Raw genomic sequence first — 63,948 nt, 5'->3', positions numbered from 1 at the left:
GATCTATTCTGTTCTTTTTGAGGGTTCAGTCTCCTTGCTAAAGAACTTATTCTGCTGATCTAGTTGTTTTTTCAATTACTGAAATTGATATGGCTTGTTTCAGAAATCACTGAGTTTTTTTATAGAAATAACATCCTGAATTCTCTGTCATTTAAGTTGCATATTTCTATGTCTGTAAGTTTATTTTTTGGAGATTTTTCTCTTTCTTTCTGTGATGCTTTGCTGTCTTGATTGTTCATAGTGTTTAATGGACTATTTCTCTGCCTGGGCATTAATGGAAATGTATTCTGCTTTTTTTCCAGAAAGATTTATTATATAAAGGTCTCTCTTTAGCCTGCTGCAAAGAAGGCGCTTTTCTTTTGGTTTCCAGTAGGTAGCGTCCAAACCTCTTGGATCCCTGCTTTATATAAAGCCTTAATAATGCCTTTTTATTTTCTTGTAGATATTTAATCACGCTCGCTATCCTCAGTCTCAGTCCCTGTCAGTGTTAGCAACAGTTTCGGTAGCATTTGCTTAGATTCCCTTGGGGATCCACGGTGTTCGGTCTTAGAGGGCATGGCGGGGAGGGGCCCTCTGGGTTGGGGTTTGGGGGCTGCGGCTCAGCCTTGGTTTTGCAACCATGGCTGGTAAAAATCAACTGTTCTTTCTCTGCTGTCCCGCATCTCTGCTTTCTGCCCTGATGACTGGGCCCTACTGCCGGCTGCATGGAACTCACAACTCTCCCAGGCAGGGCTGTTCAGGGAACTTGCTACACCGTCTTCCCTCTCTCTTCCTTCTACAGGTAACTCCGGCAGCTACGAGAAGCAGCTTTTTTATTTCTCCTAGTCCACCGCCCGACACTTGGGGTTCTAACTTGTGGTATCTCATGCACAGATCCCATGCTCAGATGTGCTGGTGTGCAGTTTGGGTTTTTTTTGTTGAGTGTTAGATGTTCGGCTTAGTGTTGTTTCAAGGCAAGAGATCTGGGGATGTCTCTCACACTGCCATGTTTCTCCAAACCTAAATGTTTTTAGTTTTGATGAGATCCAATTTATTTTTTTCTTTCATTTTCATGCTTTTGGTTGTCATATCTAAGAATCCATTGCTAAATCTAAGATCATGAAGATTTTTCCCTGTTTTTTTGAACAGTTTTATAGTTTTAGCTCTTACATTTTGTTCTTTGACCCATTTTTAGTTAATTTTTGTATACGATTTGAGATGGACATCCAAAGTCATTCTTTGCATGTGGATATCCAGTTTTCCCCATATCATTTGTTGAAGAGATTATTTTTTTCCTCATTGAATAGTCTTGCCACCCTTGTGTTCCATTGATCTATATGTCTGTATTTATGCCCATACCCTGTCTTGATTATTGTTGCTTTCTAATAAGTTTTGAAATTGGAAAGTGTAAGTTCTCTTGCTTTGGTCTTCTTTTTCAAGATTATTTTGGCTATTTGGAGCCCTTTATAATTCCATGCGAATTTTAGAACCAGCTTGACAATTTTTATAAAGAAGCCGGCTGAGATTGTGATAGGGATTGTGCTGAATCTGCAGATTGCTTTGGGTAGTGTGGCCATCTTTATAATAGTATGTCTTCCCATTTGTTAACACAAGATGCTTTTCCATTTATTTAGATCTGTGTTTTTCTTTCAACAATTTTTCGTAGTTTTGAGAGCATACATTTTGTATTTTAAGTTTACTCCTGAATGTTTTAGTTTTTTCGATGCTGTTGTAAATGGGGTTGTTTTCTGAATTCTGTTTTCAGATTGATTATTGCAAGTGTATAGAAATAGTTTGTTTTTGTATATCGATCTTGTTGCTTGTAACCTTACTGAATTTGTTTATTAGTTCTAATATTTTTTTAGTGGATTTTTTAGGACTTTCTGTATAAGATCATCTGTCAGTAGAGATAGTCTTCCTTTCTAATTTGGATGCCTTTTTTTTGTCTTTTTCTTGTATAAGTGCCTGGGCTAGAACCTTTAGTACAGTGTTGAATAGAAGTAGCAAGAGCAGACATCCCTGATTTGTTCCTGGTCTTACTGGGGACAGCATTCAGTCTTTCATCATTATGTATCATTATGTATGGTGTTAGCGGTGCGTTTTTTGTAGATATCCTTTATCAGATTGAAGAAGTTCCCTTCTCTTCCTAATTTATTGTTTTGTTTTTTTTTTATCATGACAGGATGTTAAATTTTGTCAAGTGTCTTTTCTGCATCAATTTGTTTTTGTTTTTTGTTCTTGAGATATTATGTTAATTTATTTTTGGATGTTAAACCATTTATTCCTGGGATAAATCCCACTTAGTCATGCATATAATCCTTCCTATATGTGGTTGTATTAAATTTGCTATTATTTTTTTGAGGATTTTTGGGTCTATATTCGTAAGAGATATTGGTCTATAGTTTCTTTTTTTATGATATCTTTTTTATTTTGAGTATCAGGTAATACTGGCCTCGTCAAATGAGTTGGGAAGTAATCCAGCCTCTTTTATTTTTGGAAGGGTTTAAAAAGGAGATATGTTAATTCTTCTTTAAATATTTGATGAAATTCACTAGTGATGCCAATCTGAGTTTGGGCTTTTCTTTGTAGGTAATATTTTGATACCAAACTTGGTCTCTTTACTTGTAGATCTAATCATATTGTCTGTTTCTTCTTCTTCAGTCAGTTTTGGTAGTTTATGTCAGTTTAGGGATTTGTCCATTTCATCAAAGTTGTCTAATTTATTGGCCTACAATTGTTTCTGGTTTTCTTTTTCTTCCTCTATTGGTATAACCTTTAGAAGTTACATTACTGAAAGTTTTTGGTAAATTCTCTGTTTATCTGGATATGTTTATAATTTGTCCATAATCTTAAAACGTAGTTTTTTCTAGGTGCAAACAAAGGGTCGATTGTTTTTCTTCTAGCATTTAACCATTTTATGCAACATGATCTGATTGGATGTTGCTATTGAGATGTCTTCTGTCAGTCCAACTGTCCTTTCTTAGGAGGTGATTTTTTTTTTCTCTATGGCTGCTTTTATTTTATTTTGTTTTGTTTTAATTTTAGTATAAAAAATTAGGACTGTATTTCCGATAAGGCTGACTATATATAGATGAGCTAGACACTCTACCCAACATCACTGACATGTTGGAATGCCATGAGAAATTGACAGAAAAATCATCCTGGATATTAAAAAGACTCTGACATGGTGATATATGGTTATTGTATTGTGCAGCCAATGGCATAAAGCCTTAGAGGGCCACTGAGTCTTAATGCATGCCATAAAGATTGTTCTCATTGTAGATATTCGCATCTGCTTGGTGTAGCACACTGCAGCTGCATTTTGCAAAGTTCCATTCTTAGGGTCATTCAATGAAACTTTGCTTATTCGCAACACCTTTCTTCTCATTCACTTTTTGGTAATTATGGCAGCCAAAACAGTGAGTAATATCACACCAATAATAGAGAGTCCAATGTAGAATGCCTCAGTAGTGATCATCCATGGATTTTGTTCCAGGTACGTGTGAATTTCATTGTATTACTAAATGCCATCTGAAAGCTGTGCCATAGTGCCATCTCCATCTGTTAGGCAAAGTTCAATGGTAAGCTGGTCATATTTGTTTCCTGTGCTGTGATACACTGGGTTTCTGTTGTCTGCATTGGAGAAGATGAAGTAGCTGTTTTGAGGTTCCGTGTGGGTGCTGGCATTGTAGGAGCAGAGGTGAAGACCCTATGTGATGTTGAAACACTGGTGACCTTAGATGGACTGGCTTTATCTCCAGTAATATGTTAATTTTCAAGTCATTATTACCACCCTGAGCACGCAACACTGCAATAGTACATGCCGCTGTTGGACTGGGCTGTATTCTTTATAGTTAAAGACACATTCTCTTTCAAAATGATTCCATTTAGGTTATAACACTCATTCCTCTGAAAGGTGAAATGGTTTCCATCAATTCCAATGAGATGATTTGAGCATAGAAACCGAGGACATTTCCCTTGGCCCCAGCACTTGGTTATGACTTCTCTAGCTGTTGAGTAGGTGCAGGGTCACACGACAGGCATGACTCACCACTCCACTCACTTGTACCTGAGAAACTACAACATCTGTCCAAAATAGTATGAGGTTTGTGAAGGCTACCCAGGGACGCATGATGGTGTCAGCTGGTTAGTTAGGTTTTTAGCTCCTCTGGTGGTTGTCGCTACAGCTGCTTTTAAGGTCTTCTCTTTTTCTTGTTATTCGACATTTTAGTGCAATGTGCTTAGGTATGGTGTACTTTTTATTTATCCTGCTTGGTGTATGTTGCACTTCCTCTTTTTGTGGATTTATGTTTTTCCCTTTAGTATGTCATAGCATTGTCATTTATTTGAATGTTGTTTTAATTTGTTTACTGTTAAAGATAATATTGACATTTACAACTTTGTACTTCAACCCTTGTGTACACAGCACATCTATAAGGTAGATTCTTAGAAGTAAAATTTCTAAATTTATTTTTTGATAGATTCTGTCATTTTGTCCTCCCAAAAAGATTTTGCCAATTTATGTTCCTTCCTGCAAAAATTGAGGGCCCTTGTTTCCCCCATGCCTTCAGAAACACTAATATCACTAGCATTTAACATTTTAAATTTTCTAAGCTTTTGTTTTCATTAACCATTGGTATTGTGAAATATAGCAAAGAGCAAAGTTCACAGGAAAAAATGTACAGTCCAGTGATTTGTCACAGACAATCCCTTGTGGAATTACCTACGGGGTGCCATTACAGAACACGGGCAACTGAGCAGAATCCCTATTGGTTTCCTGTCCAGTGATGCCTCTTTTCTTTCTCCTTAGGGTTAGCTATTGTATTGACTTGTATCTCTATAATCTAGTTTGTTCTGTCTTTGAATTTTATCAATGGGATCATGTATATAGCTCTTATCTTTTTTTTTTTTTTTTTTGGTTGTATAACGCTTAATGAGATTCACTGATGTTACTGTATGCATTTCCATGTTTGCATTGCTTTATAGTGTTCCATTGAATGAATATACTACAATTTATCCATTCTACTGTTGATGGACATTTGGGTTGTTCCCAGTTTTTGGCTGTTATGAATAAAGCTCTGTAAACATTCTTAAACAGATTTCTTGCTGTACATGTGCACCAAGATATATTCCTGGGAGTGGAATTGCTAGGCCAGAGGTATGAACATATTTAGCTTTAGTAGATATTACAAAATAGGTTTACTGTTTCCATTCCTTACAACTGGCCAGGGTAGTTCACTTGGTTGTGGGTTTTTAATTTTAGTCATTCTGGTGAATGTATAGTGGTGGCTTGTTGTGGTAATGAGATTAAGCTCTTTTTCATATGTCTATTGTCCATTTGTATTTTCTTTTATGTAATATACCTGTTCTGTTATGTAATGTAATATACCTGTGCAGTTTTTTGTAGGGTTGTCTTTTATTTTCTTATTGATTTGAAGAAGTTCTTTATATATTCAGATAGAGGCCTATTGTCAGATATATGTGCTACAGGTAGCCTGTAGCTTGCTGTCTAGAGACTCTCATGATGGAGCCCTTTTAAGAAGGGAAGTTCATAATTTTAAGGTAGTTTAATTTACATCTTTTTTCTTTTTAGGCCTTTCTCTACCTTTCATTTACCTTAAAGACCTACAGATATTTAGAAACCTTATTGTTTTGCCTCTTATTTGGTTGGTAACCCTGTGATTGATTTTTGATGTGGCATGAGGTAGGATTTTATTTTTTCATGTGGAATTGCCCTGATCACTATAGAGTCATAACAAGTCTTGACACCACGTAGAGCACATCCTTCTACCTTCTTCAAGAATGTCTCTACTTTAATAAATGCCTTGGCTCTTCTTGACCTTTTGCTTGTCTCCATAAATCTAAGAATCAACTTGTTCAGTTCCACAAGGAAAAGCAACACCAAAACTATTGGGCTTTTGATTGGTTTGGCATTAAAATGATGCATGAGTGAACACTGATACAACATTGAGTCTTACACCATGGACATTTTCTGTTTTTTTTAGGTGTTATTTAAAATCTGATAAAAACATTTTATGATTGTCTTTGGAGAGGTCTTATATTTTATTTTATTTATTCTCATATTTGATGATTTTAGATATAAATGGTATCATTTAAAATAATTCATTTTAAAGTGTTTATTGTGGGTAGCAATTGATTGTTCTGTCAACTGTGCTAAACTCACTAATTCTAACAATTTATATCTTCTTTTGGATTTTCATTATTTGTAATCATACTGTCTGTGGATTTAACTTTTACCCCTCTCCAATCCTTATACCTTTTACTTATTTTGTTTTGCTTAACTGCATATAGTTAACATATAATAGTGGGAATAGTGAGAATTATGGTCTTGTTCCCATTTTTAGAGAGAGAGCATTTTACCATTGTTTGCTGTAGGGTTTTGGCAGGGGCAGGGGGGTTCATTTGTTTATTTTTTAAAAATAAATAACCGTTATCAGATTAGGAAGTTACCTTGTATTCCTGATTTTTTGAGTTTTGATCAGAAGTGATTGTTGAATTTTATCAATACCTTTTCTTTTTTTATTGCAATGAACACATGACTTTTCTCCTATTTTCTGTTAATGCGGCTAATTATACAGTTTGTAGTGATGTATTATTCTTTTTATATATTTGGTTGCTAATATTTTGCTTTGGGTTTTTTGCATATATGTGAGTGATATGAATTTTTTGTAATATCTTTGTTAGGTCTTGATATCAAAGATATGCTTGTCATAAAATATTTGAAGAATGTTTCCTCATTTTCTTTTCTCTGGAAGAGGTGAAGTAAGAAGTATTATTTCATCCTTAAATATTTTGTGGAATCACAGGTGAAACTATCTGGGCCACTTGTCTTTGTAGGAAAATTTTAAATTATGATCTCAATTTCAGATTTTTTTCTTTCTTTTGTCAGTTTTGGTAGGTTGTATTTTTGTAGAAATTTTTGTTTTGTCTAAAATTTTCCAAATTTTGAGTTTTGTAATATTCTTTTATCTTTTAATGTTTTATAAGATCTGAAGAATGCCTTTTTATTCCTGACAAATGGTATTTGTTTCTCTTTTAATCTCTCCCACCAAGAGTTTATCAATTTTGTTTTATAAAACTTAACTTTCATTTATTTCAGTGTCTTTATCTCTGGTAAGACTTTTTACCTTAAAGTTTCCTTTGTCCGATATTAGTGTTACTTCTCTAGTGTCTTTTGGTTTAAACTTGCACTGTATGTCTTTTTCAGTCTTTTTAATCTCTCTCTGTCTTTGTATTTAAGGTATGGTTTGGTTTTCTATCCATTCTGACATTGTGTCTTTGTCATTCAATTGGACTCATACTTGGGCCTAAACCATTTAATTTTTCTACCTACTTTAGGTTTCTTTAACTCTCCTCTCTTATTGTCTTTTTTTTTTTTTAATCATTTCATTTCCTCGTTCTGTTAGCTTGGAAGTTATAGAGTCTTTTACTTTTAGTGGCTTGTCCTAGTGGTTCCAGCAAGCAGTTGACTTTTATTGTTTAGTACCTTTCCTCTCTTCTCGGACAATGCAAAGTTCTTAAAGTACAATTTACTATTACTCCTAACTTACATTGCTGTTGTTTTTTTGCATCCCATTTTAAACTCAAGAAGACATTATTGTTATTGTTTTATACAGTCAGTGTCCATTTACCCACATATTTATCCCTTGCATTGCCCTTCATTCTGCCCTATATCTCTGAACTTTTATCTGGGATCATTTTGGTTTTGTCTAAAGAATGAAGAACACCATTTCCCATTCCCTTAGTGTAGGCCTGCTGGTGATTCGTACTTAGTTTTGGTTTACTGACATGTATAAAGTTGTTCTTGAATCTGTGGCACAATGTCTTTTTTATTGTTTTTAGTTCTGGAGTTTCCAGTTTGTTCATTTTTCTAGTCTCTAGTTTTCTTTTGAAGTTCTCCATTTTGTCTTTTATTCTTTGAACAGAGCAGCATGTGTGTCTGGTACCACCAATAGCTGGAGCCCATGTGCATCTCTTTCTATAGTCATGGGTTGTTTTCTTTTTTCTTTTTTTTTTTTTGCTGGTTTTCATTCATGTCATCTTGTTTTGTGCTTGGATATTTTTGCTTGTGTGTCAGAAATTATATTAATTACAATTATTTTAGAAATAATTTGATGCCTAGAATGATATCTTCTTCCAGAGAGAATTTTAGGTTTGCTTCTGCCAGGGACCTAGTAAGCACTAGCAAGCTGGGTCATCTTAATCCAGTTTGGTGACTGATCTCTTTGTAGCAGAGCTGCAGTTCCTGGTAAGGCCTGTCAACTTCTGGCTCATTCAATCTTAAGGTACAGCATTTTGGGTACTAACCCAAAGAAGGGTTCATCATGGTTACTGTCCCCATAGCCCTGGCGGCTGGTTAAAAGTGCCCCTTGGCTAGCCTTCTAAAATAATCACCCCTCTTCCTGGGCAAAAAAGACCCAAATGTCTTTGTCTTCCCTGTGGTCCAGCAGATTCTCCCTGGTCTTGTGAGCTCTGCCTTCAAGCAGATGTTTTTGATATTTTGTCCAGCTTTTTCTAGTTGACCTCAGCCTTTGGGTTGGCCCCAATTCCATAGTTCAGCATTACCTGAAGTGTAAATCTGACCCTTTCATTCTATGTCTGATATACATATATATTTATAGTTTTGTCCACCTGATGAGTAAAAAAGATTTCACTTATAATTTGCATTTTTTTGATTACTACTGAGTTTGAACATCTTTTCATATATTTATTGGCCATTTTTTTTCCTTTTCTCTGTTGGACCATATCTTTTCTGGGTACTTTTCTTTTTCCATATTGCTCTAGCACTTTATATATTCTTTATGTTGATCATCTCTTACATGTTGCAAACAGTTTCTCCCATTCTTTCATAATTCTTTGACATTTTAATTATGACTATATCATATGAAAATTTAATGTTTAGATATTCAAATGTTTCAGTCTTTTATGGCTTTTGGTTTTTATGTCTTGCAGATTAGGACAACATAAATATTTTATGCTTTAATATTTATCTTTTGAATTCTTTTGGATTGAGTTTGTGTTTATTTTGTGAAATATTTGACTTCTTAGGTAAATGAATAGAGTGTAAGGAGAGGAGCTACTTTTTCCTCCTACTGTAAAGGTTTTTGCAGGCCCTGAGAAGAGCAGTCAATAGGCCCAAGATGACATGCATTTGGGGTTCCCTCCAATCCTTCCCCACAGTCCTGCCTTGTGGAAGATAAAGCTTGGATGTTTTCTCAGGGCAGGTCTTCCTGGCTGAGTAACGTGGAAGAGAATGACAAAAAAGGGAGACAGGAGGTTATGATCTGTCATCACACAAATGTCGAAACCAGTGATAACATGTAAGGTCTATGTCCTATTTTTGTAAATAGTTTATTTTTATAAGTAAGAACTATTTCAATCTAAAAAAATCAAATGATATATGAAAGTTCAAAGAAAAAAGGGGAAAAAAGTGCCCCAAATTTCCCACAGAGGTGACCATCATTTTGGATCTCTCCCTCTGTCTGCGACACACATGTGAGCATACATATGGCTTTACAAGTCAGTTCCCGCAAACTCTGCTGTGTGTTTAAGTTGGCAGCCCTGGTGGATGTCATTCCAGGCCAGTATGTAGAGATCATGTCCTCCGGCGTTAAGAGCACAAACTTCAGAGCCAGAACACCTGGTTTGAGTCCAGCCTTGTTGTCGCCTAGCGGTGTGAAGTGGACAGGTTGTTCTGTGTCTGTTTCCTCATCCATAAGCTAGGATACTAGCACTGTGGGGATGAAGTGACTTAACACCAGCTCAGTGACTCCTCTGTCTGCAGTGCATTCTAGGTGGCTGCATGACATCCTGGCATGTCATGTAACCTGAGGTACTTTCTGTTGCCCTAAACAGGGCCTTGGACATCTGTGCACTGCCATCTTGAGGTGTGGAGTGATGTTCGCTCAGTGCTGCACAGTGGGCACTGAGGCAACTTACTGCTTTTTCTTCTAAGGCGGACTGTGGTTGCCTTGCTGAAGTCAAGTCCCAAGTCCCAGAGTTTTGAATCAGGGTCCACATGCTGCTTTCAGTGAGAAGTCAGAGGGCAGGATTGGCCTGTGGGGAGCCCTTTGGGCTGATAACTTCGTAACCTACCTCTAGGTTCTGTGCCTGGCTAGACTTTGCTGGGAAGAAGGGTACGTGTGGCAGTGGCGTGGTTTCCTGGAGCTGACCTTTCCTTCCTCGACAGGTTCAGCAGTACCGGGTTGCCATGACTGCAAAAGACTGCTCCATCATGATCGCGCTGTCCCCTTGTCTACAGGATGCAAGGTGAGGTGCTCACTGCTGTGGGTTTTGTGAATTGACTAGAATCAGTTTCCCCCTCATTAGGGAGCCCCAGGCAGGACCCACATTTATGAGCAGAGGCTCATCTCTGATGCCTACTAAATATCATCCCACTTGTTAACTCTTGTTCTCTAAAAGCTTATAATTCCATCAAAAGGACATTTATGAGAATAGTTTTAAAAGATTGTTCTATTAAATTGAAGATTACTATTGTTTTCTAAGAAAACACCCTAAGGACTTAGAAGCGGTTTGATACTGTGGTGCAAATTCCTTTCTCTCAAAGGAAGCCCCCGTCTTCTGTCAAGGTTCTGAGGACCAAGAGACTAAGTTCCTGTGGGCCTGTTCCTCTGTCCTCTACCAGGCCCACTATGCTGACCTTCATGGTCATTTGAAGCCTTTAAAGCAACACGTGCATTGTTCTGCCTGTTTGTAGCATCTCTTCCTGGACATCACTGTTGTCATCCGGTCTCCTCCCCCACCTTTTTTTAGGAACTCGGGATAAACCTGATAATCTCTTAGTAATTAGGTAGCAGTTTCAGCATTGATCTGCAGGGAGCAAAACCCCATGCACAGTATTTACGGAATGTTCTGCATGCTTCTGACAAATGTTCCAGGGTCAAGATGACTGTTACTGGCTGCTAGCCACCCATTTTTCTAGTGCGTTTGAACTAAATATTCCTAGGATTCCTGCTCTTCGGCAGGTACAGAATTACCCATTTTCTGATAGGAAACTTGGAGGTACATTTATAGGGTATAACTAAAATATTAAAAAATGGTTGTTCTGTTTAGTTGAAAACTGTTATTACTAAAGAAAATGCCCCCAGTGTTTAGCTATGAGGAATCCAGTAGCTGGATTAAGCTAGTTTTGAATGAGATGTTATTATCCAGTGCCCTGCCTGAGGGGAAGACACAGTCAGGATGCAGAAATGTGAGAGGCCTGCTGAGGGCTTGGGGCCCTGGTACCCTCAATAAAAACTGACACGTTGAGAGAGTTGCTGGGACACGTATCCAGAAGCTTTTGAGCCACATAGGCACCAGTCTCAGATCCAGGGTGGCAAAGTGTTTAGGTGTCAGGAGCCACACAAGGGGGCTCCTGTGGTCGACAAATGGTCAGACTTCCCGTAGGGGCAAGCCCTCGGAGCATCCTCCCACAAGCCTCTGTGTGATAGGGTCACATCATTTTGTTGGGCGCTAGTTCTGAAGTGAGAGATTGAGGTGTCCTTTAAAATGTGTAGCCCTGTCGAGGGCTAGAGACATGTGCTATGCCAAGCCTAGCTGCCTGGAGCTTGGGTTTTAGACCCTGAGAGGAGACTCCAAAGCAAGACCTGAATTTGCAAGTGTGTCCTCTGCTGTTCAGGAGGGAGTCGTTTAAGAATCCAGCAACTGAGCCCCAGATTCATTTTTCCAATCAGCTGTATTTTGGAGTAGGAACTGAGTCAGAGTCTAAGCCCTGATTAGCTTCATCAGAACAGGAATGTGTTCGTCAGCCTTCCCTCTCCCAGGCAGAAGCTTTTGAAATTAGAGTTTTGTTTGATTTTTTTTGAATGATTTCTTACTACTTACTATTTAAATAGTAGAAAGCATCGAGCAATCAGGACTTCTACTTCCCTTCAGCCCCACTGAACTCATCTAACACCAGATAACGAGTCAACCGGATGCAGATGTGCACTGAACATGGGAAGCATAACAGTCTTAGGACAAAATTCAGAATTAGTTTGTTTTTAAGTACTAGTAATTGTTCATATTTTTTTTAAGCATAGGACTATTCTGATGTTTAGAAAACCCACAAAACTAAGCCCTAGGGAACAAAATACAAAACAGTGCAAATACAATTTGAGAATAAAACATGAAACCAGCTCTGTCTCCAAATGAGAAAGCAGAAAGGAGCATCAGCTCTCACCAGAAATGGGAAGGGCGTATGAGAATTCTGTTCTCAACATTTTATCCATTTGGCTGTTGAATGGCCAGATCTACTTTCTACTTTTTCTTAGGTTTTGTAATTCTTGGCCCACAGTAAAGTAATTTTGTCAGCATTCATTTATACCACTGGGATATGGGAAATATCAATCACGTATTCTACATAATTGCTTTCCCATTTTTGCACTTTAACCCTTTCTCATCTGGTGTGGTGGCAGGTATCACAGTAGGTGCCTCTCTTGCAGAAGCTTCCAGCACTAGTGCATCCAGCTGGCACAGAGATGGAATGCATAAGAGGATTTGGGAGGTCTGAAATTGCTTTTTTACTTCCAGCTCTGATCAAAGGCCCATCGTCCCTTCGTCAAGATCCAGGTTTGCCTTCTCCGTGTCTGTGCTGGACCTTGACCTCAAGCCCTATGAGAGCATCCCTCATCAGTACAAACTGGATGGCAAGATAGTCAACTACTATTCAAAGACTGTACACACCAAAGATGCCACCATGATGTCGACTAGGTTCAAGGAAAGCGAAGATTGCACATTAGTTCTCCATAAGGTCTAACTTCCTTCCTGTGGTGTCTTTGAAACTTGAAGATAGAATGTGAAGGTTGAATGATAGAGCTATTTTCTCTTGTGTTGGGTGACTTTTGGCTGTGAATGTTTTTGCTTTTTAACCACTGTTGAGGTGGGGCTGCTTCTGGGAGATGTGGAATGAAAGAGTACTAGAAATGGACAAGGAATGTGAGATGTGAGCCCTGTGGTATGCTGTGTCTCGGGAGGCCCCTCTGGGCAGTTCTTCCTTCCCGCCCTGGGCTCATGTCTTATCTCTAATACAAAAAGCCTTATTATAAGACCCAAGGTTTGGATCTCCTACCACCAGACTCCTGACATAAAAAACTTGAATTGTCATGTACATCTTAAAATTTGGACTTTTAAGAAAAGATTGATACTACTGGAACTTGCCCAGCTGAGTAACTTGGTCACTTTTTTTAATGCAAGTGACACATCAGCACAGTTAAGTGGTTCCCTGCTGCAGAGAGTGATGGATTGCTGGTGCAGACATCCGTTCTGAGCACTGTGGACTTGGGGTCCCTGTGGAGGTGCCGTGGCCGCCATTCTGCACAGGGTTGGCAGGGATCGCAGGACTCAGGTCAGGGGTGAACACCACTCATTCGAGCATTGACTTGCATTCTTTTTTTGTTTTGTTTTTTTACAGAATGATTTTAACTTTAGGGGAGACAAGGGATTCTTTCCCACCTAAAATTGCTGCTGTAGAAGCTGGAAGCAGAGCTGTACCACTGAGCTGCTGTGCCCAGGGTGGGTGTCATGGGGGCAGCAGTGTTCCTTCTAGCTGCTGTGCCTAGGGTGGGTGTCATGGGGCAGCAGTGTTCCTTCCAGCTCTGTGTTCTTGGCATTTTGGGGTGTTTGGGGAATCTCAGCCAGCTCTCCAGAGCCAGCACTGAGTTTTCTCTCCTCTCGGTACCTGTTGCTCTCTCGGGTTTCACTAAGATGCATGGTGTTTGCAGCCTCAAGTGGTGCTGGGCCACCTCCCTTCTGCAAGATGAGCAACTCCTGGCTGGTACCAAGAGGGCTCTTGTTGGGGTCACCCAAAGTGTGCCTGGCTGCTATGGAAACTGTTGGGAATCTTGGCTTCAGTTTTTTATTCTATGGTAGGCTGTACAGATTTGATTATTTATATCATATTGCGGGACTAATGAAGGCTTATTGTAACATATTATAATATTAGTGAAAACATGGAATTATATGAAAATGCTACATGAAAAATAAGAATATTTTGCTGATTGTAAATTTTTGTGGGGAATTTTGCGATAACTTGAGAATTACACGTTTGAATCAAGCCAGCTCTTCTAGAATTTATTCTTCAGTTCTGCACTAACATTTACTTCTTACTTCTATACTCAGAGAGTCAAAAAGATACTCAAATGACACACACCTTTCGTCATGAGTATGTTGAGGTTTGGGGGCTTTGGAGACTCCATCTCTAGGGACATGTGGATCTGCATTCTCATGGGCGAGTTACAGGCTCCAAAGTGTGGGGAGGGAAGCAGCTGTCAGTGTTGTTTTGGCTGGAGGTTATTCCTTGGTGCTGTCCTGGGACAGGGGATGGAGTGCATGGGACACAACGATGACACATGGACATGGTCTTGCCCAGCACTACCGTCCACAGAGGACCCTGGGTCCCTGTGCACAGAGCTCTGGAATCCCAGCCCCTTGAGGAGGCTGGCTGGGCGGTGTCCCAGGGTCCATCCCAGCCAGACTGGACAGTCTGAAACGTGGAGTAAGAGCAGCTAGATGAGTGCCCCCTGCTAGGCTGGCCTTAGTCCAACATTGCTATGCTCACTCCACTGCAGCCTCTACCCTGACTGCGGTGTTCACTTCACTTGATTGAAACAATGTTTTCACCAGTTCTAACAACATTTTAAATGGGTGACTGAAGTCAGGGCAGCACTTAGACTCTGGGGGACTTACACAACAACCCTGTTTCTTCTGTGCAGAGGGATGGGGGTACTAAGGCCCTGTGTGGGTGAACAATGCAATCTTTGCAGTCCTACTGCGTTTTTAAAGCTCATGCTTCACTTTTTTGTGGAAGACCAAGAAGAGTTTTTAAAGCTCATGCTTCACTTTTTTGTGGAAGACCAAGAAGAGTCCTCTCCAGAGGACTCTTGGAGAGGTGCTTTGAACGCCTCCAATGGCTGCTTTCCAGAGCAGGGAGGTGAGGAGGAAAATACATCTGAGGAATGTCTAAGGAATAAAGCTCCAAGAGCCCCCAGGTGCTGGGCAGCTGCCTCTGCCCTTAGACTGGGTGCTGGGCAGGGGTGGGGTGGGGTGGGGTGGGATGATGACACAGCTTCCCGCATCCAAGGACAGACACCCACTCTTGTACTTTCTCAAATATTAACCTTATTTTTAAAAATATACATATCATTCGTTTGGCATTTTGCATTTAAATAGCTGTATTTATTTTTTGTGTCCTGACAGTTTATATGTAATATGCCACAACTGCTTAGACAACATGTTCTAAAGGTATAGTTTCCCAGTGGAAAATAACATGTTTATATTCAATAAAATCACATTCCTTCTGGTGCAGCATCTGACTCCTATGTGTTCACTGTTCGGGAACTAGTCATTTTTCTCTGTGCAAAGCGACTTTATTAGGCTTTCTAGAGCTGCTTCAATGCCCAGCACTCCTAGCAGGCTTCGGAAGCTGAGAGGAGCAGTTTCTATGACTCCCTTCTTGTCCAACTTCAGGGCTGTAAAGAAAACACACTGGGTAAGAAACTTCACCGAGACCGTTCCTTCCTCCCCAACTGGCCACCCTGAGTGGGAGCCAGGATGACGGTGTCATGACTGTGAACACAGCATTTACCTGTGTGTTAGAGGCAGAGGCAGAACATTCCCCTCGTGCATTCAGCCCAGGAGGCCCATGAGGGAGCGACCCGCGACCGCCCCCCGCCCCGCCCCAGCATGTGCTTTTTCACAGATTATTTTAAAAATATTTTAAAAACTGAGGTAAAAAGTACAATAATGAGATTTTCAACTTGAAAACCAGATGAAATAAGTAGATGTCTCTGTCAGGCACATGAGGAAGTCACCAGAACACCCACACGGAGCCCCTCTCTACCTTGCTGTGGCACGTTGGTGAGAAGATCCAGCTTTGGCAAAATCTTCCCTTCTTCATCTATTTGTATCCTCCAAACGATTACTAATTCAAATCTGAAAGAGGTATGATCCATCACTAAGTGCCTTTGAAACCTGGTTAAAAGAGTAAACTATGCAGCAAGAAGAGGACACCCACCCAGGCAGGAGTGCTGCCCTCCACCCAACCTTCCCGGAGGCCATGCTCAGCTGGCCCTGCTCCTAAAGACATCTACCCACAGATGAAGAGGAAGTATGGTCAGTCAAACATGAATAACACAAACAAACAGGAAAATGGAAATGAAGATCACAGACACTGTTTTGTACCCACTAATATTAGTGTGACAGTACAAGTACAGCAGGACATAGAGCAACAAAAACTTCCAATTACCAGTGGGAAATATAAATTGATAAACTACTTGGAAAAGAATTTTGCAGTGACAGCTGAATCTACTGCATGACTCAGGAATTGCACTTCTAGGTATACACCCAAGAGGAGCTTGTATACTCATGTGCCAGGGGACATGAACAGGAAGGTTAGGAATAGTGGAAAACAACCCAAATGCTAAAAACCTGAAGAATGCAGAAATACATATATTCGCCCAATGGAGTATAAGCACTGAAAATGATCTACAGCTACATGTGCCACCAGAGGTGAAATCTGGAAATAACACCTTATTATTAAAACCCAAGTCCCAGAAGCCTTCAAAACTACAACACAATTTTAAGGCTTGAAATCAAAAGATCTTTAGGCGCTCATATGCAGGTCACCAAGTACATCACATTTAGGCAGACCTCTCCGCGTGCACACACAAGGGCGCCCATGGCACCTGAGAGACCCAGAGGAGTCTTCTCACTCAGCGCTTGTAGCCTCCTGAACTTTTCTGAAATAAGTTGATCATAACAGCTCTACCTCTTCCTGGCCTCCCTTCCGTGGTCCCCTAAGGACCCTGGCAGTGAATCCACCTGCTGGCGTTTTCCTCCCCCTACCAACTATGCAGACATTCACTGTCCCTCTGTTCCCTTTCTCTCGCTCAGTGAGCCCCCCTACCCAGCTGCATATCTGTTATGACTCCACAGACATCTCTCAAGATGTCAGGTAGTGTATATTTGTCTTCTATTTTTATCCTTGTTTTTAACAGGAAACAGCCATCTGATTGCTGGGGAGGGACTTGGCCAGCGAGGCTAGCCTAGTGTGCCATGGGGCATCTGCACTCACCCTGGCTTGCTGGTGCTCTGGATCTTCATGTAGCTGGAGGAGGCTCCCTCAGAGAGGTGCACAGCTGCTGGGTACTTTTCCTATGGGGAGAAAAAAAGTTACAGAGAAATCTGTGGGGCACCGGGATGCTGTTCCAGATGACTAAAAAGAAGTGAGAAACCCTTTTGAGGTGTCTCCCATTCCCTGAAAGTCTTTTAAGTTTCCAATGTGCCAGGCACCTGTATAGCATGTGGCATCGTGGTGCCCTGGCCATGATCATCCACATTTCTGCCTCCTGTGCTCACTGGTGCTGTGGTTCTAGATCTTTCCATTGCTACATGGCCTCTAAACTGCCACTCTATCAACTCCCCAGTATTAATATGTTACAGAACAACTTTGTTCTAGTGTCACCGGTTTATTCGCCCAAGGTCCTGTAGCATTTGGCCGTCCTGCTTTCTTAGTCCTCTCCAATCGGAGACAGCCCCTCCATCCTTCCCGGAGGCGGCCAGTCAACAGGGACCAGCCGACTCACCAAGGTGATTGCTGACCCTGATGACTGAAATGAGCTGTTGTGTACCAGGTTTCTCATGGTATAGCAACTGTTTTGCTCTACAGCTTTGGCATTTGGCTTTAAAAGTCTTTCAAACTGAAGTCTGTGGGCTAGCCTCCACCACAGTGGATGCTCCCACTTTTCTATCCTCACACTTGCCACCGAACGGCTCCAGCCTGCACATCAGTAACCAGACAGCTCCAGCATAGCGTGAGGCCGGCCGGCTACTCTCCCATCGAACTGTTCATCTCCCCCAGGCACAGTGCCCAACTATTCTGTGTAATGGGTTTTTGGGGAGCATGCCCTGCAAAAAGTCAGCTTCATGATGAAGCAGTGTATCATTTTAGAGTAAAAAATATTCTCTCTAAAAGAGAGAAATGAAGTGGTATTTCAAAAATTTCTAGGCTTGCAAACTCTAAGCAAGGGGTGGCTTTCCCCCACATAATATAATAATTTTGGAAATGTCTGTTATTATCTGTGCAGTAGGCCCAGGGAATCTTTAGTATATCAGAACTGACACCTTAATTTAGACTTGGCTTTCAGGTTATTAGAAAAACAACAGAATGTGCACAACAGATATAGTTACAAGTGGTCCCGTTGTCTCAGTTCTTAGAAACTTTTGTTTGCTCTTATGGGAATAGACTGCAGGGTTGGGGCGATATGAGAGAGACTATTAAAGTAGGCTCCACAGTGAGATTTCAGGTTCCTAGAACACATTTTCTTCCCTGCTCTCACAGTGCCTGCTGCAGAAATGCACACCTGGGCTGATGCTTAAGTCAGATGCAAACCCCTCCATGTTCCAAACCCAAACCCAGCCATGTGGCCACTCTGAGCCTCATGGAAAGCAGCTTCACCTGAGAACTGCTTGGTCTACAAACTAGTCAGAGAACCCCTGAAGACAAGGGGCAGGGCAAAAACTGTGGATGGACAATCTGTAGGCTTCAGAGGATAGGGCCTTTTGGAGACCACAAGTATTTGGTGAACTGAACTTAATTAAGCTCCATCAAATGAGGTTTTGCGTGGACAAAGATAGGTCACAGCTTTTAAAGGATTAGCCTACATATCAGTGATCTTGTTCCTAGAGTGTGAGTCCAGTGTTCTCAGATACATGTGTGCAAGATGCCGACAGAGCAAGAACACGTCCAAACACCAAGCTGTCCTGAGCAAATACTGGAGTGGGCCTGGTTTAAGCTAATTTCACCGAAACCATTTTTACTTAAAATGTATACCTAAGTGTTTTAAATGGAAACTGCTGGTTGATTTTTAAACCTCAAGCTCTTCCAAATTAATAACAACTGTATGAGGAATGTAGAGGAGAACATGTGAATGTGGCAGTGTAACTTCCAGGCTGAGCTATTGCAGCATGTGGCCTGGGCTGGCTCCAGCATGGGGCCCAAGGCGGTATAAACTGGCTGCAGGCTCAGCCTCCCGGCAAACCTCAAAGCCTCGCTAGGCCTTCTCTTCATGAACAAAAAGAGAGTTTACAGATTTAGAAGCTTTCACTAAAAAATAAATTGTACTCCTTTTATTCTTTTTTTTAACCACTAAAAGTAGAAATGCTGACATTAGGGAGAGGTCAGGCATTCAGCTTGTGTTGCGGAGGAAGTGGGAGAAGGCGGGGGGGATGTGTAGAAAGTTTTCTTTTATACAAGTTAATAATATTGCTGTTTGTCTGACTTCATTCACTTGCCTGGTGACCTCAGATATGTTCAGAGTATGACACATAGGAAGAAAGCCGATGAGCAGCCCAGAGACAACACAAAGAGCAGAGCCTAGACGTGATCACTAATAATTAGAACTACACACTAGACCCATCAGGCTTCCACAGGAAGCTTGTCATAAGCGGTGATTCAAAATGTGTGTTTATTCAGCTGTTTGCCATATGCCTGGAGTTTGCATTCAAGAATTCTCCTGGTGCTTATGATAGAAAAATGGTGGCTGTGAGAATGTTGACAATTTGCTATCTACCCCAGTTTTACGTGAGACCTATTTTGCTGTTGGAATGGCTGCTAGATGCTGGTCCAAAGGGAACAAATTTTTTAACAGAACATTAAAGAAAACCAGCCTTGTGTGCATTATCAGTCACACCAGCCCACTGCCGAGGAGGAACAACCAGATCGCCCCCCCCAACCTGCCTCCCCCTTAAACAAATGTGAAATCTTGAATCCTGAGTATAAATGTTCTCTTGAGTGTCAACAGATATGTCAGTTCATCTTGACTTCAATATGTTCCCAAAGATTATGTCTGGCTGACTCAATGATTTTTTTTTTTAATTGAGATATAATTCACGTAACAAAATTCACTTCCTTAAAGTGTATAATTCAGTGGGTTTTAGTATATTCACAAGGTTATATAATCATTACTACTTTCTAAATCCAAAACATTTTCATCATCCCCTTAAGAAACCCCGTACCCTTAAGCTAACCTCCCTTAATCCTCTCAGGACCCCCTCACCCCCACTTAGCCATTAGCAACCACTAATCTCCTGTCTCTATAGATGGCCCTATTCTAGACATGTTATACAAATGGAATCAGTCATACAATATGTGGTCTTTTGTGACTGGCTTCTTTCCCTTAGCATGTTTTTGAGGCTCATCCATATTACAGCATGTATCATTCTCTTACTTTGCTGAAGACCGTTCTACTGTATGGATATGATAATTTTGTTTATCCATTCATCGGCTGATGAACACGGGTGGTTTTTTCTTCTTGGCTACTGGAAATAATACTGTGATGAACATTTTTATATGAGTTTTTACATGGACATGTATTCATTTCTTTTGATTATATATCTAGGAGTGGAATTGCTAGTAATATGAAACTGTATGTAACGACTTGAGGAACTGCTAAACTGTTTTCCACAGTGTCTGTACAATTTTTAAATTCCATCAGTAGTATATGGGGTTCTGATTTCTCCATCTCCTTGCCAACACTTATTACTTTCCTCTTTTTTTAAAATTCTAGCCATTCTAGTGGGTGTGAGGTGGTATCTCATTGTGGTTTTGATTTGCACTTCCCTGATGGCCAGTGATGTAGAACATCTTTACATGTGCTTATTGACCATTGTACACCTTTGGATAAACAACTATTCAGATCCTTTGCCTATTTTTTAAAGGGGTTATTTTCCTGTTTATTATTGAGTTGTAATAGTTCTTTATATATTCCAGATACAAATCACTCATCAGATATATGGTTTTCTAAAATGTTCTTCCGTTCCGTGAATTGTCTTTTTACTTCTTAATGGTGTCACTCGATAAAGTTTTTAGTGAAGAACAATTTATATTGTCCTTTTTTGGCTTGTGCTTTTGGTATCATAGCTAAAAAATGTAATCCAAAGTCACAGAGATTAAACCTATTTTCTTCTAAAAGTTCTATCATTTTAGCTCTTAAAATTGGATATTTGATCCATTTTGAGTTTATTTTTGTGCATGGTATGAAGTAGAGGTCCAATTTCATTCTTTTGCCTGTGAATATCCAATTATTTAAGCGCCAGTTGTTGAAAACACTATTCCTTCCCCATTTGTCTTGGCTCTAGTCTAATTTTAGTAACATTTTGTATTTCGAAGACAGCCTGGTCCAGAGCTATGTGAGATCAGTGAGGTCACACTGTGGGACAGAATTCATCCCTGACTTCTCAACAAATGGTGCTAGGACAATTGGATATTTATATGTAGAAAAATGAACCTCAGTGCTTACCTCATATACACAAAACTACTCCAGATGGATCATAAATATAAATGTAAGAGATAAAATTATAAAACTTCTGAAAGGAAACATAGGAGAAAAATCTTCGTAATCCTAGGTTAACCAAAGATCTTTCAAATACAACACAAAAAGGATCTATAAAAGAAAAATAAATTGGGTAACTGAGAAATTGGTTTCATAATTAGAAACTACTGTGCTTAAAAGCCATTGATAAGAAAAAGGCCAACCTCAGACTAAGCAAAAATATTGGCAAAAACTTGCATTCAAAATACATAAAGAACACTTTATGACTCAGTAATAAGACAAACAACCTAATTTTAAAAAATGGTCAGAAAAGGATTTAAAGATGCTTAACCAAAGATGAGATACAGAAGGCAAAAGATAGTCATTAGGGAAATGCAAATTAAAACCACAATGAGATACCACTACGTACCTACCAGAATGGCTAATATCAAAAATACTAACAATAGCAAGTTTTGGTGGCGATGTGGAGCAACTAGAAATATTATACATTGCTGGTGGGAATTTGATAAGTGTGGCAGCTTCTTATAAAGTTAAACATACACTTATCATATGATCCAGCAGTCGCATGCCTAAGTATTTACCCAAGGAAAATTAAACCATATGTCCATGCAAAAAATTGCATTAATAAAAACCCCAAACTAATAACAGTGAGTGATGCTTTCAAAGCATACACCAGGTCCTATCTCCCCCACAGTGGGTGAAGAAACAACAGGTGCCATCCACACAATGGGACCATGCTCAGCAATGTTATCCACATAACAGCATGGTTCCAGTTATAAGATTCTAGAAAAGAACAGAGCAGGAGTCACCAGGGGGACAGAATGACTGCAAAGACATATGTCAGAACTCAGCAAACTCTATACAGTTAAAGAGGTACATTTTATTGTATGTAAATTAGACCTCAATAAAGCTGACTTTAGAGAGACCACACCCCAGACTCATAATTTTTTCTAAAAGGAATGTTCCTCCACTCTAGGGAACTAGAGTATCTAGCCTTGCTCCCTACAGGTGAACAGCAGTCTTTGTATGGGCCCAGTTGGTACCAAGCATTGCTCTGGAAGTGGGGATCCAGGAGTGAGGAACACATATATATACATCTAGTGGTGGGAGGCCATCTGACAGCATCCTTGAGCAAGTGACACTTGGGTTCAGACCTGAATGTTGGAAAGACAAGGGGGAGGGGACTCTAGGTGGAGAATGGACAGCACAGAGCCAGCCCACAGCAGGAACGAGCTGGCTTATTGAGGTCCCACAAAGTAGCAGGGCAAGTGGTGATATGGAGAAAGGTACAGATGAAGGTGGGAGGTGGTTGGGGCCAGGACATAACAGGCTCACACCCCAGCACCCAGAACGCAGTCTCACTCCAATTCTGACAAGATCATGCTGACTGGCATGTAGAGAGCGGACGAGGTGAGGTGGGCAAGGCAAGGGAGGAAGCAGGGGGGCCTTTGGCCAGGAGTGACAGATGGTTTGCCTGGTGGTAACAATGGGATGTGTTCCTAAAGAAGAATGGACAGGGCTTGCTGGATATAGGGATGTGGAAGAATCAGGGAGAGCAAGGGTGTAGGCGATTGTGCTGGTGGGGAAGAGGTGGCGTGACAGGAAGACATGGGGCTCCTGGCACCAGCTCAGTCTGTGGAAGAAGCGCTCAGCTCAGGGCTGGGAGGATAGGCAAGGTTCCAGGAGGAAGGAGTGAGTGACCCTGTGGCTCTGTCGGTGGTGCTGAGACAAGGGTATTAGTGGGGTGCAGGGCCTTGTGCCAGATTCTGGGGGTGAAGAAGAATCCAAAGTGAGGAGGTGAGACCCATGTACAGGCAATTCTGCCAGGAGGCTGTGTTGCCAGGGGAATAAGGGAACTGGCAGGAGCTGGCAGCGAGGGATGTGAGGTGCTTGCACAGTGTATGTGCTGACTGGAATGATCCATGAAAGAGGAGGGAGGAGGAGGCCAACCCTCATATCATCACAGCACAGAAAAGACGTGAGTGGGCTGAGGCAGGGGCAGCTAATAAGTTACGTTGTAGATCAAGACCCACAAAATGGAGGCCACCCCTGAGGCCCAGCTCAGGGCACAGATTTAAACCTAAGTTAGCTCGCGCTCACTTACGGATGACACCTGATGCCAATCATAATCTTCCAACTCAGCTGAGCAAGCTCACCTTACCCCAAGAAAACAGGACCTGAGGGCCAATTCTGGCCTGTCTCCCTGCGGCCTCTTTAATGTTCTAGAACACTCCCCCTCAGGAAGAGTGCTCCCTGCTTGCGAGGCACTGGACAGTTTCCCTTGAATAAAGAGCATCAAACTCATTATTAAATTTTATTATTTTTGTCATCTGACACAACACACAGACTCCAAGGACCTGGGCACAGAAAGAGGAGGAAAAGCCTGCCCGCCTACATCCACAGGCATCACCCACAGCAGCAATAGGTGGGGGCCCTGGCGAGGGACTGCTTAACAGCAAGCTAATGATTTCCTGGGTTCTAGGCATGGGGCATGTGCAGCTCAGAAGGCAGGTTGTCAGAGCCATGCTGGGCATCTGCACTATACCTGCGCCTAAAAATTCTGAGACAAGTGTTCCAAACCTTCCCAAAGTCAGAAGGCTTACAAATGCCTATGACATCCATACTTGGAAGTGCAATTTGCTCTCATTTTGAAAAAGAAACTAACAAATATTAAGTGCCTCCTCTGTACCAGACATGGGTATAGTTTCTTCACACCATTTTATGTCTATACAATCACAGATGCTATATAAAAATCATGCTCTTATGTATGGTTCTGGGGGTGCTCCAAAGCTGCAGCCACTATGCCTGGGTACGTAAGACCTTCTGTCAACTCCCTGCAGGCATGCCCACACTCAGGACACCCATGGTCACTTGCTGTTTCTAGTTCAAGCTGCAGACGTGCAGTAGGCGTTGCCTCAAGTGGGGCCATCCTCCTGCCTGTGCCCACTGCAGGCCCCCTGTCCCCTAGTTTGCAGTTTGGAAAGTGCAGGCCTCTCAGGTTGCGGTAGGGCCTCAGACCGCTTCTGACATCTCCCCATGATGCCATGCCAGGAGTGCCATGGAAATAAATGATGCTGTTTCGATGCCCAAAGTCACTCTTTTCCATCTGTAATTGGTGTTTTCTGAGGGGACATCGTGAGACCAGGCCATTGTCTGGCTCTTCATTGGATGTCTACTCACCACATGAGGGCTACCAAAGGGTGACTGTCTCCCTTATTCCTTCCACATCCAATTAGTGACTTTCCACCAGAAGAATGAGTTTTCCTTTACCCCTAAACAGTATATCAGTACTGACTTACAGGTTACTAATTTATTCGGTGGGAATCGGCATTTCTCCAAAGAGCTGAGGGTATTTAGAAACCAAGACTGGGACTCCTAGCAACTAGGGCTTTTGTGTTTCCAGGCCCTCTCAAGGAAAAGAGTTCAGAAAGACAAGGTGGTGTGACACATGTACCAGCATGCCACCATGGCCCCTTCCTCATCCTCTTGAGCACACATACGAAAAAAAAACAAGTGTAACCAGAGTAAACCCAGGGCTGAGGTTCTTGATCTTCCACAATGGGTGAGCCACAGCAAGTGAGTGCCCTTCCACCACCTCCAATGCAGTAAGTACATCAAGGAGCACACAGATGAAAATATTCAGGAAGGCCTAGCTCTTAAGCCTCCACTTTCAACAAAAGTGATGATGTTTGACAACCAGTTCCAATGTGATGATCTTATCATTCACCCTTTGGAAAGTCAGGGCATTTAACGGCTTCATCCTATGCAGCTGGATCACAAGAATAAACTGAGAAAACTCAATATGCCTATCCTTATTAATTTCTTAGATATCTTGGTAAGGAGCCCTGGGAGTATAAAATGACAAGAGAAGCTAGATCTTGAGCTGATCTTTGTACATGTGCATCATCTCATAAACGAATGCCAACCCCATCAAGCAAGAGAGACCTTGAGAGTCATGATGGAGATGCAGAAATGCTGACGCCTCGAAACAGCTGAGAGGTTTCAAAAGCATCTGGAATGAGTCATTAAGATGATTCGAATTGGTTGGCTTCTTTGCCTGATGATTTGCACCATTCAGAAGGAGGGATAAGAGTAAAAACTGAACCAATGGATGCTGATGATAGCAACAATTGTACTGGATGGAATGAACAACAAAGAGAAAATTCAGGTCATCGGAGAGACCAGATTATGCTGCCTCATGTGTTCTAATTAATGGCATGAATGAAAGACAGTGAAGGATGTTTCTTTTTCTTTAGGTTTTTTTCATTTCAGTAAATAGCATCATACATTAGTTAATTTGCTCTTGGAGAGTCTTAAAAGAAATATAACTAAGAGTTATGTAAATGGGTTCACTCTCCGACTTTATCAATTATGAGACGTCCCAGGCAGTAATTTCACTTTATGGCAAGCATAGGCAAATAAGTATGACTACTACGAATGATCAACTAAAAAAGCAACGTGCTGCTATTGCACGGAACATTCCTGTTTTTGGAGTAGCAATAAATGTTGAAGATAATTCTCAGTAATAGCAAGCTTTCATCCTTGAAATGTAGATTTATTTATATTATCTATCATTCAATAGATAAATAAAGGATATCAAGCTGTTAAAAAACAAGCACGAGATCACTCCCAGGGCCCTCTAATCCTTATCCCTTCCCTGGCTGCAAATTGCCACCCTCTTTACTCTCAATGCATTTACTGGGTCAGCCACTCTAGTCTTCCAGAAGCCCCTACTCTGACCCTCACAGCATGCTGGCACCTCTGTGAGGGAAGAGAAAGCAGAGGGTAAGAAAGCACATTATCTGTGAAAAATCTAATGATGCGCACAACTACAACACAGCTGGCATTCATTTGGCATTTACTGAGAAAGTTTTCTGGGCAAGTGCTGACCAGGTGCTCTGTCCTTTTGGTCACAGGAAGGGCTGTGGTTGTGAGGAGGGGTCTCAGACTGTGACAAGCTATCGCAGGGAAGAAATGACTACTCTAGGGCAATTCTGGAAAGGAAATCCTTCGCATCATCACATATGCCTGAAGTAATGGCTGCAGCATTTGATGTCCCAGGAAATCTGGAAATTTCCCAATCAGCACAATAACCAGAAGAAATTAAAGTTTCTCATTTCAACAAAGTGCAATCATGACACACTATCCAAGCGAAATTTTAACAAAACCCTCCAAGGTACAAGACTGGATAAAAGGAGTCTTACTTTCAAATATTTTGATTACATAGAAGATGGAAAGACTACACTTCCAAGTCTAATGGTACGAACTTAATTTTGACAAGTTTTTCTAGACTATTTATGTGGTTAAAGTAAACATCCCATGAGGTAAGATGAAGTGCTATGTTGCTGAATTACCTCTTATAAACCACATTGCCCCAATTTTCCTGGACAGGGTCCTAAGGATGAGACACAGACTCAGCTCCACACGTGTCTGTACATGAGAGGCCCTGGTTGGTAAAATAAGGGGCACAGCAGCTCACCAGGGTGTGGGGCAGAGACCAGACCTATGGCTGGGTTAACACAGTGTCCCCAAGCTCTCTCAGACGCAGGCTCCTGGGAGCCCTGTACCACAGGAACCACCCCAAAAATAATTGAGAAATGCTCCATAGCTTTGTTAGGGTATCGTTGGTCTGGAAGGAGATAAAAAAATGTTGCTTATTGAAACAAAACAACCAGGAGACCTCTATTCCAAGCCCATAGTGGCTCACAAACCCGAGAAAGCCAAAGGATGTCATTGCAGCACACACTGCAGATCACACACAAATCTCTGGGCATGACTCATGGGTGTCTTCCGGCACCAACACCCCAGGACACCCAAAGGCCTGTCCAAATATCCTGCGCTGCGCCAGCCCCGAGTACAGCCCATCCTGGTGCCTGCTCAGCCCTGGGCTGCTTCAGAATAGACCCATCCCTTTGCCTCATCTCCTCTTCATCCCGTTTTGTTTTGTGAGACTTGGGAAGAATCAGAGGATCTCAGTGACCCACATTTTAGAAATATATTCCAATAGCATTTTTAAAGTAAAGACTTGGGGGGTTTTATTAACAGAAAGTCTCATATGAAGGGTCGCTGTGCCACCAGGAAGAGGGAGGCACTGGAGTAAGGGCGGCAAATTTCAACTACTATAAATTCTGCGGCTCCTGTATCTGCATGGTTGGCCAGCTAAAATGGTTTTTACATTTGTAAATGATCTAAAAAAATCAAACAAAGTGTGCCATGTGAAAATCATATGAAATTCAAACTTCAATGTCCATAATAAAGTCCTGTTGGAATGCAGGCACGTTCACTCACTTGGGCACAATCTGTGACTGCTTTTGTGCTGCGATGAAAGAACTCATGGCCAAAGGCCAACAGGTACTGTCTGGCTGTCCTGCAGAAGAAGTCTGGCAGACCAGGTCGTCCAGAGGGGCACGTGGAGCTTCAGACAGCCCAAATGTTCCTCAGAGAGGAGGAAACCCCAAGAATGGAGAGAGCAGGGTCCGAGGCAAGAGCTCAAGCCAGAGAAGAGAAGGGAACTGCACCACATGTTTAACTGTGTTTCCTTTTGGGAAGTGACCCGAAGAAACAAGTATAGCAGATATATATATATATATATCTATGTATATATATGTGTATATATATATACATAGATATATATATATATGGTTGTCAACATAGATATATATATGTGTGTATATATATACATATATATACATATATACATATATGTGTGTGTGTGTAGGTGTGTGTGTGTATATATATATATCCACAAAAAACTACCACCCAAGTCCCACCTGGATGGCCTAGTGATTATTCAGCCTGGGGCAGGGGCCTGTGAAGAGGGGACAGGTGCAGCCCTGAATGCATTTGTCCTGTGTAGCCATAGGAATAAACCAAGACACACGGTGGGACTTTCCCGCTCAGTAAGAATCTTACTCCCTCACACGTTCTCCATTTCACCCAGGACAGTGTCCTCCTTAGCCCTAAGACTGAAATGTACTTTCTTTATTTTCTTCTTTTGTACTCCATTTTCCATTCCTCAAATGCCTTCCTGTTTCCAGGACTCCCTTCGGAGTCCAGTTCAAGTGTCATTTCTGTGCTTCTGTACTGATTACTGAATGGTTCTCAAACCTCTAAGGAAGAAATTCCTCATTCCCAAATCCATATTTCTTTCTACTTCTTTATTTTTTGCTACATATTTTTCATATTTCTTTTAAATTGTATTAAGCTAGAAACATTCCTCAAAAAACCCCTCAGTTACTTATTTTATAATTGCATGTTTAAATTTTATTTGTTGTTTGTCTGTAATCTTTGGTACTAATAGTGATTTCTGGCCCAGGAAACACAGCGAGTTCTGAGTTGTCCTGTCACCCAGGATGCCATCTTTTGACTTCATTCCAACCGAACCTGCTCAATGGTGAGACCAATACTGCCTTTTCTGATGTCCAATAGCACACCACTCCCCCACTCTTCCCAAAGAAAACTAGGATGTGTTATGTCCCCTTCTAATTGCTCCATCCTGGCATGATTCCTCCACACTCCCACCCTACTCCCAGACTATCCAGAGGGTTTTCTCATGGGAATCCCTCTACCTTTGCTAGAGCCATTGCTGAAAGCAGCTCTGAGATGCAGGGAGGACAGCGCTGGGTTGTGGCCCACAAACCTTTTGCCCTCATCCATCCTTCCCAATCCTAGGGACCCAAGGGAAGAGTGAGAGCCTCTCCTGCCTTGGCCAGCCCAGATCACACAGGCTGTGCTCTCCAAAGCCGCATGCACTTAGAGTTCCTCCTCAGCCAGTTTGGGGGTGGGGGGAGGGGTGGGAAATTCCCCTATAGCAAGTAGCACTTTCAGGAAATCAAGGAGTTGCTGACTGGAGAGATCACAACATGAAATATGGCCATAAATACTTTGTCTAGAGAATGGAATTAAAAGAAGGAGAAGGATATGGGAATCCAAGAAAGGAATAAAGCTTACAAATATAAGTCTTTTATACCTTCCCATTTTAGAATGAAAAGGGGAAAATTAGGCAAACAAATTTAGTCAAATGTACAGCTAAGAAATGCATGCTCTGCAATCAATGTGAAGGCAAATGTACCCTTAAAAATAAACCCTGAATTCAGATGACAAGACAATGAACATGACTTCAGGTGGGAATAAGTCCTAGCAGTAGTTTTGTTTTTAAGGGTGTTCTAAACTAATTGGGTAGCAACTGTATGCTCGGAAAAATAGTTCTGTTTCCTCCTAGACTAATAATTAAAAAGGTATGCCAAACTGGTTTCTTTTAAAAGTCAGAAATAATCATTAAGAAGCTGAATGCACACACATATATAAACATAATAATCAATGTTAGAAACTCTTTAGAGGTAAATTCATGACTTCATACAGTTATTAATATAGAATTATGCAAGCAAAATAATGCAGATAATGAAAGTAGTATTCCAGATATTCACTGACAATTTTATCATTACTAAGGTTTAAACTCTCTCATTATTTCATAAATCTCAAAGTAACTGAAAATTGAAACTGCTATAACTTAGTTATTATGGTCTCACTTAAAATTTTTTCATGGAATCACACTTTAATTTTTAAAGTCTTATGTTTCTTTTTCAAAAGATAACATACACACACACCGCCACACACAATTTATCGACTCCTCAATCTCTGCAGGCTCCATGCTCTTGACATGTTCATTCAACCCTGATAGCAGTCATATGAAATCATCAGTATAATGCCCATTTAAATGAAACTGAGGCTCAAAAAATTAAGATACTTGCTCAAGATCACACAGGTAAATTGATTGGCAATCACGTTCCAAAACATTCTACCATATAACACTTCTAAATTCAAATATATTTGTAATACACAGGTCGAATGTTACTACAATTAACTTATAACATAATTCATGCTGGCAACTGACTTTGATGGTAGCAACAAAAAAATTTTGTTGGGAAACATAATTACCCCTACGAGTTTGTTCATATATTCCATATAGTGTACTAAACACGAATAAGACCTAAGTCCCCAAGTGCAAAGGGCTCCTGATATAGTAAAAGAAACTTGCTGTGTCTATTTTTTATTAAAAGTCCTCAGTTTCTCTCCACAGGAGGCATGGACCAGAGTCCAGGCCCTTTCTAGTGGTTCCTATCTTTTTCAGACAGGTCTTCTATTGGGGGTGGGGGTGTGGAGTGGGGATGGACTGACTCTTATACAAATTTTACACTAATTCTTCTCCTATCCACAGGCTTATTTTCATAGGTTCCACAGAACAAATCAGCTGCCTTCAAGGCTTGGGTCACTATACTTTCATCTGCTTCCTGGCTTCCAGTATGTTAGTGTTGCCTTCCTTCCACCCATTCTTCAGCCTTATGCATTATGCCTTTTAAAACTCTACTGTTATTTCAGAAGGGTTTTGGCAGGGTGCCTAATAAAGGCTGTGTGTTTCAATCTTGCATTTTTGAGGGCTTTCGTGTTTAGTAATATTTTTAATTGTCCCTGATACTTGATGAATAGTTTGGGTATGGAAGCTAAGGTTTAAATAATATTTAAATTACATTTTAAAGAGCTGATGATATATGTCCAAACTTGTACTCTAGAGCCGTATGTTAAATGGCTTCAGTTTTTAAAATGGGAAGAAAATAAATGAACCATGAAGTCAACACCTGCAAACCCCCACCTCTGGGGTAAAATAAAATAGGGCGTAATTTATGTAAATAAAATTTTAAATGGTTAAAATGTTATATTACATCAAAAGCTGATGGTCAAGGCAAAAATAAAATAAAATAAATAAAATAAAATAAAATAAATATTGGACAAGAAAATTAAAACATGAGGAGGGAAAACAAGCCTTAGTAAAACAGTTCAAAGAACAATGATTTATTCTATTTGCAAAATAGTTCTAGCTTTGCCAGATCTTTACATAGTGAATCACAGGACACTTTTATGAGGTGGGAATATAAAATTACGTCCATTTTAAAAGTAAGATAAATAAAGGTCAGAGATACACAAGGCTGCTCCAGTGACCCGGAGCCCAAAGTAAAGAAGCCAACTTGAGCTGGCCTCCTAATCCTAATGCCTTTTTTTGAAGCAAATTTCAGGTGACCTGTGGTCCAGCTCAGTGTTAGAATGAAGGGAGACTGGAGTGAATTCACTCTGAACTAAGAAAGTTTATACTTCCAGGGACCCTCTGTGTATGGGCTCCTTCCAAGGAACCTATATCAAATTTTTTAAAAAGATAAACTGTACTTTTTAGAAGTTTTAGATTGACAGAAAAATTGGGAAGATAGTACAGAGTTCTCATATTAACATCTAACACTGATGTGGTATATTTGTTATAATTAATGAACCAATATCAGTGCATCACTTTTATAATTAAATCGAATACTTTATTCAGCTTTCCTTAGTTTTTACTTAATGTCCTTTTTCTGTTTCAGGATTCTCATCCAGGATCCCAGATGACATTGAGATTAATGAGAGGTAAGAAACTGACCTAATAGGTGCCTAATAAGCACCTAATAGATGCTTATTCTGTACCTTCCTCTTTATATCCTGCCATAGTTTTTAAGAATTATGCTTAGTTATTTTAATAAGGGGCTCCCATTTTCTACTTAAAGAATCTTAGGAGAAAATACATAGTTGTTCTTTGGATCCTAGAATAACTCGCGTCTTGTTGTCTGGCCACAAACCACATAACTAGCACCCCGAACCCCTGCCCACCACCATTACTACAGGCTTCCACTGCTGGCCTGGGCAGGAGGGAGGAGCCAGCTGATCCTAGGCTTGACTTCAGACTCAAAACATAACAGAGCAGTAGCAAACACTGAAAAAAACTTTCATTTATTCATTTCTTTACAGACCATCCATGAATTGGCTTGGCAAAACGGATCTTATAATGAATGACTCATATTTTAGCGTGGAATATCTCTCGAATTAGGGGAATTGTGTGCAGAAAGATTTTATTTGCTGCCCTGGAACTGCTTTATTTTCCTAGACGACCCCTTAATAAAAGTATTTCGAGCTCATCCTCTAACACATGATGGGGTCTACATACTATGAACTTGGATTGACTCATTCATTCACTCAAAATGGTTATTTTCAGAATGTCTAGTGTGTGGAGCTTCTGTGGACTGTCAGACCTGTTTTTCTTTGCCCAGTGTACTTTCTCATCGCCCTTCTTCTGGCAGCAGACTTGTTCCTGTTCACAGGATTGGCTCAGGTCACCTCAGAATTGCTAGCTCCTCACTAATAGCGAAAAGCCTGCCCTGGGCCAACTGACAGGTGGAGTCTGCGAGGAGGAAGGCTTTTCCTGCACGGCTCACCCAGCTGGGAAGAGATGACCCAACGGCTGCAGGTGACCTCTTCTCGGCTGTGTGAGGTTTGTGTGCTGCCCTGGCAGAAAGCCTGCAGAGATGAGGAGCTCTCGGTGGAGAGAGAACTCTCCATCATGGTGCAACCCCCCAAGATCCCCAAGCTGGGCAACTCTTTCTTTGATTGTTGGACCTACTCCTGCCCTCTACTACTCCTGTAGCCACAAACTTCTTTGCTAAGTAAGCCATTGTGCGTTGGATTTCTGTCCCATCTTCTGTCACTTGTGTTAAAAGAGCTCTAATGAAAAGTCCAGGCATTTTGTTAAATGCTGGGTACACCCTTGTGAACAAAGTAACACTGAACATCAGGGAAATGCAAATAAAAATCACAATGGATTATGACAACATACACATCTGAATGGCTACAAATCACAACAGCACTATTTATAATCATCAGAACCTGGAAAGGCCCAGAAACAGAGAACTGGGTAAATGATCCAACTACGTATTTGTGATGTTTGCCCTTTTCTGTATGTATATATTTAAACAAAAAATTAAAACACAAAAGACAGCATCCCTGAGCTTATGAAGCATAGGCTCTAGCAGAAAAGACAGAAAATAAATAAGTAAATACACAAATGCCTCCATTCTGTTGTTACTATCTAGGGTGGAGAAGGCTTAGTTCTTTTTCCATCTGGAAGCCCTGTAGCCATCTCGATTATTTCACTGTCTCTCTTTAAGTCTCTTCCAATTCTGTCATATCCATCTTGCAGTGACCATAAATGCAGGGAATATTGTGTACAGATTCTCTAGAATTTGGTACAAAGAACATAAAATCTGTTTTGTTTTTCTGATCTTCCTGGATTAAGACTAGCAATCTTCAAGTCTTTCTTGATGTGGAGGTATCTGAAATACTGTTTTTGGAAGCAGTCACTATGCCTTTTTTGGGTCATAATTAATAAACAAGGGCACATTTGTCAATGGGCGGTTTTTGGATTTTTTTCCCTGAAGGTCTTATTCGATGCACAATGATTTTGGATTCCTTTTCTGCATGTTCCAAATAATGTTTTCAGTGCATTCCCATCCTCTTGGTATTTCAATGTGTGGAAAGGCTTAAAGTTGTCTGAAAGTATGAAGATTTTACTGTTGACTCCCTCTTGGCTCATTTACACAAAAGTTCAATTACTTAATACTGCTCTATCCTAAAATATTATCCACATGATTTTGTACAACTAGAATTAGTTGCATCACGTTTGAAATAAGTGAGCCAAAAGCTATAGCTTATTGATCCCTGTTACATGAAAATTTTAGTTAGTTGTAAAGACATTTGTTTGAATTTTATGTTTTCTACTTATCTTTCATAATCTCCTTCTATTAATAATTCTGCTGAACCTGTAAGTTTAAATAATATTTGAAGAAATAGACTGTTTTCCAGAGGCCAAAGCTGACCAAAGTAATGAAAAAGGACTGCACAATTCTTAGCTTTATTTGGAAACAGAGAGATGTTGTTAAGCACTGGAGGGGAACGCGGGCCCCAGGACCCCAGAGGCTTGCTCAATGATTGTCCAGTGTGGATTATGCAGCCCAGCAACAGGAGGAAATGGAAACAGAGGGTGGGCCAACAAAGTCAAGCTGTCTATTTGAAAAAAAGACAAAACAGCCACAGGACAGATTCCAATTTTCTAAAAGTCAAACTTCAGCCTCGGACAAATACAAATTGCATGCTATTTTTAAAATCAAATAGCTGTAAGCACAGCAGTTACACATTTGTAACAAAAAAGGGGTTCTTTATTTACTAGTGCCATAAGCACTGAATACTCACCAGATATCTTTTACTCTCTCTTATAAAGTAAGTAAATGCACAGAGAAGAAACTAAAGTTTGAGTGTGAAAAAAATCTTACAGCAAGTAGTTAACAACTTGCTATACTAACACAACTAGAGAAGCTGCAAGCCCTTTGCCTCAACTGACGCACGGGTAGTGAACTTGCTCAAACAGGGCTCTCCTATTACTTCCAAGAGCACTTACATATATCTGGGCCTTTTCTGTTCACACCTTTGTATGTGAAAGCGATCATGATGTTCTAACTGATTCTAGATGACTGGCCTAAAGGCCTTGGCTCTATGCAAACATAGTTATGTATACATGAAATCATTTAACTAATTACAAGAAGGTGATTACCTCATACATGCTTCTCTTGAAACTTTAGGTTGTTGGGACCAAAAAAAAAATTAACGTTTTTGGGAGGAGAATGGTGGGGATAGTGATACTGTGCAGTTTGTATTTATCAGACATACACTATTTTAAACACATTAAAAACATAATAATCAAAGTGAATAAAAACTGATAGTCAGGACATGTGAACATAAGATTATTCTCAATTTAAACTACAACTAGACTTTGGAAGATAAGGGAGTTTAGAAAGGCATTCAGCAACAATTTTAACTATCATAAACAGCTTGAAATAAAAGTTTGATGTAAAAAATTGATTTTCAGGATGCTCAGTTTGAAATGTACCTTAAAAGCATACAGAATCACTTTACACCCACTAGAATAGCTATAATAAAAAAGACAGACAATAACAAGTGTTGGTGAGAATGTGGAAAAGTGGAACTCTTCACATTGTTGGTAAGAATGTAAATGGTATAACCACTATGTAAAATAGTTTGGCAGTTTTCTTCTCCTTTAAAAATGTCCTTTATAAATTCTGAAATGATACATTCATGTAGGAAGTGGAGTTATAATTGTTCCTTTAAATTTCTCAGTAAGGCAGGTGTTGGGTTTCTTTAAAATCTTACACACATCCATTACTCATGAGGCTCAGAAAGAAGACTGACTATTCTGGCAAGGTGATGCTCCTGTCTCTCCTCTTGCTGTAACCATAACCCTGGGCCAGGACACTGGAACTTCTTGGAAGCATGGCTGGAGGGACAAACAACTGAGAGAATCGGATGAGGTAACACTTCTCTTTAAATATAGCAACTTTTTCATTCTCTATTTTTGGAACTCTTATTAGATTATGTTGAACCGCCTAATTATCTTTCCGCTCTTTTTAAATCTAATTTTTCCTTTAGAGATATCTAACCTGTTATTTGGTTTATTCAACAGTTTTTAATTTTTAAATTAAAAATTTAAAAAGATTTATTATATATGAAATTGTTTCATTTTTTTAATAGGCTCTTATAAAAAAAAAAAAAAAGTCCTACAGATCTTCCAGGCAAATAATCAACAAGGAAACAATGGGCCTAAAAGACACACTAGACCAGGTGAATTTAATAGATATTTTCAGAGCATTTTACTTTAAAGCAATAAAATATACATTCTTCTCAAGTGCACATGGAACATTTTCAAAAACACACCACATGTTAGGACACAAAACAAGTCTCAATAAATTTAAGAAGACTGAAATCATATCAACCGTCTTCTGTGATCACAATGGTATGAAACTAGATAACAACTACAAGAAAAAAGCTGGAAAATACACGAACACATGGAGGCTAAATAACATGCTTCTAGACAATGAATGGATTATTAATGAAATCAAGGAAGAAATCAAAAGATACCTAGAGATAAATGAAAATGAAAACACGACTCAAAATTTATGGGACACAGTTAAAGCAGTCCTAAGAGGAAAATTCATAGTAATACACGCCTACCTCAAGAAACAAGAAAAAGCTCAAATAAACAATCTAAACTTTCACTTAAAAGAACTAGAAAAAGAACATCAAACAAAGCCCAAAGTGAACAGAAGGAAGGGAATAATAAAGAGCAGAGCAGAAATAAATGAAATACAGTCTAGAAAAACAATACAAAAGATTAATGAAACCAAGAGCTAGTTCTTTGAAAAGATAAAGAAAAGTGACAGACCCATAGCCAGACTCATCAAGGAAAAAAGAAAGAGGGCTCAAATAAATGAAATCAGAAATGACAGGGGATAAATAACCACGGACTCCGCAGAAATACAATGGATAATAAGAAAACACTATGAGCAATTATATGCCAACAAATTGGACAATCTGAAAGAAATGGACACATTCCTAGAAACATACAATCTTCCAAGACTGAGTCTAGAAGAAACAGAAAATCTGTACTGACCAATTAAAATAGAATCAATAATCAAAAACCTCCCCCAAAACAAAAGTCCTGGACCAGATGGTTTCACAGGCAAATTTTACCAAACATTCAGAGAAGAATTAACACCTATTCTTCTCCAACTGTTTTAAAAAATTCAAGAAAAAGGAAGGTTCCCTAATTCCTTTTATGAGGCCACCATTACTTTGATTCCAAAACGAGACAAAGACATTACAAAAAAAGAAAAACTATAGGCCGAAGTCTCTTATGAACATTGATGCAAAAATCCTCAAAAAATATTAGCAAACCTAATTTAGCAGTATAGTAAAAATATCATACACCATGATCAAGTTGGATTTATTCCTGGGAAGCAAGGTTGGTACAATATCTGCAAATCAATTAATGTGATACACCACATTAACAAATCAAAAGATAAAAACCATATGATCATATCAATAGATGCAGGAAAAGAGTTCAACAAAATCCAGCATTCATTTATGATAAAAACTCCCAGCAAAGTGGGAACAGAGGGAACATACTTCAGCATAATAAAGGCCATATATGACAAACCTACAGCTAATATACTCAATGAGGAAAATATAAAAGCATTTTCCTTAAGATCAGGAACAAGACAAGGATGCCCACTTTAACCACTCCTCTTCAACATTGTATTGGAAGTCTTAGCCACAGCAATAAGACAAGAAAGAGAAATAAAAGGCATCTGAATTGGAAAGGAAGAAGTAACACTCTCGTTATTTGCTGATGACATGGTACTATATAAAGAGAATCCTACGTATTCCACCAAAACAACTGTTAGAACCGATCAATGAATTCAGTAAAGTAGCAGGTTACAAAATATATATTCAGAAGTCAGTGGCATTTTTATACACCAATGATGAACTTTCAGAAAGAGAAATTAAGAAAACAATTTCATTTACAATTGTATTGAAAACTATAAAATACCTGGGAATCAAATTAACCGAGGAGGTAAAAGACCTGTTTTCAGAAAATTATAAGTCATAGAAAAAAGAAATTGAAGAAGATACAAATAAATGGAAGCATATACCATGTTCATGGGTAGGAATAATCAATATCACTAAAATGGCCATACTACCCAAAGCAATCTATAGATTCAGTGCAATCCCTATCAAAATATCAATGGTATTTTTCAGAGAACTAGAACAAATAATCCTAAAATGTATATGGAGCCATAAAAAACCCCAAATAGCCACGGCAATCTTGAGATAGAAGAACAAAGTTGGAGGTATCATACTACCTGATATCAAACTATGCTACAAGGCTACAGTAATCAAAACAGCATAGAAATGGCATAAAAACAGATATACTGATCAATGGAACAGAATAGAGAGCCCAAAAATAAATCCACGCCTGTATGCTCACTTAATATATGACAAAGGAGGTAAGAATATACAATGGGGTAGACAGTCTCTTCAATAAATGGTGTTGGGAAAATTGGACAGATACATGCAAAAAAAAAAATTACTGGACTACTTTCTTACACCGTATACAAGAATAGACTCAATATGGATTAAAGACTTAAATGTAAGACCTGAAACCATAAAAATTCTAGAAGAAAACATAGGCAGTAAACTCCCTGATATTGCTAACAGTAATTTCTTTTCAGATATATCTCCTCAGGCAAGGGAAACAAAAGAAAAAATAAACAAATAGGACTACATGAAACTGAAAACTTTTTGTACAGCAAAGGAAACCATCAACAAAACAAAAAGACAACCGACTGTTTGGGAGAAGATATTCACTATTGATACATCTGATAAGAAGTTAATATCTAAAATATATAAAGAATTCATACAACTCAACAAGAACAAAAAACAAACAATCCAATTAAAAAATGGGCAGAAAATCTGAACAGATACTTCTCCAAAGAGGAAATACGGATGGCCAATAGACATATGAAAAGATGCTCAAGGTCACTAATCATTAGAGAAATGCAAATTAAAACCACAGTGAGATATCATCTCACACCCGTCAGAATGGCTATTATCAATAAATTAAAGAACAACAAGTGTTGGCGAGGATGCAGGAAAAAAGGAACCCTCATACATTGTTGGTGGGATTGCAAACTGGTACAGCTGCTATGGAAAACAGTCTGGAGGTTTCTCAAAAAATGAAAAATGGATATACCTTTTGACCCAGCAATTGCATTTCTGGGTATTTATCCAAAGAAAACCAAAACAATAATTCATAAAGATCTATGCGCCCCAATATTCATGGCAGCAAAATTTACAATAGCCAAGGTATGGAAGTAACCTAAATGCCCATCAACAGATGACTGGATAAAGAAGTAATGGTTCATATATGCAATGGAATTTACTCAGTCATTAAAAAAATGAAATCCTACCATTTGCAACAACATGGATGGACCTAGAGGTTATTATGCTGAGTGAAATAAGTCAGAAAGAGAGAGATAAATATCATATGATTTCACTTATATGCAGAATCTAAGAAACAAAAAGAACAAACTAATCAAAAATAGACTCACAAATATAGTAGACAATTTGGTGATAGATAGTGGGGAGGAGGGTTGGGGGGCTGGGAGAATGGGGTGAAGGGTTAAAAAAGTACAAATTAGTAGTTGATAGTGGTCACGGGGATGGGGAGCATGGCATAGGGAATGCAGTTAGCATTAATATGATGGCTAGGTGGAGGGCCAGGGGAGGGAGGGGGCAATTGGAATGATCGTTTCATGAACTATATAGATGTCTAACCAATGTACTGTATACTTGAAACTAAATAATTTTTTTAAAAAGTCCTACATTTTAAATTAGGTTTCTATTTGTTCAGTTATCACTTTGAGAATTTTAGTCTTTTTACTTTGTAGTTTTTGTCCAGATTGTTCTATAATTCTCAATTAACAAAGGTCTGTGGGTTTTTTTCAATTAATGCATATTTTTTTAATGTGCAATTACTTCAGGGTCATTTTTTTATGTGATCATTCTGTGGGTACAGGTGTGAGAATGTCTCTCCAGGGCAGTTTCACAGTGGCTTTTCCCAGAGCCAGGGGGAGTCCATGTATCCATACGTTACATTCCTTTCTGGACTTGGGCTTCTACCTCAACCACATGCAGGCAGAATAAACTGAGACTGAGTCTATGCCAGGTATCTGGAGAGGTGGGTTTCTCTACCACCAATTTCTCTTCAGCTTTGTGGGGGTGGTTAGCAGTTATTCTCCTCCCCTTTTGATTAACAGAAGGCTTTGAGGCTCCAAGCTCTGAGAAGAGGACACAGCCCCCATCCGATGTAGTCCAGGCTGTCCTCCCAACTGTGTGCTGAAGCACTCCAGCCCCAGCCCAGAGCCCAGATCTGCTCTGAGACCCTGCAGGCTGCCCAGCACCAGCCTCCACCCCAGCTCTGATTTCACTCTGTATTTATGGCTCTCAGGACATTTCTACTTCTTTCTCTTAAGCTTAACTATGTACTTAAAACATGTTACATTTAATCCAGAATTTGTGTGTGTTTAAAATGGTGGGAAGGATGGATATGGTCATCTCAGCTTGCAATATTTCTTTAAGTCTCCGCTTCTTTCTTTTTGGTAAGAAATATCACTTTTTCATTTCTCTTTATTTAACTGTACTAACAAGTAACTAACAAATGCATAAAAATTAAGTGGTTAAAGCTAAAGTTAAGCTTCCCTCTGACATAACCCCAATTCTAGTATCCATCTCTCCCCGGTGAGTGTCTTACAGATCTCTCCTTGCATTGCAGACCTTTCTGGAACCACAGAAAATAGGTGGAATTGTTGAGTCCATATATGCTGCTGGTGGGAATGCCTATGATGCAGTCACTTTGGAAAAGGAGTTTCTTACAAAGTTAAACATACATTCATTTTATTTTACTTGGGTAAATTCTTAAGGGTGTGACTGAGCAGTCCAGTCCCACTCTTAAGAATTTACCCAAGTAAAATAAAAATTTATGTTGACACAGTACTAAAATGTTTATGGCAGCTTTATTATTAATCACCCAAATTTGAAAACAATGTATATATCCTTTAACTGGTGAGGTCCATCCATACCATGAACCCAACTATTAATATACACACCATGAGTGACTCAAGTTCTGCTGAATATAAGACGCAATATTGAAAAGAGTCTGAGAATGGCAAAATTATAGAGTTGGAGAAGAGATGAGTAGTTGTCAGTGGCTAAAGATAGGGAGACGGGTTGACTACAAAGGGGAAGGAGGGAATTTGTTGGGACGGTGGGAGTTTTATATCTTGATTGTGGTGGTGGTTACATGACAGTATGCTTTGGTCAAAACTACTATGTGAAAATTACACCTCAGTTAATATGCTTCAATATAAAAATGCTAATGAATAAAATCATACTACATCCATATTATTTACTCTTGCTTTTCTTCATTCAACAATATGTATTGAAGAGCTTTTTCTGTGAAGGTACAGGATTGCTATATTCTTTTTAATGGCTGCGTAGCAGTATACTGTGCATATTAATCAAGGGTGTGTCAGCCCATGAGGGAAGAGAAATTCCTTAAAGGAAGGGAAGGGTGTAGAGCACCAAACAATGGATGTCTACCCTCTCTCTACCAACACATGTTGAGGCCACTCTATAAAGCACAATGAACACTCCCAACCAAACTTGGGTACGAATGCTGATACCGATAGTGTCATACATTACAAGAGGGTGTGAAGACATTTATTACTCACATGATGAGGAGTATGGGAAGGGAAGGGTGGCTCCCAAGCTCTTTGAGAGCAGGGGTGGGCAACTGGCTCTGGCTTTTACTGTGGTTGGGGTGGGTAGTGTGGTTTCAACTTGCTGGCGCCATGCAGGGAATATTCAGGCTTTCTTATCAGCTTGCTCAGATGTGGACAGAGGGGAAGAAGAAGGGTAAGGTTTAAGAGATGTCAGGAGTCAAGTATCAAAAATGGGGTCAAGCTCTGTATTAGATATCATCCCTAATTTCTCGATTCTCTAAATATCATTCTCATAGCTCCAAAATTATCCTCCTAAAACACGAATGTTTTCATGTCACTATTCTTCTCAAAACCTTAAAGTGATTTTGTAGAGCCTAGACCTGGGGTCCTCAACCCCTGGGTCACATACTGGTATAGGTCCGTGGCCTGTTAGGAACCAGGCTGCACAGCAGGAGGTGAGCGGTGGGCAAGCGAGTGAAGTTTCATCTGTATTTGCAGCACTAGCATCACTGCCTCAGCTCCACCTCAGATCATCAGGCATTAGATCCTCACAGGAGCACCGGTCTCAGGTGCCAAAAAGGTTGGGGACCACTGGCCTAGACTAAAGGCTAAATTTCTAAAATGTGACATTCAAGGCTGTCTGTGAAATTTCTCCAAATCTGCTTATACCTTTTGCTCCTAATTCTTTACCCCAGTCCCAGTGAACAGTCTTTCTTCCAGCACTTGTCAAAATTCTTGTCAATCTACTCAAATGCCATCTTTTCAGGAATCTCTTGTCTACAGCCATGCCACCCTGAACATGCCCGATCTCATCTGATCGCTGAAGCTAAGCAGGGTTGGGCCTGGTTAGTACTTGGAAGGGAGACCACCTAGGAATACCGGGTGCTGTAGGCTTTAAAAAAAAAAAAAGGAATCTCTTGCCTATCTCCATATAATTTGTATATTATACAAATCACTTGTGATTACAGAGAGAGGTACATATTTGTTCCTCCAACTAAATAAGCACTGAAGCAACTAGATAACATGACATTTTATAATAGAGAGTGTTTTATTCACTGTGGATTGCTAGCACAAGATCAAAGCACATAGTAGGTGCTTGATAAACATTTGTTAAATTCATGAATGTACATGACCTACATATGCAAAAGCTAAAGGAAATAAAAGGGATTTAGTAAAACTGAGACGTTTGGGAGAATGATTAAGAAACAAAGTTTTAAACAAGAAAGTAAAAATAGGGAAGTTTTTAGATAAACGTTTTGGTATAAAATCTCTAGAACTTTAGGAAAGACAATTGGCCCAAGACAGAAGCAATTACTGCTATTCTTGGCACATAAGTGCCTGTTGAATAAACAACATTAGTTGGTTAAAACAAACAGAAATAAAGAAATAAATTGCTGAGCACATACTCTGTATAGAAAGTATGTGAAACACATTCTTAGGGGAGATCCTCATCTGATTTTGAGAAGCAAAGGGAAGAAAGTCTAAGAGAAATTTGTGTCCAGATGTGAATGGCATCATGAAATAGGCCAGGCTGAGACTGAGAGAGCAGTGGAGTGGCAAGGATGGGTCCCTGAGAAAAAATGAAGTGGTACTAATCACAGTGGTTTGATTCCTATTTAACAGAGCACAATGCTTGCATAGGGCTTGCCGTGGAATTCAACAGAAAGCTCTGTCACTGCTAAGTTGTAGACTATTGCTAATCCCCCCCTCCAAAGATATAAATAAGCCATTTTCAACATGAAAACATTTAAAATTTACTTTTGCTATTCTGAATTACAGACACCAAATGGCATACTCTTATAAACAGATGATGGTATGGCTCCTCCTGCTATTGCCCAGTGAATTCAGAGGGAAAATATTGTTTCACTAAAACCTGCTTGAAATTAGTCAGTTTAAAAAGCAAAACCACCTTAACCAGCAAGGACTTTGCTCTTTGTATGTTGTAACTAAGGTTTTTAACCACCCTTGGAAAACAAACCAACCAACTTCTCAGTAATTTAAGTACATATTCAGAAAAGAAGGCCAAGAGTAAAATAAAGCAACCATAGTCTTTGAAACTTATATATAATTAAAGGACGAATCTCATGAGACAGAGCTAAAAACTGTATAAGGTTTCTATAATCATTTATAAATATTGTTGTAAATGAATCAAACTAAAAAGAAATAGCCAATCAATAAATACCAACAGTTTAATAGGTATGAAGCTTGTACTAGGCTATACAAAGAGCATTCCAACAATAAAAAGATGTTCCTTCAAGAAGATAAAATGCATGTTGATTGAAGAAAGTCAATTAAACATTAATAACTTCTCTCTTTGTTACATAAGCTTTATAGAGGATAGTCCAAGTGCTCTTGTTGTATATGTGTTTAACTCTATACTACCTTATATCATCACCACCCAGCCACGCTCATTTGACCCACTCTTGACCAGAGCTCCAGAGATCATAGTTGATGAGACTAGGGGTGGATATATGACCCAAGCTGGCCCAATCAGTTTCTCTGGAGAAATCTGAAATTGAGGGCCCGATCACCAAAGGTAAACAGGCTTAGGTTCTTTGAGATTGTCTGTCAATCCAGTGGGAGCTGTTCTGCAGAAGGCGAGACCTACTGAGAAGAGAATTAACTTAGAGAAAGTGGTATGGATGTGGCAACTCAGAAAAAGGAAGCAAGGTTAGGGTCCCTGAGGCCTACCTGGACTGTGAGGGTGACTCTATTCCTCAGGTCCTGGGGAATCTCTTCCGCCCTTCTAGAAGTGGGTATTCTCAGAATCCTTCCAATATACCCGCTTCGTACCTGGGATTATCTGAAGTGGGTTTCTATTACTTGCAAGCGAAATGTCTTAACAAACACAATGGTTTTCAATGCCATCAGTGACAACAGGGGTACAGGATGGATATGCGAAATTTTTTTTTTTTTTTTCCCAGAAAGACTAGAACATTTGAGTTAACAGAAATATTAAAAGAGAGGGCAGAATCAAGCTCCAAATTATTTGTTCTTTGCATTTGGTCAATCTCCAGAGCCCTGAACAGTCCTTCTAAAACAATTTTTCCAACTTTATACTTATTTTCCTATGGAAAAGATTCACTGACTTCTTCATTCTGCTATAGTTGGAAGTCTCACCACAACTTACATAATTTCCTTTTAAATATTTTTCCTCTTTGCCTTCTTTTTGATTGGCTTTTAAAATATTTCCTTTTTCCCCCCTGTATATAGTTGGGAAGTTACATGCTCTATTTCATTTGTCAAATGGTTACCTTAAGTATTTTATTATACATACCCATCAAAGTCTAAAAAAATACATCTCAATCCTCCTCACGAAGGACTTTACAACATTTAAATTTCAGTCACCCTTGCATTGCTGTGTATTTTTAAATTCTAGCTTTAAAAATAAAGACCTCACTTGACATTACTGTGATTTTATTATACAATCACTGTTTGATGTATTTATTATATTCTTTCCTCTTTATTGCTTCTTGTATCTCAAACCTTCCTTCTGGGATCATTTTCTCTTTGCCTGAAGAATATCCTTTCATTCTAAAATGAATGTCTATTGTAGTATTATATTCTCTCATTGGCTACTTATATGACATTGTCTTTATCTCATTATAATTTTTTACAGTTTTATTGAGATGTAATTGACATATAACATTATGTTAGTTTAAGGTGTACAACATAATACTATAATTGCATGTTGTAAAATGAATGCCATGATAAGCCTAGTTAACATCCATCACCATAGTTACAACTTTTTTTTGTAATGAGAACTTTAAAGTCTACTCTCCTAGCAACTTTCAGATATACAATACAGTATAATAAACTATAGCACCATGCTGTACATTACATCCCTACAACTTAACTTATTTTATAAATGGAAGTTTGTACCTTCTGACTCATTTTACTCATTTCACCAACCCTCCTTACCCCCTGTCTCTGGCAATCACCAATCTGTTCTCTGTATCTATGAATTCAATTATTATTTGTTTTTGTTTTTAGATTCTATATAAGTGAAATCATACAGGATTTATCTTTTACTAGTTATGATTAGCATAATGCTCTCAAGGTCCATCCATGTTGTTGAAATGTCAGTATTTCATTCTTTTTTAGGGCTGAATAATATTCCTGTGTGCATGTGTGTGTATGTGTGTGTATCAATCATATTTTCTTTATCCATTTATCTCTGGAGAAACATCAGTTGTTTCCATGTCTTAGCTATTATAAACAATGTTGCAATGAATATGAAGGTGCAGATATTACTTTCCATTTTAAAAGATATTTTTTTTGCTGGGTATAGTGGGTTTTCACTCATATAATATTTTCACTCGGTATACTGAAGCTCTCAGTTTGATTTCTGGTTTCTACTGCTATTGGTGAAAAATCAGTTTGCTACTTTGAAGGTGATCCAATCCATTTTCCCTCTGGCTGCTTTAAAAATTTTCTTGTCTTTGGTATCTGCAGTTTTATTATAACGTATTCAGCTGTGAATTTCTTTTTTCTCCTGTTTGGATTTGTTTTTTGATAGTGGGTTTTTAAAAATGCACAGAATATAAGTATCTTAAGAATTAATAAAATGTAATGTACATTGTAACAGAATCTGGCCAGCACCCCAGAAACCCATTGGCATTCCTCTTCCCAATCATGTACTCCTCACTTTCCTCTAAAGTTGATGACTACCTTGATTTTTATGCAAATAACTTCCTTGTTTTTCTTTATAGTTTTTCTACTTAATTGTGCAACCCTAAACACTAGTTTAGTTCTACCTGTTTTCAGACCTCATTTATACAGAATCATAAACCATATATTGTTTATTGTCTATTTTTATTGCCCAAGATTTTGTGAGATTCACCCACAATGTTGCATGCAGCTCTATGTTTTTTGTTCATTTTAATACTAAATGGTATTTCATGACATACAAAATATCACAATTTATATTTTTCTATTCTATTGTTAAAGAATATTTGGGTTGTTTCAAGTTTGGGGCTACTACATATAATGCTACTGTGACACTCTTGTTTTCTTGATATACATAAACACAATTCTTTTGGATATATACAAAGGGATATGGGCATCTTCAACTTTTATAGATAATATCAGTGTTTATACCAATTTAAGTAGCAATATATGAGACTACCTATTGTTCCATATTCTAACAATTGGTATTGTCGGTCTTTTTACTATTAATCATTCTGGTGAATGTGCAATAGAATCTCATAGTGATTTAAAATAGCTTTTCCATTATTTTACTGGTGGAATTAACACACATGGTTATTGGCCATCTGAATTTTTATTTTTGTGAATAGTCTACTCAAATTGCTTGCCCATTTTTCTACTCAGTGTCTGTCTTTTCCTTACCGATTTTTGGAGTTCTTTACGTATACTGCCTGGGATATATAAAATGCTCAATAAAACACATTTGCCATACATCTGACTTATGACTGCTTTTGCCATTTTATGTACCTAAGATACATCCCATGTCAATAAGTACAAACCTACTTTGTTACTTTTAAGGCAATAAGCTAAGCCATTACATATATACATTATAATTTAAGCAATCTCATATTGACAATCTTTTGAGTTATTTGTAATTTTCACTATTTTATACACTATAATGAATATCCTTTGAGTCATTTGTAATTTTCACTATTTTATACACTATAATGAATATCCTTTTAAGATATTTTTGTACATTCGTGAAGAAATTTTTGTTAGCTAGAAGCAGTATGGCTTAACATTTAATAAAGGCTGACGAAATGGCCTATATAAAAAATCTACCAATTTACATTTCTATCAACAATGTGCAAAAGTGCTTATTTGGAGAGTTTTAAAATCCTCTTCTTTTAGTTCCTGTACTCTTGTAAACCTTCTCCAAGGGTCTAATTATATATCACGGCTTCTGATCTCATTCAATTTTGTGGGTTGAGTACCATTCATCCACGTGCTACGGGATCTTAAATATCAAGCCTAGGGTTTCTCTTTTGATCTGCAGAACTGATTACATTATCTTTCTCCCTCAACCTGTGTTCACCTCAGGAAATGGCTCTCCTACCATGCAGATGTTCATGCCATAAACCTGGGCTTCATATGTTTGATTCTTCTTCCTTCTCTTTTCCCTACATCCAACTAAATCTTAAGTCTTGTTGATTTTACCTAATTATCTAGTTATCTCTTGAGTTCTCCCCTAACCTCGTAAAGAAATCTCCCTCTCTTGAATTACTGCAATGTCTTTTAAATGGTGCTCTGCCTTTAGATGTGGTTTCTCCATTTGCTTCATAAGCCAAACTACAGAGTTATCTTTCTAAAATGCCAAACTGGTTATGCTCCTCCTCTGCAGCCTTTGAGTAAAGCCACAAATACCATTTCCAAAACCACTTCTCTCCTGTATTTGACTCTTAAGGCCTCACGATCACTTTCACTTTCCATTCCCACAAGGTGCCAATGTCATTGCAGGCTTTCTCTCACATCATCCTCTCTGCCTAGAACATTATCCCTTATCTTATCCTTCTGTGTCCAAACTCTTATTTAACATTCAAGTTTCAGTTTAAATATGACTGCAGTCATATTTAACAAAAACTTTGGACTGTTAGGTTTGAGATGATTCCTAGATATTCAAACAGATATATCAAGAAAGTAACTGAAATTACCAGTATACAGATGGTATACAGATGATGAAACTCACCTAGAGAGAAATTACAGCTAGAGAAGAGGTTCCAGGCCTGAGATCAGGACAAGGAGGAGGAGAAGCCAGCAAAGAAGATTAAGAGATGAGACACAAAAGTGGGGCCAAAAAAACTAAGAGAACTGAGTGTTAGAAGGGAGGGGGATCTTCTGGGTTGAATGTTGCTAACCCTTGCTCTAACAACTCCAGACAGGTACCTCCTGCATGTTTCCATAACACCTCCCATTTCCAGCCACAGAAATGACCACACTGTTTAATACCGACACAGCTATTTGTCTGAACTGACTCTGACTATATGTAAGAAGTATGTCGACCTTCTTGTTACCGATTTCAGAAATAAGCTCAAGACTCACCCAATAAAAACTTGTTGGATGACTTAATCATTGGTATACATACTATTTGAGGAAAACATATGGAAACCACTATTTAGAATATAAAATGGGATGACATCAGTGCTGGCGAAGTAGTAGAACCAGTGTGCTATGGGAGAACTGTGGAATTGGAGAAAGCTTCTTGGAAAAGAAGAATCTTAAGTTAGGGACTGAAGAAAAGAGCAGGCTATCAGAAAGTGAAGATCTGACTTTTTAAAAGAATAGGACTTGTTTGCTTTAATGTTGTCAATTTACCCCACTGTAGCAAAATAGGTTATACACATTTGTGCCTGTAAGTGGCAACACTCAAATTCTTCACTCTGTCAGAAAAACGCAGGGTAAAGATGAATATTATATTTTAACATATTAGCATGATTAATTTCAACACTGTTATGATTATGGACTTCAGTCTTCTTTACATTTTCTAGCCAATTTCTCGGTTTCTATTCTGCAATAATTTGGTGGGGGTTTAGTGTTAGTTATGTTCTTTTAAAGATCAGTCTTATTTGGGCAAAATGAGAAAAAAACATTAATTCAAAAACAATATCCTTGAACATATACAAAAAAGTCAGTAATCTCCAGAATATTATTCTTATAAAAGTTCCATAAATCCCTGAGAAGAGTTTGAAAACTCCATTCACATATATGGCAGAATTCAAATGAAATTTCTCTTTAAAAATGAAAATACAGCATAATAAATGAAATTAACATTATTTTTTTCCTACTCTTGGATGCTAAAAGATTCTAATAGAAATGAAAAAGATGATATCATCTACCAGAAATGAGGAAAAAATGAAGCCGTGGACAAACACTATGTTTTGATTTATGAAACCTCAAGTGAGCTTCATTCCCCATGAGTGGTGGGTTACACTGTTTGCCAAAATCATCTTTTCCACTAAATACCTTTGTAAATATTGTGGTTACTCTGGTTTTTAGCTACCTCCTTCAGACAGTGTATCAGTGGAAAAGAATCCCCATTCCCCGCAAATGTTAAAACTATCATATGTGTAATCTTTTCACAAACCTCAGGCTAATCATGGGTTTCAGGGTTTGCAGGAGGAAAATGATAGAAAAAGACCAGTTCTGGAAGCTTCGGCTGTGGCAGCTCTTCCCAAAGTGGGAATGCCACATCTAGAATGGCAGAAAGAAACACCTGAGGAGTCTACGGTGGTCTTCCTTTAAAGATTAAGAACCTAATCCCAGAGGAGAGTAGGACTCACTCAGCCCTCCCTGGGAGGCAAACAGCAGAGATGAATTCCAGCCTTCACAGCTTTGCAGTTACTGTTACTGCATCTGTTCTCCAAGTACTCAGGCAATCTAGTTTTCATCTCGAAGGCATCTGACTCCTATGGCTTTATGGGTGTGTGGAAGCATAATGGTAATGAGAGTTGGTTTCTGCTGATGAGGGCTAAAGAATATAGTTCTACTCATTCTTCCGTGTCTGCTGGGGAAAGGAGCGCTGCAGGGGCGAGCTAACAGTGACTCCAGCTTGACTGCTGTGGATAAATTAAAGGAGTCCCTCTCAGTTCTCTCATTTCTCAGCAAGCTAGGCAATTACTTAACTCCATGAAGCTTTAGTTATCTCACTCAGCCGCTGTAATGCTTCAGCTTTCCTTCTTTGTAAATAGGAGGATATCAATGCGTATCATCAGGTTAAAGGAGTTGTTGAGATACATGAGTACTACGCTAGCAGAGAACCAGGTATCTGGTACACAGTGGAACTTGTTAATGCTGGTTCCCTTGTTTCTGTCCCATCCTCATCATGTACAGGGTGTGTAGAAACAAGTGAGGACCTAATTCTGTCAATAAACATATAGAAAATGTCTATTCCTGGGTTACTTTAAAACTCTACAAAACTAAGTGCTGAATAACATACATATTTAACTTTGTACTTATGGCAAAAAATGACTTACTATATTTTTTAAGAATGAAAACTAAACTATAAATACCAAATGTGGTTTTCTTTGTGCAAAATTTTTTCTGTAATAGCAAGTCTCTTGAACTTTTGTCAGAATATTACGAGTGTTAAAACAGGTTGGTTTGGGTAAGCAAAAATGATATTTTCGCTGTTGGAACATGATATGAATTCATATTTCCATCCAAGCCTAAATTTAAATAATTAGCTATAAAAAGCAGAGATGAAACTAAATTTGAAAATCTCTTCAGTCAGCAAAACCAGTCGTTAGGTAGATCTTGCATTTCTGCATTTCCATGAATTATCTATAATAAGAAATACAGAAGAAATAACAAGTTTGGCGGTACACAGCACATCTTGTTCTTCTGGATATGCTGATGCAATGCTTGGGAGCGATCCAAGCCAAATTGGCAAAATGGAAGTTGGCAATTTGAGTATAAAGCTCAGGAAACAGTTTAGAACTTAGAATAGATCTGTACTCATTGGCATATGTAAAGCAATGTAATTAGTGCTTGTTTATATCTGCTTAATGAACGAACAAGATTATGAGGAAGAAAAAGGATGAAAACATCAACATTTACAATATGAACAAGGGGGAGGGGCAGTAAAAGATGATGAGAAAGAAGAGCAGACCAAAATCCAAGAATATGGCAATTGATAGGACCAGAAAAAATAAGGCTTCGGGGGCCACTGGGACTTTTGAGAGGGCACTTTTATGACGGCCAAAAATGCTGCAGCAGAACTGCAGTGGAATGAGTAACAAATGGGAGATGAGTGCATGGAGGCATTTCATGTAGATTACTTTTCCAAGAAACCAAGTAGAGAATGGGAAGAAGGACTAGATGGCAGTTTGAGGACAGACAGACGGACAGGATATAAGAAGATTCTTTCTGGCTGACAGAAGCTTGAGTATATTAATAGAAGAGAAACAAATTAAGATTATAGAAAACAGCTGACTGAAGGATGCTGTGGACAGGCTCCACTGTGATCCCTCCAAGATGCAGTCACTGCCATCATTTAACATCTGGGCTCAAATGCCACACTCTTGACATGGTCGAGTCATTCAGGTTTAGGTCATGAGTCCAAAAATATGGATACCTGCAAGGTGTGAATTCATACCCAAGACCAGACTGACAAACTTAAGGGACTCCTCCTGACTCATGGACAAGTTTGGGAAGATGCTCTCTTCAGTTATATATAAGAACCTACTTGTTTGTTTATTTGCTGTATTTTTTATATCCCCCAAACCAGAATATTTCAGAATAGTTTCCTTAATTCATATTACTTATGATAGCACTTCCCTTATCTCAAGAGCTAAGTATATGTAGCAACATGAAATTATATAGGACATCATTTTTGGGAACCATGTCACATCACAATGAGACCACCACACCAAAGTCGTTGACACACTTCTATCGATTTCTCCACCTAGAATATTTTCTCCCCTGAAAACTACAGTTACCACTCATGATTCTTTTTGGCTTCCAAATCCTAGTTTTACACTTACACTCGGGCAAGAGGAGGTTTCTGAACTGGAGGCCCTCCTCTGGTCATGCCACTCTCCACTAAGCAAGGTACCCACAAGCTCTCATACAGCAAGAGCCTCCCCCTCAAGATCATGCTTTGGGCATTTGATATCCCAGAGCCTTCTGCCCAAGTGGCTTTGTTTCTAGGGTCCATGCAGGTTAGATTTATTCCTCTTATCAAGACATTAGCACCCTTACATCCTCAAGTTGTACCACTTGCTCCCTGGAGTTTGTCTCTATACCTAAATGTAAAGGCAGAGAAGAAACCCACTGATATATTCTCTGCCTGATATGCTCAGCATGGAGATTAAGGATCTGTTCCAGATACCTGGGACTTCAAGGGAGGGCAATGAACTGGAAAACACATGTACAGAGAACCTGACCTAGAACCCACCTCTGATAGTTTACGTGGGACATTTTACTAAGCCTGTCCCTTGATCAAACTCTGCTCAGAGAGTGAGGGAAGTCCCAGAGAGAGATTGACCTCCAAAGTCCCTGTGGCCTGACAACGCCATTTTAATGAAGCAGACTCAAAGAAACATGGAACCTTATCACTAAAATGATATTGTTAAGTTCAGTGTCTTTGAGAAGTCCCTTCTGCAGCATTCCCAATAGAATGTCATCTGGTTTCCAGTTGGTGCGGACTCAGCACCTCATCAAGCAGCTTAGCAGGGCAGTGCTGGCTATTAGAAAGTTTTTTGTTTTTTTTTCTAAACTAGCCCAAATCAGCCTGTCTGTATCCTCTGTCCACTGATGCTGGTTCTAGTCTCTGGAGCAAAACAGAAAAAGGCCAGGGGCTGTTTTCATATCTGTAGTTTCTTCTGTCTTTATTCCTCAGTCCCTCTAAACAATCTTGGTTGAGGTGAGGTGTCCCCACACCTGGCAGGACCACTTCTCTCATAAATCAAGTAGCCAAATGTAAACAAGTCCTTTGCGCTACTTTCTGTTCTACTGGTTTATTGTTCATCCTTGTGTCATTACTAAACTATCTTAATTACTGTAGTTTCTCATAATAAGAGTTGATAATTAAGACAGAAAGTCCTCTAGCCTTGTTCTTCAAGAATAGCTTGGCTATTTTTTGGCCTCTGGATTTCTACATACATTTAGAACTTGTCAAGTTCCACCAAAACCAAAACCAAAACCAAAACCAAAACCAAAAAACCCAGCAAGGTAAACTGTTAGGATTTTGATTGAAAATGTATCAAGTAGAATCAGTTTAAGTAGAAATGGTATCTTCCCTAATGGTGGTATCTCCTTTCCCCCATCTTGTCTTCTTTAATTTCTCTCAACATTTGCTCATCTTTGGTTAGATTATTCCTATGTACTTGATATATTTTTTAATATATTTGATATTTAAAGTACTCCCTTTCCTCGATTTCATTCTCTAACTATAGAGCGACACAACTGATTTTTATATGTTGTGTAAACTCTTCAGATGATTTTAATAACTTATCTGAAAATCATTTCAGATTTTTCCATAACTTTTTTTTTTTTTTTTGCTTTAGTGCACTGGCTAGGAGCTATAGTGGGCCTGCTTATCTTATTTCCAGAAAGAGAAAAATTTAATTATTTCACCATTGAGTATTTTTTTAAATAACAGCTTTATTGAGATACAACTTACATACCATAATGTTCACCCTTTTAAAGTATACAATTCAGTGGTTTTTAATATATTCATAGTTCTGACTCAGCAGCACTACCTGTTTTGGGAACATTTTGATCACCCCATAAAGAAAGCCCATACCCATCAGCAGTAACTACCCATGCTGCTCCAACTCCCACCCTCCTCACCCCAGCAACCACTCATTTTTTTGTCTCTGTGGATTTGCCTGTTCTGGACAGTTCATATAAATAGAATAATATAGTATGTGGCTTCTTGTGCCTGGCTTCTTGCACTGAGCATAATGATTTTGAGGTTCATCCACATTGTGGCATGTGTCAATACTTCATTTCTTTTTTTGCCAAATAATATTCCACATTTTATTTACCCATTCATTAACTGATGGACATTTGGGCTATTTCTACATTTTGGCTGTTATAAATAGTGCAGCTATGAAATTTAAAATTTGTATATAAGTTTTCACGTGGATATACATTTCCACTTCTCTTGATTACATAGCTAGGAGTGAGTGGAAGAATATCGTTTTCTGTAGATACTCTGTCAGACTAAGGAGTTTGCATCTATCTCTAGTATGATAAAAGCCTGCCTGCCTTCCCACTTTCCTTTATTCCCCTTCTTTCCTTCTTTCTTCTTTAAACATTAAGATAATCATATAATGTTTGAATTTTATCCTTAAATCAACCAGGTTTCTTGAATAAACCCAATGTAGTCATGACGCTTTATCCTATTTATATGTGGTTTGTTTGATTTGCTAATATTCTAGTTTCTTTTGAATCTATACTCATTAGTTAGGCTGATCTATAATTTTCTGTTCTTATAATGTCCTTGACAGGTTATAAAAGTTATGCTGGCCTTAACAAATTGTTTGATAGAATTTGTTAATAAATAGGCCTATGGTATTCTTTGTGGGAGAGTTTGAAATTATGAATTTGATTTAATAGTTATAGGTAATTCAGATTTTCTACTTCTTCTGATAGTTTTATTAAGTTATATTTTTCTAGAAATTCTCTCTATCATCTAAATTATGTCATAAAGTTGTTCATAATATCCTCTTATTTTCTTTTAAATGTTTTCAGAATCTGTAATGAGCAATTATTCTAGTCCTCAGCCCGGTAACCTGTGCTTTCTCTCTTCTCTTCCTATTTTACTATTTGCTTCCAATTTTACTATTTTTAATTTATTTTTTAAAAAACCCACAACTTTTAGCATTGTTGATCTTGTCCACTGTATAATTGTTTTCATTGATAATTTTGCTCTTTAATATTTCTGGCAAACACCCAGGGCAAAAAGCTGATCACAGGCCTCTCAGATTTGGGCCCAGTGAGACATCATTGATGATCTTAAGATGTTTATAGTGATTCAGCTTTTTTAGTTGTCTTTGATGGGGAGGTTTGTAGAATCACCCAATCTATAAGTATTAGATATAGAAAACCAAAAATGTTAATGGTCCACTTTAAAAATATATAGCTCCTACATATATTTCCTATTCAAAAATATGAAATAATTTAAAAACTAAAGTGGTAGGAGAACGGGCATTTTATATGTTTCTGGTTGGAGTATACATCTCTAGAATCTTTTTGAAAGTGACCCAGAAACACGCATCAAAACTCAAAAAGGGGAAACAACCCAAATGTCCAATGATAAGCGAATGGTTGAATATGTCACAGAAAATTTATACATCAGTACTCCACTTAAATGTTAATATTGCTTTGAGAGGATGAATTCAAAAAAAGCAAATGAAGCAACTGTCATACTTCAGTGTGAATTAGCTGAAAAAACGTTTGACTATGGCAATGAGGTGGTGACACAGAACTGGCCAGAAGCAAGGTAGGACTCCCAATTCTGAGAGAGGCCTCACTTAAAATTTCCAAAATTTAGCTTTATCTGGGTGTTATCTACAAAATTGTCATATGGAAAGCAAGTACACCCTTAAAAGAAAAACTAACTCTCTGTTGCTCTACACCACAGACGTGAAGATACTGAAAAGGTGACCTTACTCAAACACATTCTGGAGCTCTACACCACAGACGTGAAGATACTGAAAAGGTGACCTTACTCAAACATGTTCCGGAGCTGGAACCCACATTAGCCACCCTTGTGGCCTGGGCACTGAGGGACCTGCTCACATCCTGTTTGGTGAATAACACTAAACTTTGCAGAGCAGCTGTTAGAGCCAAGTTTCGAGATATAGTTATGCTGGGCATTGTACAGTGTTTTTCATTTTTGTAAAAATTTACACAATATCTAGTATGTTTTTAGATAGCTCGCTCTGTCCTTCATGGTATTTTCAATATTCACTAACCTTGCCTGGTAGAGTATGGGGGTTTAAATTAGCACAGAAATTTAAAGCAGGTTTTATTGGTACATAGAACAAATTATACATAGAAGTGGTATTTTTTCCATGTCCTATTGTCTTTGATTCAGCTTGTACAAAATAATTGTTTTCTGTTAATTGTATGCTACTCTGTGATTACAGATTAATAATAATAGTAATAAAAAAGATCGCTATAATAATAAAGGGGTAGAGAACTCTAATACCAGTATTTTCCATTCACTACTGTTGTTAAAATAGTTTGTGCAGAAGGATTCATATAACAGTACATTAAACCACAAAATTTTAGGGCAGAGACATCAGAAACTGTACAATCTAGTTCTCTGTCACTTTGTCAATCTTGGCATGGTAATTAATGCTACTCCTCTATACTGCTACTTGTTACTTCTTCTAATGATTGTTTAAATTCTCTTTAAAAAGTTATCAGTTTTCTGATGTGGGTATTAAAAACCTTTAAACATAAAAATGGAGAATTACACAGTAAATTTTCCTCATAATTCGATCAGCAAGATAATCACTATTAACAGTTTGTTGTTTATTCCTTCCAACGTTCTCTAGAAAGATGCTAAATTGTATATATTAAAAGAAGGTAATAGCACATGTACTGTTTTGAAATTTCTTATTTCTTCTTGGTATATTGTGGACAATTCTGTATGCCTGTATACTTCAATCTCTCTCCATAGTTTTTAATTATTTTTAGAAATTTGAGTGGCCCATGAACTTAGTCCATCATCTTGATTTGATCCCTCCAGGTCATTTTAAGATTTAGGGAAAAAATATCTAGCTCTTCTCTGTCAAATATTTTGGATCCCTGAGGTAGAAGAATAAGAATTTAATATATGTGCTACTGAAATGTGCACTAGAATAATATGAATTTAAAAAATAGGTATTATGTAATTACCTACTCTATAACTGGCACATTATATATGTTATTCATTTTATTTGCACGAAAATAAGGTAACTATTACCATCTCCATTGCACAAAAGAATAAACTTTAGTCAGAAACAGCAGTAACTCACTCAAGGTCACCTGCAAGCAGTGCTATGTGCCTGCAATCCTGACCTGTCTCTGACCTCCTCACTTGCAGATAAAAGACACTGAGGCTAAAGTACATAAACAGTTTAACAGAGTAACCATAATCAGAAACATCACAGCTCTCTTGAACACTTTCTTGTTATTGCTTCAAGTTTGGAAGTTACATAATTTCAATGACATTAATATGTAACAGCTTTTTGTTTTGTTAACAAAACTGCATGTGAGATGGGGGTGGGCAGACAGAGAGATGATGAGAGATGCATTATCCCAACTAAAGGCATCCCAGGAATGCAGTTCTAACTTGGCAACAATGGCATCTCTGTAATCTGATAAAACTCAAATGGTATCACACAGGCTAGTTTAAAGGTCGAGAATTTTTTATGCAAATAGTCTACGAAAACCACAGAATTCTTAATCAAGCTCCATTTTCATGCTTCTGCCTTCTCAGCCTACAGACTAATGTTTTTTTCCGCCTGCTGCTGCTTTCCATTTTTCTTGTGATTTAGAAAAAATATTTCCCTTGGTAACCATTTTCCCTGGTTACTCCCTTGGCTGATTTTCTGCACAAAGAACTGAAAGGCATTTATTCCCAAGAGAAGCAGTTATTTTAGATTTTACTAAGAAGTCAGTTATCATTTTTCACCATTCCCTTCTGTTCTTTGTTTTAAAGAAAGCTGATTTTTGTTTCATTTTCAGCTGGAGACTTAAATGACACCAAGCAAAGCCTACTTAGTTTAGATTTCCAGGTAAAAAAGTTTTAAATTTTAAGTTTCTACTATAGCATGTGGAATGGTTTTAATATTTGGGTGTGTTGTGTTGTAAATATGTTTAACACTTGAGGAAATTAGCTCTTACTAATAGATTTTTAAGGTTTTAAATGTGCATTATTTTGTTTACTTTTTTTTCAGGATGAATACTTCCCAAGTATTTCAAATTTTATGGAATTAGGATTAGATATATTTTTATATGGTTAAATAGAATTATACGCTCAATAGAAGTATAAGTTGGCTTGAAGTTTTCATTCTTTCTCTATTTTAAAGTCCTAAAAGAATATAAAGGATTAATTAAAACTTTTTCATTTTAAGCCTGTTGAGTGAAGTTAAAAGGGCTAACAGACATCTCGTGTCTTTGTGTAGAAGTTTAAAATTCGAAATTCACTATTTTAAAAGCTTACTTAAGACAACTGATGAAAAACTTTAGAGAAAAACAGTAAGTTAATCAAGGTTTATAGATGATATTTAATGTTGTGATAAACACAATAAGTGCTAGAAAGAATTTACTTGATTAAAATAATGCCTATTATAATTAGAGTGTCATAAAATCTTACTTCTAGAAGCATATTCACCCAATTGCAAAGTTGTTTATTAAATATTGAATGCAATAAGAAATTCTATAAATCACTGAAAATCACAAAGGCCTAGGCATCAATTATAAAATTGGCATTGAGAGGCCATTTCGTAAAATTTAAACATTTCAATGAAACTTCAGATTCTGATTTTGTTAAAATTAAGATAGCTCTGCAAATTTATTTCTGTACATATCTATTTAGATTTCTGGATAAGTACAAGTAAGCCAATTTGCGGGGGGGAGAGGGGGCGGTGGAGAGAAAGACTAAGGGAGACAGTTTCCAGGATGGGAAAACTGGGAGGGAGGTCAGCTCAGGTACTCTGTTAAGTGAGTACTCACAGGAGGCCTAGGGACAACAGGATATCTGAGACTCCAATGGGAGAGTTTATCTCTAGAGCCCTTATGTTCAGGGCCCTGCTCCTCATAACTCTTATCCACCACAAGATGGAGAGTCTTGTCAAAGCAAGAACATTTCTATGTATGTTTTTCTGCAAAACATAGCATTTATGCCCTCCATCAGATCCCACTCCCCTGCCACTCAGCAAATTCTACTCACAGTCCCAACTTTCATATTGCTTTCCCCTGTTGCTATTGCTATTTCTTTCCAACATTAGTTTGCTCTCTGAATTGACTTTTACAATTTTAGCTGCCCATCAGCTAAGGGGTATGCTCCTTCTTTATGTTTTGCATGTTTTTCCAAAAGTAGATTACAAAAAGTTATTCTAATATATGTTCATTTCAATGACCTATCGCAAAAGTTTTGAAATGACTGCAGTAATTAATGGACATATATATTAAGCAAAGTTTGCACGCTGAGGCTAGCTGACATAAAGATACCTTAGAGACTGTTGAGCTAAGGTAAAGTGGTGGCTAGTCAGAATATGATCCAAGTGCAACTTGACTAGAGGAGGACGGTTCTGGTAGATGAAGTTATAAAAAAAACTACTAAGATTCAGGAGGGTAAACTGAGCAGCTATCACATCCTTTCTCCTCTCACCAGATACCTAGAAATAATACAAGATATATTACAAACAAATACACACATGAATATATAGTTCACTAGAAAATAAGAAGGGGAACTCCTGGTGAGACAGAAATTGTGAGGAGTCCTTCAAAGATGGGAGAAGATGGGATGAATCAAAAGAGGAAAAACATAGCCTTAGTAAAAGAGAGCTTGTGTAGGGGGAAAAAAAGTCACTAGATTAAAAGATCTCAAGATAAATAAATTTTTTTAAAAACCTATATATGTAGTCAAACTTCTGAATAATAAAGATGAACTGAAAATATGATAAAAAAGCTTCTACAGAAAGAAAGAAAACATTTCTTAGGAAGAGATGAAAATCAGATTCAAATTAAACTTCTCATCGTAACACTAGATTTAAGAAACTAATGGAACAATATCTGTAAAGTACAAAGGAAAATAATTTTGAAATAATTCTATTTCCAACTAAACAGAATGAAATTTTCTGTCATAGAAGAATTCAAAATGCTTACAACTCATAACATTCTCTTTAAGAAAGAAGATATATTTCAGCAGGAAATAAAATGAATCTGAGAGAAATTCTGCTTCTAAAAACGGCAGTCTAAAACAGAGACTCATGGACATGGTCAATAGACTAGTGGTTACCAGAAGATAGAGGGGTAGCGAAGATGGAGGAGGTAGATGGAGTAAAAGGGGTAGTGAATACACAATGCAATATATATATATATATATATGTCTTACTGTTGACTTAACTGGATTTTTTTAACCAATGTCACCATAATGAAAATAAATTAATTAAAAATTAAATAAATAAACAAATAAACAAATAAATAATAAATAATTGTCAGTCTAGGGAATTCAGACCAATCAATCTGCTGACAATAACCAGACAAGGTGGGGGAAATAACAGGGGTAGCACTGAAACCCAAAGAGGAAGAGCTTTTCTTCTGGAGACATCTGCAGATCGGAAGAGGTGGCTGAGAAGGATGAAAAACATAAGAGAGGGAAAGAGACATTAAAGACATAAGAATGAATGAACAAACAAAACAGAAACAAATTCATAGATACAGAGAACAAACTGATGGTTGCCAGATGAGAGGGGAGTTGGGCGACTGGGTTAAAAAGATGAAGGGATTAAGAAGTACAAACTGACAGTTACAAAATAGTCACGAGAATGTAAAGTACACCATAGGGAATATAGTCAATAATAAGTAATAATTATGTACAATGTCAGGTGGGTACTAGATTTATCAGAGGGATCACTTCATAAGTTATATAAATGTGTAACCACTATGCTGTACACCTGAAACTAATATAATATTATCCAGTGTAACTGAAAAAAAAAAAAATTAAACAAAAAAAACAAGACAAAGTAAGGCTAGCATACATCTAATCATACTTCTAAAAAGAAAGAGGAGAGAGAAGCAAGAAAGTATTATTAGATGAGATAAGGGCTTAGAAGTTTCCAGATATGATGAATATCAGGCTATAGATTCAAGATGTACTATGAATTCCAAACAGGATAAAAACAAGAAAATCAAATGTTTAAGAGTAAAACAGCTGAAAACCAAAGTCAAAGAGAACATCTTAAAAGTAGCCAGAAAACAAAAGTTACTTTTACAGGGGAAATAATTAGATTGACAGATGACTACTTAGTAGAAACTATAAAAACAAGAAGACATTGTAATGAGATCATCAAAATGCTGAACAAAACCACTTGCCAACCTAGAATTCCGTATCTATGGAATACATCTTTTCTGAATGAATATAAAATATAAACATTTTCAGATACACAAAAAGAAAATTGGTCATCAGGAGTCCTGCACTAAAGGAATTACTAAAAGGTCTTCTTCAGTCAGAAGGAAAATAATCCTAAAAAAAGACTGGAGATGCAAGAAGAAATAAAAACAAAAAGGATAAATGTTTAGGTAAATCTAAATCAGTGATTCTCAACTTGGGGTAGGATGATTCCCTCCATCTCTTATAATACATTTGGTAATGTCTAGAGGCATTTTTGGTTGTCATAACTGAAGGGAGGGTGCTAGGGGTATCTACTGGCTTGAGGCCAAGGATGCTATTAAGTATTCAAAGTCCAGTTCCTCATCAAAAAAGAATTATCCAACCCAAATGTTAATAGTGCTAAGGCTGAGAGAGCTGATATAAATAAACTTTGAGTATAAAACAGTAATGACAATAACCTTTTGAGGGTTTAACATATATAAAGAATTAAAACATATGATAAAAGCAGCACATGTGCCAGGATGAAGTAACTGAAATTAAAGTTTTCCTGGTTCTTGTCCAAGAAGAGGTAAAGCTACTATTTGTATTAGACTAGAGAAGTCAAGGATGTGTGTGGTAATCTCTACAAAACACAGAACAGCAAAAAATGTATTATTACTAATGGAATAATAACTAAGCAATTAAAAATAAAGCAAGCAAGAAAAAAAACAGAATAAGCAAGAGAAATAAAAAGCAAATAGTCAGAAAACAGAATTAAACCCAAACATATCAACTGTTATATTAAATATAAATACACTTAATGTTCCAATTAAAAGACAAAGGTTCTCAGATTGCATTAAAAAACAATAATCTAATAGAAAGTATACTGCTAACCCCAAAGTCACCAAAAATTTTTCCCATTTTCTTCTACAAATTTTATACTTTTTGCTCTTACATTATCAATTTTTTATAGTGTATTTTTGTTTTATATGTGACTATGCAATTGTTCTAGTATAATTATATCTCAAAGATCACCTTTCCTCCATTAAAATTGTTTTGGCATCTCTGGTGAAACCCAATTAACTGTATGTTTTAGTCTATTTATATACTCTCTAGTCTGTTCCATTGATTCACTTGTTTACCTTAATACCAATGTCACACTATCTATATTTCTCTAGCTTTTAATAAGTATTGAAATCAGGTCGTGTTAGTCCTACAAATTTATTCTTCTTTTTTACAGAGTTGCCTTGGCTATTCTAGGCTTTTTACATTTCCATGTAAGTTTTAGAATCACTTTTTCCAGGAAGTGTTAGTCCTACAGATTTATTCTTCCTTTTCACAAAGTTGCTTTGGCTATTCTAGGCTTTTTACATTTCCATACACAAGTTTTAGAATCACTTTTGTAAATAAAAAAAAAAAAAAAAAAGCCTGCTAGAATTCTGATGGGCTTTGTGACAAATTTAAGGGAAAATTGAGAATTTAAAACTAAGTCATCTGATCCATAAACACAGTTAAGATCTTTATTCCTCTATCTCAGCAATGCATTATAGTTTTCAGGGCAGTGATCTTGTATATCTTTTGTCAAAATTATCTTTTCAGGATTTCACATTTTTATGCTATTAAAAATGGTGTTATATTTTGAACATAATTTTCTGATTGTTGTTAGCTTATAGAAATAACCTTTATTTTTCTATCCCTGATCTTTTTTTAATTTTTTCATTTAATTTTTTAATTTCCCCCCTCTCTTCTGGTAACCACTGTCCATTGTCCATGTCCATGAGTCTCTGTTTGCTTGTCCTGTTCATTTGTTGCTTTTAGGTTTATATCTCACATATAAGTGATATCATGGTGATTTTCAACATTTGTCTGGGTTATTTCGCTTAGCATGATTATCTCAAGGTCCATTCATGTTATCGCAAATGGCAGTATTTCATCTCTTCTTATGGCTGAGTAATATTGCATTGTATATATGTACCACAGCTTCCTTAGCCAATCATCTATCATAGGACACTTCGGTTGCTTCCATGTCCTGGCCACTGTGAATAATGCTGCTATGAATATCGGTGTGCAAATATCTTTTCGAATATGAGCTTTCAAGTATTTGGGGTAAATATCCAGTAGAGGGATTGCTGGATCATATGGTAGGTCAATTCTTAGTTTTTTGAAGAACCTCCCTACCACTTTCCATAGTGGCCATACCAATTTGCAGTCCTTCTATCCCTGATCTTGATCTTGAATCCTGAAACCTCACTAAGCTCTTATTAGTTGTAGAAGCTTTTTCATAGGCACTATAGGATTTTTTACATAGATGACCAAGACATTTGTGAATGAAGCCAGTTTTACTTCTTCCTCTCTAATCTGAATGCATTTTACTTCTTGGTCTTACATTACTATACTGGCTAGAACATTCAGTAAAATGTTGAGAAGAAGTGGTGAGACCAGACACCTTTTCATTGTTCCTGATTTTAAGGGGTAAACACTGATGTTAACAATGTTTTTTAAATATGACAATTATCATATTTAGGTTCATAGCAAGTTAAAACTGATGAACCTATATTGATACATCATTATAACCACATCCATAATTCACAATTCACAGTTGGTTATTATACACTGTATGGATTTGGATAAATGTTCAATGACATGTATACATCATGACAGTATTACAGAAAATTTTCACTGCCCTAAAAACTTCTGTGTTCTAATTATTCATCCCTCCCCCATAACACCAACCCCTGGCAACCAATGATTTTTTACTGTCTTTTCCAGAATGCCATATAGTTGTAATCATATAATACCAGCATTTTCAGATTGGCTTCTTTCACTTAGTAGTATGCATTTAAGGTTCTTCCATGTCTTTATGTGGATCGATAGCTTGTTTCTTTTTAGCACTGAATAATATTCCATTGTCTGGATAGACTGCAGTTTATCTAGTCACATACTGAAGAAAATATTAGTTGCTTCCAAGTTTTGGCAATTGTGAATTAAGGTGCTGTAAACATCCATGTGTAGGTTTTTGTGTGGACATAAGTTTTTAACTCATTTGGGT

The 63,948-nt window shown here is 38.2% G+C and overlaps 3 protein-coding genes and 3 pseudogenes across 4 annotated transcripts in view; 4 read left to right on the top strand and 2 right to left on the bottom strand.

Annotated features, from left to right (window-relative positions):
* Window positions 1–3,227: 3,227 nt before the first annotated feature.
* LOC120616778 (hepatitis A virus cellular receptor 1-like) lies at window positions 3,228–4,576 on the bottom strand (annotated as a pseudogene).
* A 5,536-nt stretch (window positions 4,577–10,112) lies between these two features.
* LOC120616783 (inositol-pentakisphosphate 2-kinase-like) lies at window positions 10,113–13,489 on the top strand. Its single transcript, XM_039880377.1, has 2 exons — window positions 10,113–10,269; window positions 12,535–13,489. Exons 1-2 carry the CDS (start codon window positions 10,211–10,213, stop codon window positions 12,758–12,760), a joined length of 285 nt encoding a protein of 94 aa, XP_039736311.1. The 5' UTR covers window positions 10,113–10,210; the 3' UTR covers window positions 12,761–13,489.
* Window positions 13,490–15,148: 1,659 nt separating this feature from the next.
* LOC120616788 (centromere protein P-like) lies at window positions 15,149–28,344 on the bottom strand. The gene is made up of 6 exons (XM_039880379.1): window positions 28,269–28,344; window positions 27,854–27,870; window positions 18,588–18,591; window positions 17,075–17,156; window positions 15,842–15,933; window positions 15,149–15,470 (listed from the first exon to the last, which is right to left on the bottom strand). Exons 1-6 carry the CDS (start codon window positions 28,342–28,344, stop codon window positions 15,340–15,342), a joined length of 402 nt encoding a protein of 133 aa, XP_039736313.1. The 3' UTR covers window positions 15,149–15,339.
* On the top strand, window positions 24,667–25,825 carry LOC120616779 (mediator of RNA polymerase II transcription subunit 7-like; annotated as a pseudogene).
* A 13,808-nt stretch (window positions 28,345–42,152) lies between the features above and the next one.
* Window positions 42,153–42,271, top strand: LOC120616789 (uncharacterized; annotated as a pseudogene).
* Window positions 42,272–57,275: 15,004 nt separating this feature from the next.
* Window positions 57,276–63,948, top strand: part of ECM2 (extracellular matrix protein 2) — a 37,656-nt gene continuing 30,983 nt past the window's right edge. Inside the window, exon 1 of one of the 2 annotated variants that reach the window (XM_039880367.1) lies at window positions 57,276–57,597. The gene's annotated coding sequence lies outside the window, so the exon portion shown is untranslated. The remainder of the gene's footprint in view (window positions 57,598–63,948) is intronic. The other variant, XM_039880366.1, reaches the window with a different exon arrangement.

This window comes from Pteropus medius, unplaced genomic scaffold (assembly GCF_902729225.1).
Source record: "Pteropus medius unplaced genomic scaffold, Ma_sr-lr_union100, whole genome shotgun sequence".
Classification (NCBI taxonomy): Eukaryota; Metazoa; Chordata; class Mammalia; order Chiroptera; family Pteropodidae; genus Pteropus; species Pteropus medius.
Note: the sequence above shows the minus strand (reverse complement) of the source record. Positions and strands in the feature narration are given on the sequence as shown.

Excerpts from the sequence above, each read along its gene's own strand:
- LOC120616783 (XM_039880377.1), top strand. The coding sequence starts at position 10,211 with ATGACTGCAAAAGACTGCTCCATCATGATCGCGCTGTCCCCTTGTCTA. Across the intron at positions 10,270-12,534 it reads CCTTGTCTACAGGATGCAAG|CTCTGATCAAAGGCCCATCG; the intron begins GTGAGGTGCTCA and ends TTTTACTTCCAG.
- LOC120616788 (XM_039880379.1), bottom strand. The coding sequence starts at position 28,344 with ATGGAAAATGGAGTACAAAAGAAGAAAATAAAGAAAGTACATTTCAGT. Across the intron at positions 15,934-17,074 it reads CAGAGCACCAGCAAGCCAGG|ATTTGAATTAGTAATCGTTT; the intron begins GTGAGTGCAGAT and ends TACCTCTTTCAG. Across the intron at positions 15,471-15,841 it reads CACCAACGTGCCACAGCAAG|CCCTGAAGTTGGACAAGAAG; the intron begins GTAGAGAGGGGC and ends TTTTCTTTACAG.